Source organism: Pituophis catenifer, unplaced genomic scaffold, assembly GCF_029215685.1.
Source record: "Pituophis catenifer annectens isolate HBS135680 unplaced genomic scaffold, rPitCat1.0.hap2 SCAF_1, whole genome shotgun sequence".
Taxonomy (NCBI): domain Eukaryota; kingdom Metazoa; phylum Chordata; class Lepidosauria; order Squamata; family Colubridae; genus Pituophis; species Pituophis catenifer.
This window is the reverse complement of record NW_027256881.1, coordinates 1,621,675-1,693,763: the sequence shown is the minus strand read 5'-3', so window position 1 is coordinate 1,693,763 and position 72,089 is coordinate 1,621,675. Positions and strand designations below refer to the sequence as shown.

The 72,089-nt window shown below is 43.4% G+C and overlaps 2 protein-coding genes across 2 annotated transcripts in view; one reads left to right on the top strand and one right to left on the bottom strand.

Annotated features, from left to right (window-relative positions):
• The window catches only part of PPM1D (protein phosphatase, Mg2+/Mn2+ dependent 1D), a 32,520-nt gene extending 20,890 nt beyond the window's left edge, over positions 1-11,630 (bottom strand). Inside the window, exon 1 of the mRNA XM_070931995.1 lies at positions 10,864-11,630. Coding sequence (XP_070788096.1) covers positions 10,864-11,209 — 346 coding nt within the window. The 5' untranslated portion in view covers positions 11,210-11,630. The remainder of the gene's footprint in view (positions 1-10,863) is intronic.
• Positions 11,631-27,339: 15,709 nt separating this feature from the next.
• APPBP2 (amyloid beta precursor protein binding protein 2) lies at positions 27,340-71,393 on the top strand. Its single transcript, XM_070931994.1, has 13 exons — positions 27,340-27,741; positions 43,573-43,661; positions 45,611-45,762; positions 47,599-47,722; positions 58,361-58,529; positions 60,350-60,439; positions 61,142-61,209; positions 61,314-61,419; positions 63,336-63,460; positions 66,046-66,131; positions 67,402-67,592; positions 68,994-69,159; positions 70,672-71,393. The coding sequence occupies exons 1-13, from the start codon at positions 27,601-27,603 to the stop codon at positions 70,923-70,925; spliced, it is 1,761 nt and encodes a 586-aa protein (XP_070788095.1). The 5' UTR covers positions 27,340-27,600; the 3' UTR covers positions 70,926-71,393.
• Positions 71,394-72,089: the final 696 nt, after the last annotated feature.

The following is a 72,089-nucleotide window of genomic DNA, read 5'->3' as shown; positions in this document are numbered from 1 at the left end:
TCTTCTTAAAAACTACCGGTGTTGGAGCATTCACAACTTCTGGAGGCAAGTCGTTCCACTGATTAATTGTTATAATCATCAGGAAATTTCTCCTTATTGCTTAAGTTGGTTCTCTCCTTAATTTCCATTGATTAGTTTCCATCTGTTGCTTCTTGTCCTGCCTTCAAGGGCAGGACATTGGAGAATAGTTTGACTCCCTCTTCTTTGGGGCAACCCCTGAGATATCCGAAGACTGCTATCATGTCACCTCTGGTCCTTCTTTTCATTAAACTAAAGATAAAGGTTCCCCTCGCACATATATGCTAGTCGTTCCCGACTCTAGGGAGCGGTGCTCATCTCCGTTTCAAAGCCGAAGAGCCAGTGCTGTCCAAAGACCCCTCCGTGGTCCTGTGGCCAGCATGACTCAACGCCAAAAGCGCATGGAACGCTGTTACCTTCCCACCAAAGGTGGCCCCAAAGGTGCTTTCGAACTGCTAGGTTGGCAGAAGCTGGGACAAGTCACAGGAGCTCACTCCGTTTACGCAGCACTAGGTATTCGAACCGCCGAACAGTTATAGAGTTTTTGGATTATCAATTGATCTGTTGGCAGTTGATCAGTTTTCCAATATTGGGCGAACGCCAATCTGGCTGCAGTGACTATGTGTAATATTAAATACTTTATTTCTTTCCTATAGTTTTCTTTAATCATCCCTAATAAAAAAATCTCTGGTTTGAGTTCTATTTTTTCCAATGTTATTTCTATTAGCCAAATTCTTATTTTTTCCCAATATTTCCTAATTTTTGGGCAAAGCCACCAGACATGGAAGAAAGTACCCTGTGCCTGCTTGCACTTCCATCAAATTGGACTTAAATTTAAACCTTCAGAGTGCTAACTCTGGGGGTTCTTTCTAACTAAGGGGGAGGGAGGGAGGAGAGGGAAGGAGGGAGGGAGGGACTTAAGAAGGAAGGAAGGAGAGGGGAAGAGGGAGGGAGGGAGGGAGGGAAGAAGGAAGGAAGGAAAGAAAGAAAGAAAGAAAGAAAGAAAGAAAGAAAGAAAGAAAGAAAGAGGAAGGCAGGAAGGGGAGGATAGAAGGAAAGAGGAGGGAGGGAGGGAGGAAAGGAGGAAAGGAAAGAGGAAGGGGAAGGGGAGGAGGAAGGGAGGGAGGGAAGAGGAGGGAAGGAAGGAGAGGAAAGGGAAAAAGGAAAGAAAGAAGGAGAGGGGAAGAGGGAGGGAGGGAAGAAAGAAGGAAGGAAGGAAAGAAAGAAAGAAAGAAAGGGGGAGGTAGGAAGGGAAGGAGGAAGGGGAGGATAGAAGGAAAGAGGAGGGAGGAAGGAGGAAAGTGAGGAATGGAGGTAAGGGAGGAAAGGAAGGCAGGCGATACAGAAGGATGTAATGAAATGAAATTTGAGAAAGCTGAAATCCAGCCACCCACCCCCTTCTTTTTCTTTCGCTATCAAAAGCTTACATTTTGTTCTTCGCATCTGGGCCTCTCTCTATCCACCCTCCAGCCCTCCGTTACTAATTCATTCCACACCAGGTTTGTTTTCGGCTGAGAGCATCTGCAGCCAATTTTGCAGGCCACACTTGTCTGCAAAAGCATAACCAGGAAGTCCGAGGGGCCAAAAGGAAAACTAAAATTACACGTATGAGCTCAGCTTGGGACAACCCCCGTACATAACAACGAGGCCCTTTAAAAATCAATGGGGCGTAATTTTGAGCCGACAAGATTAAAAAACTGAGCTCAGTTTTTTAAAAAATCAACATAACAGAGCAAACTGGTTTTTTGGCCATTGGACAGCAGCCCCAAATACACCTTTAGCACACAAAAATAAAGTTGAAATCAACAGCTGTCCCTCAATCTCTGCATTCACAAATACAGGTAAGTCCTCGACTTACAACCATTCGTTGAGTGACCATTGAAAAAAGTGACAGGACTGTTTTTCCCACTTTGGACCGTTCCAGACTCCCGTGATCCAATTTTGTGGCAAAGTCAATGGGGCAGCCAGATTCACTTAACAACCCGTGTTCCTAATTTAACAACTGCAATGATTCGCTTAACAACCATAGCAAGAAAGGTCGTAAAATGGGGGGGACTTAACAAATGTCTTGCTTAGTAAAAAGAACCGTCAGGCTCAATTATGGTCGTACGTCGAGGACTGCCTGTAATGCTGAAATTGAAATTTTCTGGCTAAAAGAATCCCGAGACCATTGCCGATTTAATTTCATTTGGGCAGGAGCTATCAAGTTAAGCCCAAACTATTTTCCACTGTATACGGTATATAAAAAAATAAAAATAGATAAAAAGCTGCAGGAATTCTCTTTTTTTCTTTTCTTTAGTGCTTTACCATAAAAAAAAAAAAAGTTTTTAAAACATTGCTTTTATTCATTTTTAATGGAAGCTAAGAATTCAGAGCTAGAATCCCCAATGGGCCAATTTTACGTTCAGCCTGATTCAGATTCAGCAAAAAAAAAAAAAAAAAAGCCAATTTATACAGGTAGTCCTCTACTTACGACCACAATGGAGCCCAAAATTTGTGTTGCCAAGCGAGTCTGGCCCCATTTTACGACGTTTCTCGCCACATTTGTTAAGTGAGCAACTGCAGTTCTTAAATTAGTAACACGGTTGTTAAGTGAATCTGTTTTCCCCCATTGATTTTGCTTGTCAGAATGTCAGAAAGGGGGATCACGTCAGGGGTGGGTTTCAAATTTTTTTACTACCGGTTCTGTGAGTGTGGATTGGTGGGCGTGGATTGGTGGTCATGGCAGGGGAAGGATACTGCAAAATCCCCATTTCCTCCCCACTCCAGGGGAAGGTTACTGCAAAATCCCCATTCCCTCCCCAATCCAGGGGAAGGATACTGTAAAATCCCCATTCCTCCCCAATCCAGGGGAAGGTTACTGCAAAATCCCCATTTCCTCCCCACTCCAGGGGAAGGATACTGTAAAATCTCCATTCCCTCCCCAATCCAGGGGAAGGTTACTGCAAAATCCCCATTTCCTCCCCAATCCAGGGGAAGGATACTGTAAAATCTCCATTCCCTCCCCAATCCAGGGGAAGGATACTGTAAAATCTCCATTCCCTCCCCACTCCAGGGGAAGGATACTGTAAAATCTCCATTCCCTCCCCACTCCAGGGGAAGGATACTGTAAAATCTCCATTCCCTCCCCACTCCAGGGGAAGGATACTGCAAAATCCCCATTTCCTCCTGATCAGCTGGGACTTGGGAGGCAGAGAGTAGATAGGGGTGGGGCCAGTCAGAATTTTTACTACCGGTTCTCCAACCTACTCAAAATTTCCACTACCTGTTTTCCAGAACTGGTCAGAACCTGCTGTGAAACCCACCTCTGGATCACGTGACTCCGGAGACACTGTGGCTGTCATAAATGTGAACCACTTGGCAAGCATTCGAAGGCAAACCATGTGACCATGTGTTCTGCCCCAGCTACGGACCCCAAAGAACGCAGCACACACAAAGACTGTACAAAACTTAAATTTACTAAAATAACTCAGTCTGTTTCCAAATGAAGGCTGTTAATAAACTTTCTTAACAGCCTACAAGAAACCAAAGATAAAGTAATCACAATCTTACTAAGGTTGGCAGAAAGCCCAGAAGCAATTTGCAGAGAATCCAGACAGGAAGGAGAATGAACTAAAGTTGTTCCCTGCAAATTGCTTCAGTCGGTGTTCCTCCTTAAATAGGCTAAGGGAGTGGCCAATTAGCCCCAAGCCTTACTCTCGAGGAGACCTCCTCCTGAGGAGCCACTCCTGCCTTTTGGCAGCTCTGCGCGCCCATGCATCGAGAAGAGGCTCCTCCTCTTCTTCCTCTTCACTTATGGGAGCTTCTGGAGGTTCTGAAGGCCCTGGCTGAATCCCCGCCTCTGGCACCACATCTTCTCCAGCCTCCTCACTGTCTGACTCGAGCGCCAGCTGCACAGGCTGCTGGCGCAGCACCACACCAGCCTCCTCGCTGTCGGAATCAGCTACAATCCGTACAGGCCCCATGGTCGCAAGTGTGAAAAACGGACATAGGTCACTTTTTCAGTGCTGTTGCAACATTGAACCGCCACTAAATGAATGGTTGTAAGTCGAGGACTATCTGTACAGATCTCATTAAATTCTTTCAGAAGAGGCTCATCCAGGTAGTTCTCGACTTACAACCATTCAGTTAGTGACCATTCAACGTTACAACACTGAAGAAAGTGACTTACCCTTTTCGTTTTTCACTCTTACCAGCATTGCGGCATCCCCAGGGTCACATGATCAAAATTCAGACGCTTGGCAACTGACTCATATTTATGACGGTTGCAGTATCCCCGGGATCATGTGATTCCCTTTTGCGACCTTCTGACAAGCAAAGTCAATAGGGAAGCCAGATTCCCTTAATAACCGGGTTACCAACTTAACGCAACAATTCATCAAACAACCGCAGCAAGAAAGGTTGTAAAATGGGGCAGAACTCACTCAAGAAATGTTTCGCTTAGCAACATAAATTTTGGGCTCATTTGTGGTCGTAAGTCGAGGACTATCTATATTTATGGCAGTCCCAAGGTGATGTGATTATCATTTGTAATCTTCCCAGCCGGCGTCCAACAAGCAAAGTCAATGGGGGGGGGGGAAGCCCGATTTGCTTAACAACCGTGTGACTAACTTAACAACTGCAGTGATTCACTTAACAACCATGGCAAGAAAGGTCATAAAATGGGGAACAACAGCCTCGCTTAGCAACAAAAATTTTGGCCTCCATTGTGACCTTAAATCAAGGACTATCTTTACAAACTGTTGAATGCCCAAAGAAAAGGAGTGGTCCCTACTAACCCTGTAACCCCTGAGTAAAATAATCCTATGGACCTCAATTGTGTCAATCAAGAGAAAATATTCCTTACACGTCCACACAACCGTTTTCAGCAAAACAGAAAGATCCCACAATGCCCATTCTTAAAAGTGAGAATGTAAGACCTCCTTCCCATATTCCAAGTTTACTCCAAGAATACAGTAGTCCCCCATTTACAACAGTTCATTTAGTGACCCTTCAAAGTTACAACAATACTGAAAAAAGTGACTTACGACCATTTTTCACACTTACAACCGTTGCAACATCCCCATGCTCACGTAATCAAAATTCGGACCCTTGGAAACTGACTCATATTTATGACAGCTCCCGGGATCTTGTGATCCGCTTTTGCGACCTTCTGACAAGCCAAGTCAATAGGGGAAGCCACATTCACTTAACAACCGTGTTACCGACTTAACAACGGCAACAGTTCACTTAACAGGCCTGGCAAGAAAAATCGTAAAATGGGGCAAAATTCATTTAACAAACATTTTTGTTTTGTTTTTGTTTTTTTTAATTTTGATTTCATTTAGCAACATAAATTTTGGGCTCAATTCAGTGGTGGGTTGCCCCCGATTCGGACCGGTTCGCAAGAACCGGTAGTAAAACCAGTGGCAGGCCCCGCCCACCACCCCGGATGTCATCATCGGCGATCTGCACATGCGCAGAAGCTTCTGCACATGCGCAGAAACCTCAATTGTGGTCGTAAGTCGAGGACTATCTGTATTTCGGGAAGTTTATGCTTCCTGGCCTGGATTCAGAAATTCACTCTAGTGTCATGATGGCGAACGTATGGCACGGGTGCCACAGGTGGCACGTGAAGCCATATTGGTGGACACGCGAGTGTTGCCCTAGCTCAGCTCCAGCGTGCATGCGCACACCGGCCAACTTATTTTCAGACCTTCCGGTCCCACCAGAAGTCGGGAAACTGGGCATGCGAAGGCTGTTTTTGCCCTCCCCAGGCTCCTAGAAAGCCTCTGGAGCCTGGGGAGGGGGAAAAACGGGCCTACCAGGCCCACTGTGCCATCGCGTGCCAAAAGCAGGGGGAAGTGTATGGGGGGGGTCATGTGCGCATGCACGGGAGAACGGGGCACATTGAATTATGGATGTGGGCATATGCACCCGCGACCCCCCCGTGACCCCCGCTTTTGGCACACGACAGCAAAAAGGTTAGCCATCACTGCTCCAATGCATGCGTGCCACAGGTGGCACATAGAGCCCTCTCTGTGGGCATGCACGCTTTCGCCAGCTTCTTTTCTGGTTTCCGGCGTGCCAGCTGGTCTTCACAAGCGCCGGAGCACCGGAAAACGGCTTGAAAATGGCCCGAAAAAAAACGACCAAAAACCAGACCATTTTCCGTTTTCAGGCCGTATTTTAGCCCGTTTTCAGGCTGTTTTTGGCCCAGAAAACGGCCTGAAAACATCCGAAAAACTACCTGAAAACAGTCCAGAAAATGGCCTGAAAACGCCCAGAAAGCAGGCATATGTGCGCTAGCCAGCTGGTCTCTGGGTTTCCGGCACTCCTGTGCATGCGCATGGAAGCACCGTTTGGGCACTCATTGCCAAAAAGGTTCACCATCACTGCTCTAGTGAGTTCAAACAGGACTTACAAGTTAGAAAAATATACAGTGACTCATCCATTTCAACTGGTCTCAATCTTTACCTGAGCATGCATAATTTAGCCACAGGAGTTTTTTGGCATTTGAATAAGGGAGTCAACCTTGTTCTTTGAAGAACAGGGTAGCCGGCTTCCCACGTGACACTAATAGCGTGGGAAAGAAATTATAAAAGCTGGATTCATACATAACACTAATATATTAGAAAAATAAATAAAAGCTGGATTTACACTTCTCACTTGGGAAACACTTATAAAAGCTGGTTTCACACGACACTAATTTATCAGAAAATATAAACGCTGGTTTTGCACACGACACTAATATATTGGGGGGGGGAAATTATAAAACCTGGATTCACACGACACTAATTTATCAACAAAATATAGAAGCTGGATTCACACATTTCACTCGTAATATATTGGGAAACACTTATAAAAGCTGGAATCACATGACACTAATTTATCAAAAAATATAAACGCTGGTTTTGCACACGACACTAATATATTGGGAAAAAATTATATAAGCTGGATTCACACGTGACCCTGATATATTAGAAAAAAATATAGAAGCTGGATTCATACATTTCACTCTTAATATATTGAGAAACACTTATAAAAGCTGGATTCACATGACACTAATTTATCAGAAAATATAAACGCTGGTTTTGCACACCACACTAATATATTGGGAAAAAAATTATATAAACTGGATTCACATATGACCCTGATATATTAGAAAAAATATAGAAGCTGGATTCACACATTTCACTCTTAATATATTGGGAAACACTTATAAAAGCTGGATTCACATGACTCTAATTTATTGAAAATATATAGAAGCTGGATTCACACATTTCACTCTTAATATATTGGGAAACACTTATAAAAGCTGGATTCACACGACTCTAATTTATCGAAAAAATATAGAAGCTGGATTCACACATTCACTCTTAATATATTGGGAAACACTTATAAAAGCTGGATTCACATGACTCTAACTTATTGAAAATATATAGAAGCTGGATTCACACATTTCACTCTTAATATATTGGGAAACACTTATAAAAGCTGGATTCACACGACTCTAATTTATCGAAAATATATAAAAGCTCGATTCACACATTTCACTCTTAATATATTGGGAAACACTTATAAAAGCTGGATTCACATGACTCTAATTTATTGAAAATATATAGAAGCTGGATTCACACATTTCATTCTTAATATAAAAGCTGGATTCACACAACACTAATTTATCAAAAAAATATAAAAGTTCGATTCACATATGACATTAATAGATTGGAAAAATATAAAAGTTGGATTCACACATCTTGCTCTGATATATTGGGAAACTACTATAAAAGCTGGATTCACAGGACACTAATATATTAGGGGGGTGGAATACAAAATTCTCACAACACACAAACCCCAAACCAACTTCTTTCCCCCACACTGTGGCTTTTCATGAATATGAGGTATCCAGCCATGGGCAGAGAATGTGGCTTGCGTACAGGGCCGGATTTTCCTATAGGCTAACTAGGCTTCAGCCTAGGGCCTCAAGATCAAGAGGGGCCTACATTCAAATTGTTAGCAAAATTAAAATTACACTTTCACTATAGGTGAAAGGGCCTCATAAGTGGAATAGCCTAGGGCCTCTTTTCATCTAAATCCGGCCCTGCTTGCGTAGAAAGGTTCTCAAGATGTGGGAGAAATACAAGATTTTGTGTTATTGCAAGATATTTGATCACAATCTAAACAGCCAGTAATGAATCAAGCAATGTAGATATTGCTCGATTTAAGAGCCATTCTTTCAGCCTCTGTTCGAAGTTACGATGACAATGAAAAACAGTGACTCAAGACCAGACTTCACGCTTACAACCATCACAGTATCCACACAGTCACACAACACAAACAAAATCCGGGCGCTTGGCAACTGGCATGTGTTTGTGACGGTTGCAGTGTGCCGAAGTCATGTGGTCACTCTGTGGAAACTTCCCAGCTGGCTTCTGACAAACAAAGTCAATGAGGGAAGCCAGATTCGCTTAACAACCTTCCAATTCACTTAACAACCATAGCGATTGTCTTAATAATCAGGGGCCAAAAAAAAAAAAGGCTCGTAAAATCAGGCACGACTCACTTTAACCACTTTGCTTAGCAAGGACACTGCGGTTGTAACTCGAGGACTACCTGTAGACTACCTCCCTCTTTCAGTTAGTAAAGTTCACATGGACTGGACATTTTTATTTTATTTTATTTTTATTTTATTTCCAATTTACATACCGCCCTTCTCCCTGAGGACTCGGCGGTGTACAGCCAAAATTAAGAACATGAAATACAAATATTAAAAAACAATTAAAATATATATAAATTTGGCCCAAAAATTAAAAATCACAAACCAATTAAAACATTTAAAAATGTCTTCTTAAGCCAGCCTGGCTTGCTGGAAAAAGTGGGTTTTAAGGGCACGGCAGAAGGCGCTGAGGTCTTGGATTCTCCTTATCTCTGGGGGCAGCTGATTCCAGAGGGTAGGTGCCCCCACAGAGAAGGCCTTCCCCCGGGGGTCACTAGCCTACATTGTTTGGCTGATGGCACCCTGAGGAGGCCCTCTCTGTGGGAGCGCATACCCCAAGGTGGGTAGGAAACCCCAGAATTTGTATTGGAATTGGGCCCCAAAAATTTAGTAGCATTTGGGTGCCCAACCCATCTTGAGGGTAGATAGTAGGGGAACCCCGGTTCACACAATCCCGGGTCAAACTCTACAACCAACTGTGTAAAACAGAGCTCTCCTTGACTCTAAGGCCTTAAGCAGTTCCTTCTACATGCGACCCACAAGTCAGAACACGGCTACATGTCTTCCATAAACACGCCACTCCAGAAGGCCAAGAGGGGGGCGGGGTAAACGGACATTAAAAACTAGTTTATAATCACAGAAGTATTTCCTCTATTATTATTATTATTATTATTGGTTAATCTTTAGTGAGATTCACAGCCTTTGAGGCCGGTTAATAGATTATTATTATTATTAGTTAATCTTCAGTGAGATTCACAGCCTTTGAGGCTGGTTAATAGCTCAGCAGCTCGAGTCCTAACCAAGGACCTAGGAACTGTTAAGGTATCGTCGGAGGATGTAAGCTGTTCCGAGTAAGGTGGTTTTTATTATTATTTATTATTTAATAAAAATAATAATAATATATTATTATTATTATTATTATTATTATTATTATTATTATTATTATTATTATTATCATCATTACAGAATTAAGAGTGCATGTGAAGGGGTTTGGGGTTTAATTATAGGAAGAATAGCTTTAAGGCAGGGATCCCCAACCTTGGCAACTTTAAGACTTGTGGACTTCAATTCCCAGAATTCCTCAGCCAGCAAAGCTTTAAGACTTGTGGACTTCAATTCCCAGAATTCCTCAGCCAGCAAAGCTTTAAGACTTGTGGACTTCAACTCCCAGAATTCCTCAGCCAGCAAAGCCCATTCACATGTAATGGGGGGCGAGCCATGGGGGTGTGGGGAAGAAAAAGCCCCCACCCCACCCTCTCCCTCCCCAAACTGATCCTTTCAACCCCTCGACTCTCCGAAAGACGTTTCCCAGGATGGAATAAAATAAAAATAATGTTTGGAAGGCATGGCGTGGAGGCTTATGCCAGGGGCAAGAGAGGCAAAGACTGCTGGGGAAGGAAAGAGTTAGGGGAAGGGAGGGAGGGAGGGAGGAAAAGGGAAAAAGGGAGGGAGGAGTAAAGGAAGGAAAAGGGAAGTGGGGGGGTAAGAGGAAGGAAGGAAGAAAAAGGGAGGGAGGAAGGGGAGAAGGAAGGAAGGAAAAGAGAAAAAGGGAGGGAGGAATAAAGGAAAGAAAAGGGGAGGGTGGAAAAGGGAAGGAAAAGGAAGGGGGGGGATAAGGAGATGGAAGGATGGAAGGAAGGAAAAGGGAAAAAGAGGGGGAGGGAGGGAGGGAAGGAAGAAGGGAAGAAAATAGGAAGGGAGAGGGAGGGAGGGAGAGAGGGAAGGAAGGAGGATAGATAGAAAGAAAGAAGGAAGGGAAAGGGAGGGAAGGAGGAAAGGAAGAAAAGAGAGAGGGAGGAAGGGAGAGAGGGAAGGAAGGAGGGTAGAAAGAAGGAGGGAAGGAAGAAAAGGGAGAGAGGGAGGGAAGCAGGGAAGGAAAAAAAGGGGGAAAGGGAGGGAAGGGGGGATGGAAGAAAAGGGAGAGAGGGAGGAAGGGAGAGAGGGAAGGAAGGAGGGTAGAAAGAAAGAAGGAAGGGGAAGGGGGAAAGGGAGGGAAGGGGGGGAAGGAAGAAAAGGGAGAGAGGGAAGGAAGGAGGATAGAAAGAAAGAAGGAAGGAGGGAAGAAGAGGGAGGGAGAGAGGGAAGGGAAGAAGAAAGGGAGGGAGGAAAGGAGCGAGGGGAGAGAGGGGAGAGCCGGGCCGACTTACGCAGCTTCTTCCACATGGCGCGGTGGCAGGCGAGGAAGCCCTTGCGGAGGGCGGCGCAGACGGCGGCCGGCTCGGCGGATCGGAAGCCCTTCTGCTTCTTGATGAAGGGCCAGAGGTTCTCGCGGGCGAAGTGAGCCGCTTCCCGCCCGCCGTGCCCGTCGCACACGGCGAAGAAGGCCACCGAGCCCGGCGGCCCGGCCCGGCCCTCCTCCTCCTCCCTCTCCTCCTCCTTGGGGTCCCCTCGGGGCTCGGGCTCCAGCACGATCTGGGTCACGTCCTCCATGTATTTCCTGCCTCCCTGGTCGGAGAAGAGGCTCACCGCCAGCGAGCCGCAGGGACCCTCCATGCGACCCCCGGCCCCGGCCCCGGCCCCGGCCCCGGCAGCCGCCGCCGCGGAGGAGGAGGAGGAGGAGGTGGAGGCGCTCCGGGCCTCGCTTGGCCCCGACGGCCCTTTTCCCCTTCGCGGCCTCCTGGCTGGCTGTTTTTGTTTTCCCTTGATTGTTTACACGCGCCGGGAAGGAAGGAAGAAGCGGCGGCGGCGGCGGCAGAGGCGTTGTTTAGACATGCCTTTTTTTCTCCTCCTCTTCCTCTCTTTCCTCCTCCTCCTTTTTTCTCCTTCCTCCTCCTCCTCCTCTTCCTCACTTTTCTCCTCCTCCTTTTTTTTCCTCCTTACTCTTCCTCCTCTTCCTCTCTTTTCTCCTCCTCCTCCTCTTCTTCTTCTTTTCTCCTCCTTTTCCTCCTCCTTTTTTTCTCCTTTCTCCTCCTCTTCCTCTCTTTTCTCCTCCTCCTCCTCCTCTTCTCTTTCCTCCTCCTCCTCCTCCTCCTCCTCTTTCCTCCTCCTCCTCCTCCTTTTTTTTCTCCTTTATCCTCCTCTTCCTCTCTTTTCTCCTCCTTTTCCTCCTCCTTTTTTTCTCCCTCCTCCTCTTTCCTCCTCCTCTTTTTTCTCCTTCCTCTTCCTCCTCTCCCTCTCTTTTCTCCTCCTTTTCCTTCTCCTCCTCTTCCTCTCTTTCCTCCTCCTCCTTTTCCTTCTCTTTTTTCTCCTTCCTCCTCCTCTCTTTTCTCCTCCTCCTCTTCCTCTCTTTTCCTCCTCCTCTTTTTTTTCTCCTCCCTCCTCCTCCTCTCTTTTCCTCCTCCTCCTTTTCTTCTCCTTCCTCCTCCTCCTCCTCCTCCTCCTCTCCTTCCTCCTCCTCCGCCTGGAACGAAAAGGGGAAAAAAAAAAAAAAAAGGAGAAAGCGGCGCGGAACAATCGCCGATGGAACGCTGGGGAGCCCAACGTTCCAAAAGGAGGGGGGAGGAGGAGGAGGAGGAGGGACCACCCAGCCTTTCCCCGGCCCCCGCCGCTCGCCTATTAAGCGCGCCTCCCGCTTGGCCCCGCCCCCACGCTCCCCCCCCCCACCAAGCTTGCAGTCCCTTTTTTTTTCTTTCATTTTTTTCTTTTTTTCCTCCCAAAGAAAAATAAAATGGGACTGGTTGGCTTAGGTTGCATTGGGACGAGAGGGGGGAGGGGGGAAACTCGCGGGGACCTTCTGATGGTAACCCCCCCTTTAAAAAAATAATAATAAAGGTTTGATCGCTGGGGAAGTAAAGATGAAGAACTGGAAGGAATTGGTGGGCATGTTTATTTGCTCCGGGTGGGAACAGAAAGGAAAGGGAGGGGGGAGGGAGTGACAAAGGACAGAAGCCAATATTTGGATTAAACGTGGGGGGGGGGGCTCTCTCATTACTTTGACCGAATTTGGGACCCACCCCCACATCCCCCATCCCTCCTCCCCCCTTAGGCTAAAGCTAAACATCCCTGCTTCCCTTCCAACCCTAATTCATTTGAAATGCAAAATAAAATTGCGATGCCCGCTAGTTCCAAAGCCACTTTTATTTTTATTTTATTTTATTATTATTATTATTTACATTTATATACCGCCCTTCTCCTTTCGAAACTCAGGGCGGTGAACAGCCAAAAATAAAACATTTGTACACAAAAGTTAAAATAGTTTTAAAATAATTAAATAAAGTTTGGCCCATAATTTAAAACATTTCAATGAAAATCAGTATCAATTTTAAAAACCAATATAAAATCAGGCCAGCCCGGCTAACTGAAAGAAAGAAGCCTTGGTAGTACAGTGGTTTAAAGCACCCTGTTATTAACACAGCTGCCTGCAATTACTGCAGGTTCGAATCTCACCAGGCTCAAGGTTGACTCAGCCTTCCATCCTTTCTAAGATAGGTGAAATGAGGACCCAGTTTGTGGGGGCAATAAGCTGACTTTGTATAAATATACAAAAGGGTGAAGGCTATTGCTTAACGCATTGTAAGCCGCCCTGAGTCTCCGGAGAAGGGCGGCATATAAATCAAATTAAAAAAAAAAAGGTTTTAAGGCATAATCCGAATTATGCCAAAGGCGGCTTCAAACGTTCCCAATGAGCAACAGGGTCTTTCAAACAATGCAACATTGTCCAAATGTTTTCCCCCCACAGACTCTCTGAAAAGGCATTAAAAGTGTCCCGCTTCGGAATGTGAAATGTTTCCCTGAATAAAAATGTCTTCAGAAAAGTATCTGTGGGTAGGCGTGCTACTTCCCCAGCGTGTTGTGCTAACTACGGGGGGTCCTCGGCTTACAACCACAATGGAGCCCCAACATTTCTGTGGTTAACGGAGACACTCGTTCAGGGTGAATTTTGCCCTGTAGGAAGTTAGCACCCACCCCTTTCCTAGATGAATGAAATATTTTGGGAAATATTAAAAAGGCAGAATATTATGTTTCCCTGGATGAGAAATGGAGAAGCATGTTTTAAAGACGAAGCAACTCCCATCTTCCTGCCCCCACCCCTTTGTCAATGGGCCAGAGGCAGAAACCCAATCCTTTGTCAAAGGACCATCATCTGCAACACAATAGGACCCATCTAGCAACAGAAACTAACACAATAGGACCTATCTAGCAACAGAAACTCACCACATGGCACCTGGGAAGATTACATCAGCCAGCAAGGCTAGCTAAGACCCCCACCCCCTGGGAGTCTGACAACCAATCAGGATACTCTTTCTGGGCCCCAGGAAGTTCAAAGCCAGAGAGGGCCTAAAACCCGGGGACTCACTGCATCTTGCCCCCTTTTCTGTTCAGGAACTCAAGCCATGTGATCCTGTCCACCATTAAACCATCTTTCCAAGCAGTCTCCATGTTTCCAGTGTCTTTTTCCCCACTTGGAGCTGAACCCAGAAGGAGATTTCTTCTTACAGTATGAAATCAATGTATTAAAAAGCTATGATGTTCTTAACTGTTGCAAACTGACCATAAATTGTAATTTAGTAGAGACAATGTGTTATGACTTGCTAAAAGCTCCCTTGGAGAGCTTTTAGAACCTACGCCTTGGGCAAAACCATTATCCGTAAAAATGAACATCCGCCCAAGGTGAAGTTAAAAAGTAAACATGATAAGATACTTGTTGTTAGGCAGGAAATGTCAAGATGACCCTTTAAAGGGTAAAAGAACTCGAAGAATGACTTAGGACAGGGGGTCTGCAACCTTAAAGACTCAAAGAGCCATTTGGACCCGTTTCCCACAGAAAAGAAAACACCGGGAGTCACAAAACCCTTCCCGTGCCTCAGGGGTGGGTTCTAATTTTTTTTACTACCGGTTCTGTGGGCGTGGCTTATTTTGTGGGTGTGGCTTGGAGGTCATGTGACTAGGTGGACGTGGCTAGCTGGTCAGAGTCATTTCTGGAAGGTCCTCGCACTTACGACCCGACTCATTTGTTTGCTTTTAACACTGATCAGCTGTAGGGCGGCCCTTTGAAGCCCCCCGGCAAGAGTTTAAACAGTTTTTTTTCCCTCTAGTCATCATCTGGGACTCAGGAGGCAGCAACAGATTGGGGGTGGGACCAAATAAAAGGTAAGAATAACATGGGGGGGGAGGGCGGGGGGGGGAGAACCGGTTCGGTGATGTCATATCGTCACCGCTACCGGCTCAGCTGAACCAGACCGAACCGGGAGGAACCCACCACTGCCGTGCCTATTTCTTGAGCAGCCACAAAACTAGCATGTGTAGTTGAATTAAATGTTCTTTTTTCTTTTGAAACTTTTCTTTTATTGGATTTATCCATGGTTGGCCTTCCGGGGGTTGAAAAGCTCAGTAAATCTCATGCCGGCGGGTGTCGCACATTGGCGGTTGTGACACATATTTTGAGTGACGGAGCCGCAGCCGAAGGGTGAAAGAGCCACATGCAGCTCCAGAGTTACAGGTTGCTGACCCCTGATTTAGGAGAATAAAGGGGAGTTGGGAGGGATTCTTAGGCATGGCGTGCATTGTGTAGGAGTATAAAATGTGTAGCTTGAAAACTGCTTTTTGCGCTCTTTGAATACAATTTTGGGAAGGGTCTAGGAGGCTGCGCTTGCAACCGCTTTTTTTTTCTTCTTCACTTTATCTCCAATAAACCTTTGATTTTGTGAACCAGACTTGTTTATGAATTGTGAGGATTAAAAATATTTGGGTCTTCTATCTCACCACAGCCATATGTATGTACCCTGCAAATTAAGCATCCGGTTTTCCTTGGGCTTCCACAAATAATTTACTTCGCCGTCCACCTCTCTTGTTTAAAAACTCGGCATTCTGCATCGTTTTTTCCCCTTTTATTCACTGGAGCTGACATTTTGGAGGACTAAACCCCCAGCAATGTGTATGTTGTGGCTCCGTTACCGGAGCCTGTGTCATCGGCAGGAGAGGACTCCGAGAGTGAAGGGGAGGAGTTGGCAAGGCCTCCCTCTCCAGGAACCTCCTCTCTGGCAATGCCTTCGGTGTCCGCCGAAGGGCAAGAGATAGGGCCGGGGCCAAGCACGTCCACGCAGCCACAGGTGGACAGTGATGAGGGTAATGAGTCTTGGCTGGATCCACGTCAGTGTCGCAGAGATAAGCACACGCAACAGAAGAAAGGGCGTGCCCGAGATTAGGCTGAGTCACTGGACCACACCCCACAGGATATAAAAGGGAGCGTGGTGGCCAGTCAAACCTTGTGACGAACAAGCTGAAAGCTTCCACGCCATTCTGCATTGCCGGACTTTTGCTATAAGACTTTGCTGGAGTATCTCTGGACTTGATTAATTCCGTAATTATTGCGCTGTTTCTTTTGATGTATCAGAAGTGGGGAGAAGTTATCTCTCCTCTTTGTAAATAATAAACTCTTGGCAGGCAGCCACGAGGTTGTTGCCAAGTTCCGTTATCATAAGGAAAAGGATTTTGCCGGCTGGTTTGGTCTTTAACTCCTGAACGTCTGTTGGTGTGTGTGCGTGGGGTTGGGGACAGAACAGTGTGAACCTGTGGCCACTGGAAACTATACGGCAGAGGTCTTGAAACTTGGCAGCTTTAAGACTTGTGGACTTCAACTCCCAGAATTCTCCAGCCAGCATAGCTGGCTGAAGAATTCTGGGAGTTGAAATTCACAGAGTCTTAAAGCTGCCAAGTTTCAAGACCTCTGCATTATAGAAACACTACTAGAGCTGTGTTTTTTAACTTTGTCCACTTGGAGATGCCTGGACTTCAACTCCCAGAATCCATTCCGCAGCCGGCCCTACTGGTTGACAAACTGTAGCATTGCAGACAAATGGCCGCTCAGACTATTTAAAACAGTTTTACTACAAGTTTGTAAAGATTCTCAGTCATCCGATGTCATGGTGGTCCCAGAGCTGCTTTTTCAGGAGGCAACTGGACTTTCTGGCTAGGTGGGCTCAGTGGCTAAGACGCTGAGCTTTGTCAATCAGAAAGGTCGGCAGTTCGAATCCCTAGTATAGGTCTCCTGCGTGAGCAGGGGGTTGGACTAGATGACCTCCGAAGTCCCTTCCAACTCTGTTACTGTTATTGTTATAAATTGTCTCGGTTTTTTTTTTCTTTGAAGATGTTTTGCTTCTCATCCAAGAAGCTTCTTCAGCTCTGACTGGAAAGCGGGGAATGGAGGGACTTATACTCCTTGCAGACAGCTAGTCATTTCCATCCTTTTTTAGGATTTATCTGTGTCCTCAGGTGACCCCCCCCCCCCCAAGGACACAGCTAAACCTCCAAGTGTTCAGAGACCCTCAAAAAGGATGCAGATGACCATCTGTCTGCAAGGAGTATAAATCCTTCCAATCCCCACCATCCGGTCAGAACTGAAGAAGCTTCTTGGATGAGAAGAGAAACGTCTTCAAAGAAAAACCAGAAAGTCCAGTTGCCTCCTGAAAAATCACCTTTGGGATAGTTTTAGTACATTACACAAAAATGACCAACTGAATGGCTACATTTCTAATAGAGTTTCTATGCATTTGTTATGTAGACTATGTCTCAGGGGAGAAATCCAGCAGGTTCTGGCGAACCGGTAGCGGAAAGTTTGAGTAGTTCCAAGAACCAGCGAATACCACCTCTGGCTGGCCCCAGAGTGGGGTGAGAATGGATATTTTGCAGTATCCTTCCCCTGGAGTGGGGAGGGAATGGAGATTTTGCAATATCCTTCCCCCAGGAGTGGGGAGGGAATTAGGATTTTGCAATATCCCCTTGCCCTGCCATGCCCACCAAACCACACCATGCCCACCAAGCTACGCCCACTAAGCCACGCCCATAGAACCGGTATTAAAAAAAAAAATGGATTTCACCACTGCTACATCTTTATACCATTCCACCACCGCTCCTAACTATTACCGGTAATAAAAGATTGGGGTTCTATTGGTAGCATTCTGATTATGGTTTATGGTTTATGGTTTATTAAATTTGTATACCGCCCTTCTCCCGAAGGATTCAGGGCTGTGAACAGCCAAGATTAAAATACATGCAATATATATAGATTATCCGTATTTTTCTGTGCGGTGTTTTTCGTGCATTACATGCCTTTCCCTGGAAGAGCATCCCATATACCTGTGGTGCCACAGAGGCAACCGAAGAAATAAGAAAACAAGGACGGCTTAAGATAAATATGTAATTATTTCAATTATGCAGGTATAATTACAGGCTTCCTTGAAGCGAGGCATGGGACTTAGGGAAATATGCTGAGTAACTTTTTAAAAAGGGAAAGAAAGCTGGGATACGAGATGTTTTGAGAGGCAGTTACAAACCCAAAGTAGATGGCGCAGTTTTAAAATATGCATTTTAAATGGGTGTGGACTTGCGTGAGAGAGGTTTCCAAAGAGCCAGTTTGGTCTAGTGTTTAAGGCGCCAGGGAAGAAACCAGAAGAGGGTGAATTCTAGTCCTGTCTTAACCATGACAGTCAACTGAGTGACTTATTAAGTAAAGAGGTCAATCGTGCCCAATTTTACAATCTTTCTTTGTCACAATTGTTAAGCGAATCATTGCATTTCATTGCACAAGGTCAGGTATGGTTCGTGTACCCTGTTTTTTTTTTTGTTTAATTTTTGATTTATATGCCGCCCTTCTCCGGAGATTCAGGGCGGCTTACAATGTGCTAAGCAATAGCCTTCATCCTTTTGTATATTTATACAAAGTCAGCTTATTGCCCCCACAATCCGGGTCCTCAATTTACCTACCTTAGAAAGGATGGAAGGCTGAGTCAACCTTAAGCCTGGCGAGATTCGAACCTGCAGTAATTGCAGGCAGCTAGTCTTAATAACAGGGTGCTTTAGACCACTGTACTACCAAGGCTCCTGTTTCCCCCAAAATATGACATCCCCTGATAATAAGCCCAATCTGGCTTTTGAGTGCATGGCAATAAGGCCAAGCGCTTATTTGAGGGTTCAAAAAAATATAAGACAGGGTCTTATTTTCAGGGAAACACGGTAGATAGAGATAGATAGATAGATAGATAGACAGACAGACAGACAGACAGACAGACAGATATAGATGAGAGACATGTGGATGGATAGATATGGAGAGATGTGTAGAGAGATGAGAGATGGAGAGATAGATAGAAATGTAGATGATAGACAGATGGATAGATGAGGATGGATAGATGGATAGGGATGTGGATGGATAGATGGATAGATAGATAGAGCGATGGGTGGATAGATTAGATAGATAGAAGATAGATAGATAGATAGATAGATAGATAGATAGATAGATAGATAGATAAGATAGATAGATAGATAGATAGATAGATAGAGATGAGAGACATGTGGATGGATGGATATGGAGATGTGTAGAGAGATGAGAGATGGAGAGATGGATAGAAATGTAGATAATAGATAGATGGATAGATGAGGATGGATAGATGGATAGAGATGTAGATGGATAGATGGATAGAGCGATGGGTTGATAGATTAGATAGATAGAAGATAGATAGATAGATAGATAGATAGATAGATAGAGAGATAGATAGATAGATAGATAGATAGATAGATAGATAGAGATGAGAGACGTGGATGGATAGATATGGAGAGATGTGTAGAGAGATGAGAGATGGAGAGATGGATAGAAATGTAGATAATAGATAGACAGATGGATAGATGAGGATGGATAAATGGATAGAGATGTGGATGGATAGATGGATAGATGGATAGAGCGATGGGTTGATAGATTAGATAGATAGAAGATGATAGATAGATAGATAGATAGATAGATAGATAGATAGATAGATAGATAGATAAAGAGAGAGAGAGAGAGAGAGAGAGAGATGAGAGACGTGGATGGATAGATATGGAGAGATGTGTAGAGAGATGAGAGATGGAGAGATGGATAGAAATGTAGATGATAGATAGACAGATGGATAGATGAGGATGGATAGAGATGTGGATGGATAGATGGATAGAGCGATGGGTGGATAGATTAGATAGATAGATAAAATAGATAGATAGATAGATAGATAGATAGATAGATAGATAGATAGATAGATAGATAGGCAGATAGGCAGATAGGCAGATAGGCAGATAGACAGACAGACCCTGTTTTCCCCAAAATAAGACATCCCCTGATAATAAGGCCAATCAGGCTTTTGAATGCATGGCAATAAGGCCAGGCACTTATTTCAGGGTTCAAAAAAATATAAGACAGGGTCTTATTTTCGGGGAAACACAGTAGGTAGTCCTCGAGTTACGACCACAACAGAGCCCAAAATATCCATTGCTAAACAAGGTCATCGTTAAGTGAATTTTGCCCCATTTTACGACCTTTTGTGCCACAATTGTTAAATGAACCACTGAGCTTGTGAAGTTAGTAACACAGTTGTTCAGGGAACAACTGGCTCCTACCATTGATTTTTGCCCGTCAGACATTTGCAAAAGATGATCACATGACCCCCTGGCAGGGCGGGGGGTTCTACTTACCTTTACTACCAGTTTGCAACGGGGCCACCCACAAATGATCCCAGGATACTGCAACCATCATAAAAACATGCCAGTTGTCAAGCATGCAAGATGTTGCAACGATCGTTAAGTGTGAAAAATGGTCATAGGTTACTTTTTCAATGCCGTTGTAACTTCAGTGACGAAACAAATGGTGGTGAGTTGTGGACTATATGCTGTGGTACGTAGTTGTAAGTCTCTGCCACAGTTGTTGGGTGAATCACTGCAGTTGTTTTAAGTTAGTAAGCCGGTTGTTAAGTGAATCCGGCTTCCCCCTTTACTTTCCTTGTCGGAAGGTCTCAAAAGAGGATCACATAACCCCAGGACACTGCAACTGTCATAAATATGAGTCAGTTGCCAAGCGTCTGAATTTTGATCACATGATCGTAAGAGATATTGCAAAGGTCATAACTGCGAAAAACGGTCATTAGTCACTTTTTTTAGTGCTGTTGTAACTTTGAACAATCACTAAATGAATCGTTTTTTAAGTCAAGGATTACCTGTAATTCTAAGATCAGTTATGGTTGTAAATTAAGGACTATCTGTATAAGATCCATAGCTCGCTTCTGCCGTATCTGACAGCATGGATGGAGACAACTACAGATAGTTCTCGACTTACGACTGTAGCTGAGCTCGGAATTATGATATTAAACCAGAATGCAGAATAACAAGAGTTGAAAAGGACCTTGGAGGTCTTCTAATCCAGAATTCCCCAACCTTTCAGCCTTTGTGACCCAGTGGCGGAGGGGGTGGGTGGGAGAAGGGATGGTTCCGTGTGAGGGGAGAAAACACATGTGCATGAAGCAAGCATGCGCGCCCGCCATTCATCTGAATGGAGCGTTCGAACATGTGGGAATGTGCCCACTGGGGCACGCTGGCACGCTATGTCCTCAGCAGGGATGGGATTCAGCTGGTTCAGACCGGTTCGGGTGAATTGGATGATAATTTTACATCTGGTTCGTCGAACCGGTAGTTGCAAGGACTAGCTGGCCCCGCCCACCAGCCGAGTCTCCACGCGGGCCGCTTTGGATGCCAGGTAAGTGCAGGGCCCATGCAGAGGCTCTGGGAGGGCGAAAAACGGGCCTCCTGGAAGTTCCAGAAGTCCGGAAACGGGTCTGTTTCCGGCCTCCGGAGCCTGGGGGAGGCTCGAGGAATGCCTCCAGAGCCTGGGGAGGGCGAAAACACTCCCACCCCCCCCGCCATGGTGCAGGAGGCCGAATAGGCCACACCCACCATGGTCACTCCCACCCAGCAACCGGGCAGAGAACCAGTTGCTAAGATCTTTGGATCCTACCAGGGGTGAAATCCAGCAGGTTCTGACAGGTTCTGGAGAACCAGTAGCGGAAATTTTTGAGCAATTCAGAGAACCAGCAAATACCACCTTTGGCTGGCCCCAGAGTGGGGTGGGAATGGAGATTTTGCAATATCCTGCAAGAGCCTTGGTGGCGCAGCAGACTAAAGCACTGTTAAGTAACACCAACTGCCTGCAATTACTGCGAGTTCAAATCTCACCAGGCTCAAGGTTGACTCAGCCTTCCATCCTTTCGAGGTAGGTAAAATGAGGACCCGGTTTGTGGGGGCAATAAGCTGACTTTGTATAAAAAAGAACACCGCTTGGGGGGGCCCGAAAGCCCTACTAAGCAGGTATATACAAAAGTAGGAAGGCTATTGCTTAACGCATTGTAAGCCGCCCTGAGTCTCCGGAGAAGGGCGGCATATAAATCGAACCAATAAATAAATAAATAAATCCTTCCCCCAGGAGTGGGGTGGAATGGGGATTTTGCAGTATCCTTCCCATGCCACACCCAAGCCACGCCCACCAAGCCACGCCCACAGAACCGGTAGTAAAAAAATTTGGATTTCACCACTGGATCTCACCCCTGGTCCACGGCCAGTAGTACCGCTACTAACAACTGCAGTGATTTACTTAACAGCTGTGGCAAGAAAGGTCATAAAATGGGGGGAAACTCATTTAACAACTGTCTCGCTTAGGGAGAGAGCTTTTGGGCTCAATTGTGGTCGTTAAGTCGAGGACTACCTGTAAATGAGCAGGATCAATTTGTTAACAGATTAACAAAGAGTTGGAAGGGACCTTGTAGGTCATCTAGTCTAACCCCCCACCCAAGCAGGAGACCCTACACCATTTCTGACAGACGGCAGTCCAGTCTCTTCTTGGAAGCCTCCAGTGATGAAGCTCCCACAACTTCCAAAGGCAACTTCTGTTCCATGGGTTGATTGTTCTCACCGTCAGAAAATTTCTCCTTATTTCCAGGTTGAATCTCTCCTTGATCAGTTTCCATCCATTGTTCCTTGTCTGGCCTTCGGGTGCTTTGCTCCTAAAACCCATTTCATCACAGCAGAACTAATTAACACCCTTTTTACCTCCAGAATCTTACATTGGCTAATAAATTCTCCAGATACACATCTACATCACACACCCAACAATTATGTAAATTGCCATTACTGTTGGAAAGTTATCACTGTCTGTATCTCCTGCAATTTATACACGCCTGACTCCAGCGTGGGCACATCCTTTCCCGAAGCAATAATTCCATGAATATGTGGAATGTAATCCACAAAAGCTGGTACGGTACAGGTAATACTCGATTTACGACCACAATTGGGACCGGAATTTCCATTGCTAAGCAAAGGCGGTTGTTAAACGAATCGCACCCAATTTTACAGGCAGTCTTTGACTGACGGCCACAATTGAACTCAACATTTACATTGTGATTGGTTACCTAAGTTTCGCCCCATTTTTACTATTTTTTATGCCACCCTTGTTAAGCAAACACTGCAGTCGTTAAGGGAGTGACACAGTCATTAAGTGAATCTGGCTGAGAAAATTGATTTTGCAGGTCAAAAACCAACTTTGAAGGTTACAAATGATGATAATATGAGCCCAGAGCAGTGCAGCCATCGTAAAGACATGCCAGTTGCATAAAGAGGGGACTATTTATTATCTATGGGGAATGGGGATTTTGCAGTATCCTTCCCCCAGGAGTGGGGAGGGAATGGGGATTTTGCAGTATCCTTCCCCTGCCACACCCAAGCCAAGCCACGCCCACAGAACCAGTAGTAAAAAAGATTGGATTTCACCACTGGGTTAATACCTTATTTTACTATAACAGAGAGAGTAGGAAATCAATGCTTCTTTTTTTTTTTTCTTATCCTTCCTCACTTCTCCTTCCCCCTCTTCCTCTCCACTGCTTTCCTATTTACTTTTGTATTTTGCATTGCGTAATATTTTATAACTCAATAAAAACATTAACGGAGAATAAAGACAGGGCAGTTTGCAACCGTCTGAATTTTGATCACATGGCTGTGTGACCTGTCGCAATGGTCGTTTCTCTTTTCTTCAGTGCTGCTGGAACTTCAAACGGTCAATAAATGAACAGTTGTAAGTCAAGGACTTACCCATATGACTTCTTTTGCCATTTGGTCGTTAAGTGAATAATTGAGTCCCTTGGTAGTTGGGTGGCATAGAAATGTGATAAATTAAATTAATTAAATTAAATTAAATTAAATTAAATTAAATTAAATTAAATTAAATTAAATTAAATTAAATTAAATTAAATTAAATTGCCGTTAACTGAATCATGGGATTGTTAAGCGAGTCCAGTATCCCCCATTAATTTTGCTTGTCGGAAGTTGGCTGGGAAGATCACAAATGGTGACTATGTGACCCGGGGATGCTGCAACTATTGTAAATACAGGTAGTCCTCAACTTACAACCGTTCGTTTAGTGACTGTTCAAAGGTACAAAAATGTGGCTTATGACCGTTTTTCAGTTACAACCTTTGCCGTATCCCCATGATCACGTGATCGAAGTTCAGATGCTTGGCAATTGGCTCATACTTATGACCGTTGCTGTGTCCCAAGGTCACTATTAACAGTGACGTTGTAACTTCAGTCACTAAATGAACTGTTGTAAGTCAAGGACTACGTGTTTTTTAAAAAATTTTCATTGCCTGCTTTATTTTTTTATTGACTGTGACCTGCCTTGAGCCGAGTCAGACAATATAATTAAATGATTCAGACAACTGAAAACAGTATTTTCTCAGAAATGCTCCACTCTGGTGATTTTTTATTTTTTTGCCAGATTTGCTACCTATGCCTGCCTACTTGTATGCAGTGCCAAAAATAAAATAAAAAAAATAGTGGAAATCATTAAGCTTTTACCATTTTTAAATCTGTTTGTAACTTGTAAACCTGACTCCTGTATTATCAAATATTATAACTGTACAAACCCACTAATTAGACCAATTCTCTTCCTGATATTCACTAAGCCGTGCTATGCCCAATGGCACTTTAGTCATAGGAAATGATTTACAGAATGGGCACCTGAGGCTAAAATCCTTAGAGACAGATCTATTCAACGCTGTAGCCATGTTTATAAGGACATGACACATTAACACAAAACCTTGCTCAACAAGGATGCAGGATCAAAATGGTACATGCAGTCCGAATCAGCTGGAGCGAATTCTGGAGTCAGAGCTGAAGAAGCTTCTTGGATGAGAAGCGAAACGTCTTCAAAGAAAAACCAGAAAGTCCAGTTGCCTCTTGGAAAACAAAAAAGCACCTTTGGGACAACCATGACCTGGATGATTGAGAAGCTCCATAGACAGCTGGAGCTTTTAATTCCCCCCACCCCAACAAAGATGCTAAGACCACACCCTCTCTTTCCAACCCGCATCCATTTAGGACCAGTTCGGCTTTCAGACAAGCCTGAAACACATATAATCCATCCATTAAACTCGCAAGATTCGTTTTTCTCGCCATGTACATGTATACATCCAAACTAGACTGTGTTGCTTCTCTATGTCATATAATAATATATGTGGGTATATGCATAATTCTGTATTTATTTATTGTCATGTTTATGCAGTATATATTGGAGATGGTGACCCTTTGAGAGGTGTATGCAATGAAATTTCATTTTGATGTATGCTGATTAGTGTACGTTCAAAGTGACAATGAAGTTTCTATTCTATTCTATTCTATTCTATTCCATTCCATTCCATTCCATTCCATTCCATTCCATTCCATTGCATTGCATTGCATTGCATTGCATTTCTCTTCTATTTCTATTTCTCTTCTATTCCGTTCCATTTCTCTCCTCTTCTCTTAACAGACAGATTAACAGTTAGAAGGGACCTTGTAGGTCATCTAATCCAACCCCCAGCAGGAGACCCTACAGCCTACACCAATGATGGTTTAACCTTTTTGGTGCCGAGTGCCCAAAGCATGTGTCCACACGCATGAATGCACGTGCGCGTGCCACAATCCCCAAAATGCAATGTGACCATTTCTGACAGATGGCAGTCTAGTCTCTTCTTGAAAACGCCCAGTGATGAAGCTCCCAGATTCTATTCTATTCTATTCTCAGTAAAGATTCTATTCTATTCTTCTATTCTATTCTATTCTCAATATTCTATTCTATTCTCAGTAAAGATTCTATTCTATTCTTCTATTCTCAGTAAAGATTCTTTTCTATTCTTCTATTCTAGTCTCAATATTCTATTCTATTCTCAGTAAAGATTCTATTCTATACTATTCTATTCTCGGTAAAGATTTTATTCTGTTCTATTGTATTCTATTCTTCTATTCTATTCTCAATAAAGATTCTATTCTATTCTATTCTCAATAAAGATTCTATTCTATTTTCAATAAAGATTCTTCTATTCTATTCTATTCTATTCTATTTTCAATATTCTATTCTATTTTCAATATTCTATTCTATTCTATTCTGAATATGAGATTTGGATTTAATTTTTTAACTTGTTATTAGATGTTTCTTAACTGTTGTGAGCCGCCCTGAGTCTGGCTGGAGATAGGGCAGCATATAAGTCTCATAAATAAATAAATAAATAAATAAATAATTCTATTCTTCTATTCTATTCTCAATAAAGATTCTATTCTATTCTATTCTTCTATTCTATTCTATTCTCAATAAAGATTCTATTCTATTCTATTCTCAATATTCTATTCTCAATATTCTATTATATTCTATTCTCAATAAAGATTCAATCCTATTCTATTCTCAATATTCTATTCTCAATATTCTATTCTCAATATTCTATCCTATTCTATTCTCAATATTCTATTCTCAATATTCTATTATATTCTATTCTCAATAAAGATTCTATCCTATTTTATTCTCAATATTCTATTCTCAATATTCTATTCTATTCTATCCTCAGTAAAGATTCTATTCTCTTCCGTTCAATTCTCTTGTCAGACAGATTAACAAGAGTTGGAAGGGACCCTGTAGGTTATCTAGCCCAACCCCCACCCCACCCAACCCCACCCATCCAGGAGCCCTTACTACATCATTTCTGACAAAAGGGCAGTCCAGTTTCTTCTTGAAAGCTTCCAGCGATGTGAACCTCCCACGACTTCTATCCTATCCTATCTCTTATTCCATTTCCTATCCTATCCTATCCTATCCTATCCTATTCCCATATTCTATTCTATTCTATTCTATTCTATTCTATTCTATTGTATTCCATTCCATTCTGAATTGCTATTCTATTCTATTCTATTCTATTCTATTCTATTCTATTCTATTCTATTCTATTCTATTCCATTCCATTCCATTCCATTCCACTATTCTATTCTATTCTATCCCCCCCACTCCAACCCGAACCCCAACCTTACCAACCACCCCCACCCCTTTTAGCCTGCCCTCAAAGGATGACCGACAATCCCCAAAGCCCTGAGGGAGATATATATATATATATATATATATATATATATATATATATATATATATATATATATATATATATATATATATATATATATATATATATATATATATATATATATAATGTGTGTGTGTGTGTGTGTGTGTGTGTGTCCAACGGCAGCCTTTCTCACTCCCCCCCTCACTCCGCTAACTTGAGGGGGTCGCGCGCGCCCTCCTTCCTTCCCCTGCCTGCCTGGGGGGGCGGGGGCGGGGCCATCGTCTCTGAGGCCGCGCGCGCGCGTGCGCGTCAAATGGGGATTGGGGGGGCGGTCGCCCCGCCCATTAGAGGGCCCTCTATGAACCCCGCCTACCTATCTCCCTTCCCCCCCCTCCCGCGCCGCCGCGGCCTGCGCGCGCCGGGCGAGGCCGGCCCCCCGCGGCTTTACCTCAGGGAGGAACTGCGCGCTTTGAGGGGGGGGGCGGAAAAAAGAAGCGCGGCGCGGACTCGCCCCTCACGCGGGCGGCGGGTCCCTGCCAGCCAGGCCGCGGCGGCTGGCCTCGTTCCTCCTCCTCCTCCTCCTCCCGCTCCTCCTCTTTTTTTTTTTCCCCTCCTCCGTGAGGGCGCCCCCAGCGGTTCCCGCCTCGCCTCAGCCCGGCCGGGTGAGGGAAAAGCGAGCAAGAAGGAGAGCCGCGGCGGCAGCGGGGCGGAGCGACTTCTAGGCCCGAGCGTTGAAGGCGGTCGAGGCCTGCCTGTCTTGCCCGCCCGCCTCCTGGTTCAGGGCGGCCGCCCGAGCCAGGCAAGATGGCGGCGGGGGAGCTGGAGTGGGTGCCCGAGACGCTCTACAACACCGCCATCTCGGCCGTGGTCGACAGCTACGGCCGGGCCCGCCGGAGGGACATCCGCTCCTTGCCCGAAAACATCCAGTTCGACGTCTATTACAAGGTGAGGAGGAGGAGGAAGGAGGCCCCGACTCTCCCTTCCCTTCCCTCGTCGCCTCTCCGGGCTGGGATGAGACTCCATGGGGGGGGGAAGGGGGGAGGACACACACGCTGGAATTGCACCCTCCCCCCTTTTAGACAAGGGGGGGGCGTCTTCTCCCCAGGGCCTCTGTTCTCTTTTGCAACCCCAACTTTCCCCAAACCACCATCATCATCATCGCCCCCAGACTTGCAAGAGACACCCCGTCTGCTGACAACCCCAACCCCTTTCTGCACCTTTTTCTTTTCTGGGGACAACTGCATCTCCTTCCCATCCCCTTGGTTCCCCCCTCACCCCGTTTGTTTACAACCTGCCCCCCCAGAATTAGCTAGCCCCCCCCCTCCCCGCTTTGCACCCCCCTCCCATCTCCTTGGTTCTCCCCACCCCGTTTGTTTGCAACTTGCCCCCCAAAAAATTGGTTAGCCCCCCTCCCCACTTTGCACCCCCCTCCCATCTCCTTGGTTCTCCCCACCCCGTTTGTTTGCAACCTGCCCCCCAAAAAATTGGTTAGCCCCCCTCCCTGCTTTGCACCCCCCTCCCATCTCCTTGGTTCTCCCCACCCCGTTTGTTTACAACCCCCCCCTCAAGAATTGGTTACCCCACCCCTTTCGCCAGCTTTGCACCCCTTTTTTGGGGAGAATTGCACCCCCATCCCATCTCTTTGCTTCCCCCCCCACCCCATTTGTTTACACCTCCCCCCAAAGAATTGGCTAGGCCCCCTCCCCGCTTGGCACCCCCCCTCCCATATCATTTGTTACCCCCCCACCCCGTTTGTTTGCAACCCTCTTATGAAGAATTAGTTAGCCTTCCCCTTCCACAGCTTTGCATCATTTTTTGGGGAGAATTGCACCCCCTCCTATCTCCTTGGTTTCCCCCCACCCTGTTTGTTTGCATCCCCCTCAAGAATTGGTTACCCCATCCCATTCAATGGATTTGCACCCTTTTTTGGGGAGAATTACACCCCCTCCCATCTCTTTGATTTCCCCCCACCCTGTTTGTTTGCAACCCCTCTCTGAAGAATTGATTAAACCCCCTTTGGTGGCTTTGCACCCTTTTTGGGGGAGAATTGCACTCCCCTGGCATCTCCTTGATTCCCCCCCCCCCATTTGTTTATACCTCCCCCAAGAATTGGTTAGTCCCCTCCCTGGCTTTGCACCCCTTCTGGGGAGAATTATATCTCTTCCCATCTCTTTGGTTCTCTCACCCTGTTTGTTTGCACCCCTCCTGTAAAGAATTGGACCCCTCCAATTCCTGGTGGTTGCATGGGCAGCTTTTTTTAAATTGCATATAAAAATTTGAAAGATGCCTCCTCCCCCAAATATGGGCCTTGTTTATCTTGCACCCAGTTCTGTCAATTCATGTGATTTTCTACCAAGAATCCTTTTTCCTTGACTTCTCTTGTTTTCCCTGTTCCTGGAAAATGACACTGATGTAATCTATGCCTTTGCTTGTCTTTGCACCCCCCCCCCCATTTTTTTAGGAATTGCACCTGGGAGCTGCTCCCATCCACATGTGTTGTTTTTTAAAGTCGCCTTGGGACCTTTCAGCCTTTGGTGGAATTTTGTTTTCTTTCTGGGTTTCTTTGCAGTGGGATTGCCCCCCTTTGAAATACCTCTTGTTCCCTGTTCTGAAAAATGATTTGCACCCATCAGAATAATTGGCTTGGTCCCAGCCCATTGTTGCATGATTACTCCCCTTTGCTTTTCAGTTTGCTTCCCAGGGATCTCTCTTTCTCTTCTGCCTATATCTCACCCAACTATTTCATTATTACATCTCTTTGGACTTTTTCGCTCCACTCCACTCCACTCCTCCTCAAAAGTGAGGAGATTCATTTCAATCCTGAGCTACAAATACAGGTAGTCCTCGACTCCCAACAGTTTGTGTATGGACCGTTTGTTTATGGACCGTTCAGTACACAACAGTACTGAAAAAAAGTTATTTTGGCCATTTTTCACACAACTGTTGAAGCATCCCTATGATCACATGATCAAACTTCAGATGCTTGGCAAAATTCAGAGCTTATGACAGTTGCAGTGTGCAAGGGTCATGTGATCACCTTCCCAATGGGAAGCCAGATTCACTTAACATCTACAGTCAGGCACTGTTGCAAGAAAGGTTGTAAAATGGAGCAAAACTCACTTAACAAACGTCTCAATTTTGTAATGAAAATTTTGGGCTCAGTTGTGGACATAATAATAAACTTTATTATGGTCACAGACCAGCAATAGACAAAATTATCTGTTTACAATAGTGTTAAAAATAATAGGGCTCAGTTGTGGACATAAGTTGAGGACTGTATATCCAATTTTATTGACTCTTCAAAAGTTTATCCCCACTTATAAAGTTGACCAACTTTGATACCCTTCCTTGACATACCCTTGACTGCCTTACTTATTTACAATGGAAATTTTGGGCACAATTATGGTCTACCTGTAAAGTAGTAGTCTATGGAACTACCTGTAAAGAAGGACTGGTGCTTTTTTAACTTTAGTGTTGGAAGTATGTTCACAGAATGGACCTCATAAGGGTGCTGAGATTGGTGGCATTACCCTGTTTTCCCCAAAATAAGACATCCCCTGATAATAAGCCCAATCGGGCTTTTGAGCGCATGGCAATAAGGCCAAGTGCTTATTTTAGGGTTCAAAAAAATACAAGACGGGGTCTTATTTTTGGGGAAATACGGTAATAGGAAACAGCCCTTTAATAGAGAAGGTGTGCTTTGGGGGTTTTTTTCCTACCCCATAAAAATGACCATTTCATTGTTTACTGCAATCTTTGCTTTTTATGTTCTGTGAATATTTTCAGAGAGGGATCCACAGGAAGGCTCCAAACAATAATCCTTGATGTTTATCTGGACTAGAATTGCTGTTATTCAGTGGCTTTGTTTTTCATATTGGTTATGTAGCAAATTATCTATTTACATAGAATTTTTCTTTGAAACAATTCATATTTTTTTGATGGTGGAAACCCTGTTCACCTTCTGTCCATTTTGAGACAGTGTAGAGACAATATGTGGCTTTTGTATTCAAAATAAGAATAGGTAATCTCCCACCTATCTTATTTTTGTTCACTGGAGTGTATGTTTGCATGTTATATCTATTTTAATTTTTCTTCCAAGAAAGAAATATCTCCTATCCTTTTCACTTAGGAGTAACTCTTTATTAAGGGGTTCCATGAATTAGTTCCAAGTGCAGGATATACCCTATGGACAGTAGAGTGTTTTAACAATAATAATAATTTAGCTAGAACTTCTGGTTGAGAGAAGGTAGGGTTTCTGATTCATTCTTCTCTTCCCTCCACCTGAAAATATTGTAAAATTATAGGTAGCCCTCGAGTTACAACCACAATTGAACCCAAAATTTCTTTTGCTAAGTAAGACGTTTGTTAAATGAATTTTGTCCCATTTTACGATCTTTCTTGCCACATTTGTAAAGTGGATTATCTCTGTTAAAATAGTTACATGGTTGTTAAGTGAATCTGGCTTCCCCATTTACATTCCTTCTTAGAAGGTTGCAAAATGCCAGGACACTGCGTCCGTCATAAATATGAGTCAATTGCAAAGTGTCTGAATTTTGATCTCGTGACTAGGGATGCTGCAACAGTCATAAGTGTAAACACAGTCATAAATTTCTTTTTTCAGTCACTAAATGAACTGTTACAAGTCAAGGACTACCTTAATATGTTTCCTATAATAGGAATTTTTCTCATGTGAAATATCTGTCCTAGGAATTAAAGCAATCAAGTGATGGGAACTCAGTTTCATTATTTAAAAATGGAAGGATGAACTTTAGATAAATCTGTCTAAGGTGAAGAAAAATGTAAATTCCCTGTATGCTAACAGAGCTATACAGATGCTGAATCTGATTCCCACCTGGTCCCCCCCTTACATTGTTCCTAAATTAAAATTCAAACATCATGTGAGGAAAACATTCTTCGAGAGTTGTCATAAAAAAAAAAACCATGTCTGCTTTAAAGTTAAATTCTTGCCCTAGCCCTTCCCACTTTTTTGTTTTGACCATTTGCCTGTGTTAAAAGGTGATGATAGTGCCAAATGTCTCCTCTGCTTTAAAAAAATATGCATTCTTGCTACTTATCCCAACATAATACTTAGCTTATCAGTATGGGAAAAACAAGCTCTCCAGCTTTAGTTTCATGGGAGTTGTGAATTGCTGAGTAAGCAGTTTGCTTTGTGCCGTGACATGCTATAGTCCTGTTTTTGTATGGTGATCAGGGGAGGGGGCCTATGGGCAGACCACACAATGATCTGAACTCCTGGCAAAGAATTTACTAGGGGGATCCTTCTGTTCCATCCCTCTAATACCTGTTCCATCAGGTATTAGAGGGATGTCTCTCAGTGGATTTTTTTCAACATCCATTTTAAATAATTCTCACGGATGAAGGCAAATATAAGTGTCCCAGGATAATGTTGCAGGATCCAATCTGGGTCGGTGTCCAGGATCAGAGATTTACTCCTCCAAGCTTTCAGACTGATGCTAGAGCCCATCTTCAGGGAACTTCTCTCCAGAAGAATGTGTGCTTTGGGCTGTTCTGTGAGTCATGTTTATGTGGTGCCTTCCTGTAGTAAGCCAATAGGAAAGCACCACGTATTTCAGTAAAGAGAAATTCCCTGAGGATGAGCTCTAGCATGCGTTCAAAAGCCCGGGAGAGTAAATCTCTGGTCCCGGTGACCAACCCAAATTTGATCTCGCATTAACTAATTCTGCTTCTGGGGTGTTTAAATGTGGGATAAATGCTGTTAGCCAGTAGAGAAGTATAAATGATATTTATTCTGAGACAGAGATAGTCTATATAGCATAGACAATACAGATTAATGCTAACAATTTGCTTCATCTTTTGGACCAGTTGGAAATGTAATTTGATTATAAGTGTCAATAAATGAATCTAATGAGGCTAATGCATCACTCAAAATGTCAGAAGGCACTCAGTTCCTCCAAGCTCAGCCAACGTGGCCTTCAGTCCAGAAGGATGGGGGTTACATTCAAATCATCTGGATGGTTTATGTTGGATAATTCTGTACCAGTTCAGAAAATCTTATGCCATGTAACATGAATGCTTTCTGGTGAGGCATTGAGTCGGTGTCGACTCCTGGCAACTGCTTGGACTAGTCCCTGCAGTTTTTTTGACAGGATTTTAAGAAGTGTTTTACTCTTGTCTTCTTCTAGGACTAAGAGAGAGGGTTAGGCTCTAAGGTGGGACTAGAATTAGAAGTCACCCAGTTTCTAGCCTGCTGCTTTAGCCACTACACCAAGCTGGCTTTTGGTTTTTAACTACAGGCAGTCCTTGATTTACAACCATTCATTTAGGGACCGTTCAAAGTTACAGTGGCAGTGACTTTATGACTGTTTTTCACACCTACAATGGTTGCTGCATCCCCATGGTCACGTGATCAAAATTCAGACACTTGGCAACTGGCTCACATTTGTGACAGTTGCACTGTCATTGGGTCTTGCGATCACCTTTTGCTACCTTCTGACAAGCAAAGTCAATGGAGATGTTTAGAGTCACTCAACAACTATGTTACTAGCTTAACAATTGTGATGATTCACCTAACAAGAAAGAAAGGTCAGAAAATGGGGCAAATTCACTTAATAACTCTTGCTTAGCAATGGAAATTTTGTACTAGGTTGTGATTGTAAGTCGAGGACTATTTGCACTTTAGTTGGGTCACACAACACATTGGACCAAAATGTGTTCTGCAAATCCAACCTATTAAATTAAATCAACCATGGCTCAATTAACTAACTTTTTAGCTCATCGGCTAGGATAGCAGCAGTTAAGATATTGGTCCAGGATTGTGAGAGGTAACTTTAAATTGTTATTCGGCAGGAAGCTCACTTGCTGGTTCCTTTACATGTTATTTATTTCATTTCAAAATTAAATTTCAGTGTAGTGGGAAGAGCTGGTACAGAGAGAAATACCCATGGATGCTGCTACTTGTGCAATAATATAATATATAAAGCATGGTTTACAAAACAATGATTGGCGATGCAATATGCAAGGTCAAAGCCAAACAACTCGTATAAAATCTTAATAACGCATTATGTGAATCAAGCCTTTGTCTGACCCAGCATTTGCATCCTTAGATTCATTGAACTTATTCTAGAGCCAACTAAATGGAATTGTGTTATCTTTGTTTTTCCAAGAAGCAGAAGGAAAAAAATCATTTACAAAATGTGACTAGGAAGTTGTGAAATAATGTTTGGAAAATCTGACAGGGTGGTAGTGCTGCAGAGGCATTATTTGCAAAAAAAAAAAAAAAAAAACTATATTAGGAAAAATAAGAAAAAGACAAAATAACCTCTGAGGCCGTGTCTTTTTCTCAAAAGAACAGCATGGAAGTGTTATTAAAATGCTTAATCCTGTGGTGTAGCCAGTGGGTTCCTCCTTGGGACAGAGCATGAAAGAGTATCACAGAGTTGCTGTGCTATGTAAAATAAATATTGTGTGTTTAAGCAGCAGCTTGTTTTTTTTTTAATTTGGAATATTTATTTACTTTATGCTTTTTCTCCCAAACGGAATAGAGTACATCATCCAGTTTTTGAACAATATTGTCTTTCATCAAAATGTTGCTCTGGTCCAAATCTGTCACAAACCCAATGTAATTGTCCTACTTTCTCAACTATGATGGTAAAATAGCACGGCATAGGTACAATACAATGTAAGGTGGCCTATTGCTTATATTTATATGGAAGGGCTAATGCCTGTCATTTAGTATTTTTTTTAATTTGAAGAATTGAAAATAAAATTCTACGGTATCTGGGAGTTGCATGTGAATAAGATGTGTGTATTGTCAGGATTCCAAGTAACACCTCCAACGAAAGAAGACTCCGAGGCTAGGCATTCCTCAAAGATCCATTTGATTAGAGATGTCATATTGGCACATCTGGGAAGACCCAAATCTGAAAGCTTCCAGGTTTTCCCCACCCAAAAGAAAGTCCAGGCCCCAGCACCCACATGCCCATCACATGGTCCAATCAATGCACCGTCCCAACTGGAGATGCCTCCCAGCCACACCCCTTCAGTTCTCTTTAACTGAGAAAGGAATGACTATATATCTCCCCAGCTCCATACAATCCCCCCTCCCAGTTTCCCACAGCACTAAATGTGGCAGGCCTGAAGATCCAATGCCCAAGATGGCTTCCAGGCCTGACATATATTTAATTTTTTAAAGATCATTTTATCCCACCTTTATTATTTTTTATAAATAACTCAAGGCAGAAAACATACCTAATACCCTTCCTGCTCCTTTTTTCACCACAACAACAACTTTGTGAGGTGAGTTAGGCTGAGAAAGAGCGACTGACCCAAAGGTTACAAATATAAAAATTAAATTCACATGCAGCTTTCAGAACAGTCAGTCCTTTTTAGCCGCAACCCAGTTTGATTGATATTTTCTCTCTGAAATGTTAATCCCCCTAACATCATTTGCTTCCCTTTAATCTCCAGAACGAATTCCTCTTTTCTGACTTATAGCTAAGCATAATTAAGCCAGTATTTTTTAAATCATTGGTTATTGAAGTCATGGCTTGGTTCATCCAACATGCTAAGCCAGGAAGCAAGCGACAATATGGTATAGTACAAAGCCTAGGTCCTGCCTTCAAAATATGATTGTTGTTAATCCTTTGATTTGCGATGTCTGGAAGTTGAGTCATGGCAATTGGGTTTCTTTTCTTCTTTGGTTTGAAACATTTTGCCTGCTTATCCAAGTAGCTTCTTCATAACTTGGCTCCCTTTCATCTTTGGCCTACAGTTCCTCCTTTCCTGTGGCAGTTTTGGATCCTGGCATGCAGAGTTCTACAACCAATAATATTCGTAATCTTGGTTAGATTGCAGCATTAATCCAACACCATTCTGAAAGATCTTACACATAGGCTGATGTTTTGAGGGGCAAGATCTAACAGGCAGAAGCCTTAAAGTCACAACTTGGATTTTAACCTAGAAAGAAATGACATGCTGTGTACAAACAATTATTTTCAGAAAGGAAGAGATGGAATACGAGATACAAGAGACTTCGAAAGATACAATGCATGGCTTTGTAGTGTGTTGTGGGAGCTCTCTATTAGGCCCTGAAACCCCCATCCAGTTATCTGGTGACAAGATGGCTCTAGATAGGTGTGGTCCAAAGCACCACTTGACCAGCTTCTGTTTCTGGCAAAATTCCAAATGTTGATCTGTGTACCTGTTTTATTTTGGTGACATCAGTTATTCCTGGTACGACTGGCCTTTGCTTGGATAACTCAGGAGACAAATAGCCAACTCTTTTGGACGTAAGGCCTCGCTAAAACATGACAGGCATTTGGGAAGAAGAATTCCAGAAATTATTTTAGCCCCACTGATTTGAAGAAGTGCAGTCAGCTGGTTCTTAACTTCTATAGATCAACACTTAACTAGTTGATTATCTTTTCAGAACTTAGAACTTTAATTCAGCCAACTTAGACACTTTTCACCCTTGAAATACTGTGGTTCTATAAGATTGGATTCCATGCTAAGCCTTCAGCCTTGTTTGCTCTTGGTTTGGTATAATGGTATTAATGCAGTTAATCTAGCCACTGTGATAGAATCTATGGGTGATGACTCAGTGCAGAGATATGACAGCATGGGCACCCGTCATATTTCCCCCGTGAAAGAGTTCCATTATTTGGGAACCATCGCAGAAAAAATGCTACCCTTAGTCACCATGCTGCAGGACTGATCTGTCATTAGAACAGAGACTGGTATCTACCGCCTTCAGAAGTTGTGGGAGCTTCATCACTGGAAGCTTTCAAAGAGACTGGGCTGCCATCTGTCAGAAATGGTGTAGGGTCTCCTGCTTTTGGGGGGGGGGGGGGGGGGGGTTGGACTAGATGACTTACAAGGTCCCTTCCAACTCTGTTATTCTGTTATCTTCAATCTTTGAGCACAGATACTGCATTTCAGATACTGCACTCATCATAATTGACCATAATTTACCATTATTGGTAAATCTATGACTCAAAACCAAGCCATATTATGATGTCTGAATGCAGCCACAGGCACTTTGTGTCCTTTACTGCATGTTTAGTTCTTTCTCCAAATTACGCTTTTTGCATTCTTCAGTGGGGGTATTTAAAGAGTGATAGTTAAAGAGGAAAACTTTGGTCTTTGTGAAATGAAAAGTGAAAATTAATTGTTTTTATTTAATGTGTATTATTTTAATGTACTAGTTTAATGTTTGTAAGCCATCCAAAGTCTTCTCTGATGAGGTGGGAGGCACATAAATTTAACAATTAAGCACAAATAAATAAAAGCATACTATCTGGAGGATTTACTTTATATAGATTTAGAGGCATGTATGGTTATTCCATTTTCAGAACATACAGCAGGCAGGAAAAAACAAATTACAGGAAACACAATGTAATTAACAAATATATGTACCCATCACCATTTCAACAATTAATTCTCAAAGTCCCTGCAGAAAAGTCCAATTTTTCCAGCCTTTCAAAGTAATGTCAGGGTGGGTACCAACCAAATCTATCTCGGATAAATCTCGTGATGGGCTTTGAGTCAGTTGCAACAGGAACTGTTACACGGAGGGTGGTGGCTAATTAGCTTCAACTATTCTGGAAGAAAATAGATTATTAAGACCCATTTCAAAATGGAATAGACTATTAGAATATGGGTGTCAAACTCAAGGCTCATAGGCCAGATCTGGCCTGCGGGGTGCTTAAATCTGGCCCATGGGGCCAACCTGGAAATAGCAAAGGACCAGCCTTCGGTGCCTCTGGCAGCCAAAATATGGCACGGGGTGGTGGTGTCCCCCCATGCCCCATTTTGGCTGGTAGGGTGCTGCAGGAGGCATCTGTCCAGTCTCTCTTCCCTCCCTCCTCCCCCCCCCCCGGTCTGGCCCATAGAGGAGAACTAAAATGCTGATCCGTCCCTCAAAGAAATCCAGTTTGACACCCCTGGTTTAGAATAAACTAGTATTAAGATAACACTGGTTAGCCTGTAGCAGGGGTGGGTTCTAAATTTTTTTACTACCGGTTCTGTGGGCGTGGCTTATTTTGTGGGTATGGCTTGGAGGTCATGTGACTAGGTGGGCGTGGCTAGCTGGTCAGTCATTTCTGGAAGGTCCTTGCACTTACGACCAGTCCTCGTACTTACGACCCGACTCATTTGTTTGCTTTTAACACTGATCAGCTGTAGGGCGGCCCTTTGAAGCCCCGCGGCAAGAGTTTAAACAGTTTTTTTCCCTCTAGTCATCAGCTGGGACTCAGGAGGCAGCAATAGATTGGGGGTGGGACCAAATAAAAGGTAAGAATAACATGGGGGGGGTGGGAGGGCGGGGGGAAGAACCGGTTCGGTGACATCATATCGTCACCGCTACCACCTCGGCTGAACCCGACCGAACCGGGAGGAACCCACCACTGGCCTATAGGTGGCTTTCACTAACATACTGGCTTTTAACAGACACAATAACAGACCTCTGGGTTTGTTTTGTTTTGTTTTTTCCTTTCTGATCTCTTTGGACTGGTGATGATACCCTGAACTGTGTGAAAGATTTGGAAATGGATTAGTGCATTATCTTCAACAGAAACACCTCCGGACTCCCTCTTGTCACCAGTGCTTTGTAACACCTTTATGAAATTACTGAGTGAGGTCACCAGAAGGCTTGGTGCTGTGTATTATTAAGATGTTGGTGCCACTCAAAACAATTTGTGTCATCATTCTGAAGTCAGGTCATTAACCTTCCTAGATGCCTGCCAACAGGCACTTGCTAACTGCATGAGTGATGATAAATTGAAATGGAATTTAAGCAAAATGATAGCTTGTTTTCCAAGAAGTAGTGCATCAATTGGTAGTCATCAAACTGGATTTCTATGTAATTTGAAAAGTTTGGTTAATAGAAAATCAGATTGCAATCAGCAATCAGATTGTTAGGTTTTTTTTAATTCCTTGTTAAAAAAAAAACTCTTGTCAAATTTAAACATTTGCTGTGACCCCTCATAGATTTCTTGACTAAAATATGAAATGTTGGCTATTTTAAAGAAATAAATAGCTTAGATATGGATTTATTAGTCAAAACTTTGGACAGCTAACAAAGCATAAAAGCAGACACATCGCTGAAAACAATAGAACAGGCAATAAAAGACAACAGATAAATTGGTTCAGGGCAAGCAACAAACCAGGTTCTATTTACATCTTGGCCCTAAACTCAGAGAGAGGTTTTTAAGGCCTTCTGAAAGGCCAACAGAGTTGACTCTATCCAAACTTCAGTGGCAAAGCCCTTCCACAAAGCAGGCACTACGACAGAGAAAACATCTCTCCCAGATTCCATAAGGTGACATCTATGGAAAAGACCTGAAGCATGCCTATCCTGCCAGATCAGATAGGATGGGCAGAAATGACTGGAGAGAAAAAAAAAACATTAAAGGTTGACTCAGCCTTCCATCATTCTGAGGTCAGTAAAATGAGGACCCAAATTGTTGGAAGCGGCAATATGCTGACATTGTAAACTGCCCAGAGAGTGCTGTAAAGCACTACAGAATGCTATATAGATAGTCCGTGACCACAGTTGAGCCCAAAATTTCTCATGCTAAGCGAGACATTTTATTAAATGTGGTTTGCCCCATTTTATGACTTTCCTTCACAGTTGTTAAGTTCACTGCAGTTGTTAAGTTAGTAACATGATTGTTAAGTTAATTTGGCTTCCCCATTGACTTTGCTTGTCAGAAGGTCATAAAAGGTGATCAAATGGCCCCGGGACACTGCAGGCGTCATAATTACAAGTTGTTTGCCACACACCTGAATTTTGATCATAGTCACATGATCAAAATTCAGGTGTGTGGCAAACGACTTGTGATCATGTGTGAAAAATGGTCATAAGTCATTTTTTACAGTGCCATAACTTTGAACAGTCACTAAATCAATTGTTGCAAATCAAGGATTATCTGCATAAATTGTAAGTGCTGTTGCTATTGCTATTTTTCTTTGCATAATTCCTATTCCTCCTTAAATCCATAAGGAAAAGTATGTCTGGGACAACTCAAGAATGGGCCCTCTCAAATGTCATATTGAGAAAGACACTCCCTGTAAAATACCAGATGTCTTGTAGTACTTTTTTGGCTCAGGGATAATAACCCTTGATAGCATGGATCATGGAAATAAGGAGGAATTTCCTATTAATCAGTGGAGCTTTTCAAGAAAAGATAGGACAACATTTGTCAGAGATAGTGTGAGGACTCCTGCATTGAGCAGGAGTTTGGACTAGAAAAGTGATGGCTAACCTTTTTGGCACCAAGTGCCGAAAGCGCACGCGCCCACACACCCATAATGCAATGCATGCGGAAAACCCCCGCATGTGCCCTGCACATGCGCACAAGACCCCTGTGTACACCCCCCCGTACATGACCCCACCCCACACATGTGCGCCCTGTTGCTCATGCACCCCGCAAATGCACACGCATCTCCTACATGTGCCCCACTCCCAACACATGCTAGGCAGAGACCCAAAAACCAGCTGGCTGGTGGCGGCAGAGCTGAGCTGGGGCGACGGCTTGCATGCCTGCAGAGAGGCTCTGTGTGCCACCTGTGGCACACATGCCATAGGTTCATCATCACAGGACTAGAAGATCACCAAAGTCCCTCCCAAATTTATGATTTCATGATTATTGCCAATATATCACAATATCTTTTAAAGGAAATCTAAGTATGAATTTACATTAAGTTTCTTTTTTAAGAGATTCAGAATGTGAAGGCTCTGTTGGTTCAGGGGAATTTGATATTAAAAATGCAGCTTTAAATAGTTCTTTATGTTATACCTAATTCATGAACTTGCTATTTATTTCAAGTGTAATCAAGTTCATAATCGTTTTTTTAGTTCCCACGGTCTTGGTGGGAATTGCCCTACATATAAAATTTAGCACCTGGCCAATTAAATGTGCCATCTAAAACAAAGGTGGCCTGTTCTGGAAGGGTTTTAAAAACAAATGAAGTTACTTGATAAATACTTCCGTTATATAATTGCTAAATAATTAATGTTTCCGGCTATATTAAAGAGCAATTAAGATACAGGGAAAGTCATCAAATTGCCAGAGGTGTGTAATATTTGTAATGTACATTATACATAGCAAAGCAGAATACTGTGACTTTAAAAGCTGATTAATCAAACTATTAGTATTAAAATGATTAATACTAATGACATATTTATTGATCTAGTTAATGCCTAATGTCAGTGTCCCGACTGATGATCCCAACCAAAGCAAGCACACTCAAGACCTACCAACGTCTCAGTGTAAAACTTTATTGAATATCGGAACATCATTTCGGCACCATTGAAGGCAAAACCAGCTCTACCTACTTCCCATGCAAAATCACATAATTCAATATGTAAATTCCCCCTCCCCCCCAATTAGTGCAGGTCACATTGTTCAATTAAGTGGTATTGTATTGTTATGAGAAAATGTCTCTAGGTTTGGCGGACACCTGCAGATGCATCCTTGAGTCTCAGGCCTCTCCTCCTGGAGAGGAGTCTGCATATTTTCTTGAGTCTGGAGTCTGCATATTTTCTCACCCGACTCTTCCCCTGGTTGTTGGCAAGCTGAGAAGCGAAAATGGTTGCAACAGCATGAGAGCGCTTTGAGTTTGACACCTACATCTGTGATTTGTTGAACAAGTTAGTGTAGCATGATTAACATATGACACTGAGCTATGAATTGGGCAGGCAGCCTTTTTTCATTTGTTTATTTCATATTTGTAGGCAGCAATGATGCCACCAGAATGGCAAAACTGAAATTTCTGCTTGCTCTCCTTACCCTCCAATGCTGTTTTTAGGATATTTTGGGATCTGAGGGAAAAATAGAGGTTTTCGTTTCATAGGATTTTTGAGACAGTGTGGCTACTGAAAATTCTAGGACCTGAAGACCATACATTTGGAGGATAGTAAATATAGGGAAAGCAGCCCCAAACAGATAGTGGATAGGACCATGAAGAAAGAGGAGACAGGAAGATAATTCTTAAAATAGCTCCTTAAAGCTACTACTTTCATCCCAGGATATTTTTTTCTCATCAGGAAAGGAGAGACCACCACTTTTTTTTTCCCCATTAAAAATATATTTTGGATTGTGCTTTAATTAGTTTTTGAAACACTCAAAGGATTTGGCAGCTTTGTTTTCCGTGCCCTAGCAAATAATATATTGCTCTTCCAGCAATCTGCACAACTGAATAAGGGGGGTGGGAGGAGCGGAATGTTTACAGCGCTGCATGCTTTCCGCAAAACAAACAATGTGTTCTAGTTTGGGGGAACTAGATCTAATGTTCTATTCAAAAGAACATTTCCTTGGGTTTTTTTTTTTTTTAAAGAACGACTTTTACACTGAAAAACCCCCCCAAGCAAATAAATTCAGAAGCATTGAGAGGTTACCACAAAGAAGAATGGGTCAACCTATCCCCCAAAGCACCTGAAGGCAGGACAAGAGGAAATGGATAAAAACAGATCAAGGAGAGAAGCAACCTAGAACTAAGGAGAAATTTCCTGACAGTGAGAACAATTAACCAATGGAATAAATTGCCTCCATAAGTTGTGGGTGCTCCAGCACTGGAAGTTTTTAAGAAGAGACTGGACAACCATTAGTCTGGAATGGTAGGGCCATGATGACGAACCTATGGCATGCGTGCCAGAGGTGGCACACAGAGCCCTCTCTGCTGGCACGCGCGCCGTCGCCCCAGGTCAGATCTCTCTGGCGTTTTTTTCGTGACCTTCTGTTTCCCTGCAAATGACGAAACAGAAGCTCATGTAAGCAAAAAGATCTTACCTCTGGCCATGCTGCTGATGTTGGGATGCCCCGCCTCCCGCTGGCCAGCTGGTCTTCAGGTCTCTGCTGTGCATGCTGTCTGAGCATGTGCAAATTCGCACATGTCCACACACATACCTTTCAGTTTGGGCATGCGTGCCCGTGGAGTTTGGGCACTCAGTGTCTAAAAGGTTCACCATCACTGGTATAGGGTCTCCTGCTTGAGCATGGGGTTGGAGTAGAAGACCTCCAACATCCCTTCCAACTTTGTTATTCTGTTAATAAACTGTCCTCTGTAGCGGAGTTTTATTTTCAAGTAAATGAAAATGGCTATTTAGCTTACAGTCCAAATAGGTACATTTTCAGCTTTAAACTTTTAACCCACCTAATCTGGAGGATATCTGAATTGGAGCAGATTTCAATAGAGGGGAGGGGAATGCAGGGAAAATAAAGTGGACTAAGATATAATAAACAAATAAAATAACATCATTTTGTTTGCTTGTAGTATCTGGTATTCAGAAATAAACTGCCTTTATATGTAGGTAGCTCTCAACTTACGACTACAATTGAGTGTAAAAATTCCATTGCTAAGCGAGGCAGTTTCACAATTTTTCTTGCCACAATTGTTAAGTGAATTACTGCAGTTGTTAAGTGAATCTGGCTTCCCCATTGACCTTGCTTTTCAGAAGGTCGCAAAAGGTTATCAAATGACCCTGGGACACTGTAACCATCATAAATACATGCCAGTTGACAAGGATCCAGATTTTGATCACGTGACCTTGGAGATTCTACAAGGGTCATATGTGTAAAAAAAATAATCACCCTGGAAGGAATGGGTGGCACACTCAATTCATATTTGCTAAATTCAGGAAGTTGATGTCTTTGGCTTGAAAAGCTGCTCAGGATCCAGTTCTTCAGAGGAGTCTTGAATTGAGCAAACACTCTACCCAACCTGTGTATGAAATTAGCACCTGTTGTTATATTAATAAAAACCATCTCTCTCTTTTTTTTTTTTTCTTTTATGCAGCTTTACCAACAAGGCCGACTATGCCAGCTGGGTAGCGAATTCTGCGAACTAGAAGTTTTCGCAAAGGTGCTTCGAGCTTTAGATAAAAGGTACATTTTATAAACGTTGCTCTCCCTGTATTATATATCAAACAGCTTTTGCCAGTAAAAACTTCCTCAGCACAGTTCAAATGCTTCTTGGGTGTGTTCCGTTAGTGTAGAAGATGAACAGAATGAATCCGAGGGCAGGGTCAAATGGAGTCTGGAGTCCCTACACCTTCAAAAAAGATCTAAGTCCAGCCCTTTCCCCTTGAAGTCCACTGGCTCTTACCTGGCGGCAATTTGCATTGACTATAATAAGCATTGACCATAATAGGTCAGATTCTTGCAAATAGGTTGCATGGAATGAACTTGCAGTGCTTTGGAACTCTATCCTGACTCCTTGTTTTTTGCGCCTGATGCTAAGGTTTTCCTCCTCAAAATTCCAGAATGCAATCATAGGGACTACTCATGCTGGGGAAGCTGCATGCATGTGCTTGCTTGCTTGCTTTGTTTGCTTGCTTGCTTTGTTTGACTCCTATGCCTCCCATCTCTCCGAGGCAACTCTAGAGGGCTTCAACAAAAATACCATATAAAACATGAAAACAACAACTAGAGACCATATATTTAAAATTCTCTTAAAATAATTCAATTAAGCTTCTTGGGTTAACATTTTCCACTGGGTATATATACCATGTCTGGCTGTAATGCTGAGTGATGGGAGTCCTTCCTGTTTAGCAGATTTGGATTGCAGTTCCAGTTTTTGTGTATTGTGTTTGCGTTTCCCCCATTGCTGAGGACGTGGCACACGTTTCTTCCGTAATATAAAATGCGGGGGCTGCTGGAATGAGTTGGGTGGGTGTATTAAAATTTCACCTGCTGTTCTGACTTCCTCTCCAGCTGCAGAGAGGAAAAACTAATACCAGTGCGAGGAGTGGGTGGGAATCTGTTTGAAAGGGATTAAAACAAATTGTTGGACTGTTCAATGCAGAGGCTTCCATAAGGCCCTTCTGCTGATCTCAGTATCTGTTGACTAAATACGAAGATGCAGTGTCGTCCTAAGCATGTTTTTCAAGAATATGTCTCTCTTGACAATCATCTTTCTGAATCTGCTATGTTTTAAAAGTTCCAGTTGACCTCCAAAATATGCAAGAGGCCATAGCTGGCTAGAAATTACATATGGCAGGCAGAGTACAAGTACTCCTTGACTTATGACCATAATGGAGCCTGCCCATTAGGGTCATACATCGTGAAGGTTGTACAGCAGGTGACCACATGACTGGATTAAATTTGACAACCTTTTTTGCAACAATTACAGGTAGTCCTCAACTTGCAAAGTTACAATGGTACTGAAAAATGTGCCTTACGACTGTTTCATAATTGCGACTGTCACGTGATCAAAATTCGGATGCTTGGCAAGTGGTTCATAGTTATGACCTTTGCTGTTTCCTAGAGTCATGTGATAAGCTTTTGCTGCCTTCTAACAAGCAACGTCAGTGGGGAAGCCAGATTCACTTAACAGCAGGGTTCCTAATTTATCAACTGCAGTGATTCACTTAACAACTGTGGCAAGAAAGATCGTAAAATGGGGCAAAACTCACTTAACACATGTCTCACTGAACAACAGAAATTTTGGGCTCAATTGTGGCCATAATTTGAGGACTGCCTATATTTAACCCATTACTGGTTATGGTGCAGTTTTGCCAAAAAAGTTAATGCCAGTAAAATTGTAAATTGTGGTCACGTGACTGCGGGATGCTGCAAACAGCCATAAATACAGGGCAGTTGTCGAGCATCTGAAATTTGATCATGTGACCTCTGGTTGTCAGAACTTTGGAGCTGAGTTGTACGTACCTTTGGGGGGAGATCCATCCTAACTTTGAAAGATCGCTTAATGACCAGTTGCAAGTCAAGGACTACCTGCATTTTTAATAAGACATAAAAAAGACTGCCACCTTCTAGCATTGATAGAAGGCAGGAACAGGCTCTTATCTCCACTGGTACTTCTTTTTCTCTTCTAGGCATCTCCTTCATCACTGCTTTCAGGCGTTGATGGATCATGGAGTAAAAGTTGCTTCAGTCTTGGCCTACTCATTCAGCCGGAGGTGTTCCTACATCGCAGAATCAGATGCTGCTGTAAAAGAAAAAGCGATCCAGATTGGGTTCGTCTTAGGTAACTCTCTGCAGATAAAACATTAGCCATGTCACTTCGTTACAGGTACCTTTAAAAGAGCCATGGTGACGCAGTGGTTGGAATGCAGTATTGCAGGCTAACTCTGCCCACTGCTAAGTGTTCGATCCTGATTGGCTCCAGGTTAACTCAGCCTTCCATCCTTCTGAGGTTGGTAAAATGAGGACACAAATTGTTGGGGGCAGTATGCTGACTCTGTAAACACCTTTGAGAAGGCTGTAAATCACTATGAAGCGGTATATAAGTGCTATTGCCACTGCTTTAAGGGTTATGTGAAAATTTAGCACTTTGTTATCTTAAAAACAAACCATCTCCAGCAAACTGAACATGGAGAGTTTAGTTTGTCTCATTAGGTAGATGGATAGTTGGAGATGTTGTAGGGAGAAGGCAGAAAGTTAGGCAGAGGTTAGACTGATTCCAGTTCAAATTCGTACTCAAGTGTAGACTTGCTGCGTCATACCTGATTCAGCTGTCCCGCTGATCATACATCATTCAAGGAGTAACTATTTTCTATAGGAGCAAGGCTTTCACTTTTCGTTTTTGAAACAAAAAAATATGTGGTATACAGGCAGTCCTCGACTTATGACCACAGTTGAACCCATTTCTGTTGTTAAGCAAGAGAGTTATTGAGTTTTGCCCCATTTTACGAACTTTCTTACCACAGTTGTTACGTGAATAATAGCCACTACGTTAGTAACATAGTTATTAAATGAATCTGGTTTCCCCATTGCTTGTCAGAAGTTCACAAAAGGTGATCATGTGACTACAGCACACATCAACCATCATAAATATGATCCAGTTGCCAAGTGTCTGAATTTTGATCCCGTGACCATGGAGATGCTGCGACAGCCACAAGTGTGAAAAACGGCCATAAGTCGCTTTTTTCAGTGCTGTTGTAACTTCAAAAGGTCACTAAGCGAATGGTTGTAAGTCGAGGACTACCTGTGTTCAAAATCATTGTTGCAATCATTTATCCAATGTTTCCATCCCTTTTTCACTCCTTCTGTGGCTTCAGTAGTAGGGATGTACATAGAAGATAGAGGGAAGGTCTCTCTGTCTATTTGTCTCTGGTTGAAAAACAAGAATGGGCAGTTTAGCCTCTAGAAAGCATGACCAATTTGCGTGAGAGACCAACTCGAAGCTGTTGCTAAATTCCAAACAAGCCAATTTTGGGCTGAAACCAACTTTTTTTCTGGGAGAATCCATGCAACGCACACATTGTAATGACAAGGCATTTCTCAAATCAATTTGTCCTGTTGAATCATTAAGAAGAAAAGAGAATTGTAGTCTTCACTCTGAAAAAGTATGGAGGAAAGATATGTTTAAAATGTAATAGGACACTCCCTAATTTATAGCTCATTCTTCTTAAATGTTAAAAGCCGTTACATCCGTTATCACGTTAGGCCTTGCTCATGGTCACCCATGCCTTAAGTCGGCTCCTGTTTTCGATTACTGCAATGTACTCTACATGGGGCTGTCCTTGAACATCATCTGGAAGTAGCAAATATGCAGTTTTGTGTGCCTCACCATTTTTTGTTAGTGGGGCTTAAAACAAAGCAAAATCTACCATCATTGTTTATATGTGTTCTTTATGACCATTGAAAAATCACCCCAGTAACTGACTCTTTTCTCAATCAGCATGCTTAAATATTAGCAGACAGCTTGAATTTCTTATTTAGACCTCCTGTAGTTACAAACAGGATAAATGTAACCCAACACTTATCTTATTAGCATTAGTGTCAAGATTGGACTTCAGTGTCTTTTAAAATAAGATCAGTTGTGTTTTGGAAATAGGTAGTGATATCTTGATCTTTCCAGGGGGGTTCCTATCTGATGCTGGCTGGTACAGTGATGCTGAAAAGGTCTTCCTTTCCTGCCTTCAGTTATGTTCCCTTCATGATGAGATGCTCCACTGGTTTCGTGCCGTCGAATGTTGCGTCAGGTAAGTACTGCTCTGTCTTGAAGGCTGAAAAAAATTCAAGCAGCAAAATGTACTTCTGCTTGTACGAAGGGATTATCCAAATGTTACAACACATGGTTGCTTTTTCTGTCCTCCCCAAACAGGAGTAACAGGATGGAGGAAGGGAAAAAAAAAAAGATTTCTGTAAACAGTCTCTCCTTTGTCTGATCCGTTCCACACAAGAAGGGGTTACAAGAGAGTAAGCAGTTGAGGAATACACCAAGCTGCTTGTGTAATATACTCGCAGCTGCTGGTGCAGGCACATTGCTTTCTATGTCTATTCCACATTGTGTGCCTACTTACTCTTGTAATCCCTTCCTCTCCAATGAATGTAATTGCAAACAATTCACTTCTATGAAGGAATTATCCAGATGTTACAATATATGATTGTTTTTTCTCTCCTCCAAACGCTGAGATGGAGGAAGAAGAAAAAAAAGTGATTTCTTTAAAAAGTCTCCTGCATCTGACCCATTCCCAACACTTGCAGAGCAGAGAGATTGGAGAAGAGGGGATTACAAGAGAGTAAGTAGTTGGGGAATATGTCAGAAAAAAATACCAAAAAGAAGGCAGTATTTGCTTCAAAAAATAGAGAAATGCATTGTGGGTTGTGTCAATTGTGTCAAGCTGTGGTGTGTGGCTAGGAAAATGGCAATCACAGAACATTTTATGAGAAACCTACCATATATGCAGATCAGGAAGCTGCAGTACAGACACAACATGATGAAACCCAGATTGGCAAAGGAGTGAGACAAGGCTGCATATTGTCTTTATTTATTTAGTCTGCATGCTGATTATGCATTAAGGGGGGCTGATTTGAAAGACGATAAGCATGATTTTAAAATTGGAGGAGGAAATATTAGTAATATGCAGTATGCTAAGGCAAAGGTCATTGCTGTAGTTTTGATTTTTTTTATTTTGCCCTGTAGAGACACCTCCATTGTAGAGAAAGCCTGCTGGGCTGTCTGAAGAGAATAAGCACATCTAACTTTACAAATTGGTTGTATGTGGTACCACTTTATAAGGCCTTGGTAAGACCACACTTGAAATACTGCATCCAGTTTTGGTCGCCACAATTTAAAAAAGATGTTGAGAGTCTAGAAAGTGTAGAGAAGAGCAACATAGATGATGGGATTGGAGGCTAAAACATAGAAAGAACTGTTGCTGGAATTGGATACATCTAGTTTAATGACAAGGGTTTAGGGGTGACATGATAGCAGTGTTCCGATATTTGAGGGGCTGCCACAAAGAAGAAGGAGTCAAGCTATTCTCCAGAGCACCTGAGGGCAGGACAAGAAGCAATGAATGGAAACTAATCAAGGAGAGAAGCAACCTCGAACTAAGGTTAAATTTCCTGACATTTAGAATCAGTGGAACAACTTGCCTCCAGAAGTTGTGGATGCTCCAACACTGGAAGTTTTTAAGAAGATTGGAAAAACCATTTGATTGAAATGGTATACGGTCTCCTGCCTGAGCAGGGGGTTGGACGAGAAGACCTCCAAGATCCTTCAAACTCTGTTATTCTGTTTGCTGATCTCGATTTAACATTAGTTTATTTAGTGACCATTTAGAGTTACACTGGCACTGAAAATGGACTTATGACCATTTTTCACTCTTTAGACTGTTGCAGCATCCCCACTGTCACATTATCAAAATTCAGATGCTTGCAGCAGACTCATATTTATGACGGGTCGCAGTGTCCCAGGGTCTTGGGATTAGCTTTTGTGACCTGATAAGAAAAGTCATTGGGGAGGCCAGATTCACTTAACTGTGTTACTAACTTAACTGCAGTGATTGACTTAACCATTGTGGCAAGAAAAGTTATAAAATGGGACAACTCATTTAACAAATGTCTTGCTTATGAACAGGAATTTTTTGGCTCAGTTGTGGTCATAAGTTGAGGACTGCTTGTATTTTAGTCAGTGCTGCTACTTTTATGTTTCACTGTTTGCACAACAGACGCATTAAAGGAAGGAAGATCCTGTTCTTTATATTTTTATGAGTAACTTAAAGGAGAGAACCAACACTGCTCTTCCTTCATAAATAAGTACCATTTAGTATGTTAATAACAATTACTTATTAAGGATGAATTGACAAACTGACTCCCCTGCCTTTGGGTTTTCATGTGTATGTCATTTATATGCCATCCTACTCTCAGTTACTCTGGGCTGTTTGCAGATTGTTAAAAAAACATTTAAACACAAGGAACAATACAGGTAGTCCTCGTCTTACAACAGTTCATTTAGTGACCGTTACAATGACACTGAAAAAAGTGACTTATGACCGTTTTTCACACTTACGGCCTTTGTAACATCCCCATGATCATGTGATCAAAACTCAGATACTTGGCAACTGGTATATACATATGATTGTTGTAGTGTCCCAGGGTCACGTGATCCCCTTTTGGGACCTTCTGACAAGCAAAGTCCAGGGGAAGCCAGATTCACTTAACCGTTTTATCAACTTCAGTGATTCACTTAAGAACGGTGGCAGGAAAGGTCATAAAATGGGGCAAAACTGACTTAACGAATGTTTCATTTAAAAACATACATTTTGGACTCAATTGGGGGCGTAAATCGAGGAATACCTGTATTAAAACACACACACACACACACACACACACATACACATACACATACACATACACAATCAAAGAACAGAAACGGCAGGGAATACAAACCTGGAAGGGAAGAAGGAAAAGGAAGAAAAAAAGGGGGAGTCAGTCATCTTTGCCAAAAGCCTTGGTGAAGAACCATGTCTTCGGGATCCTTTGAAATACAATAGGGCGAGGGCTGTTCAAATCGCTATTAAAGATACAAATGGGGAAAATTCAAAATACAGAAAATGTCCAGAATTATCTGCGCCTCTACGATTTTGTGCCTGTGAAGAAGGCTTATTTTAAACTGAAGAATGCTCAGAGAAGCCTGGAGGGAAAGACATTACTGCCAGTCCTCAACTTAACAACTGACCGTTCAAAGTTTTTGTTGTTGTTAGTTGTGAAGTCGTGTCTGACCCATCGTGACCCCATGGACAACGTTCCTCCAGGCCTTCCTGTCCTCTACCATCCTCTGGAGTCCATTTAAGCTCACGCCGACTGCTTCAGTGACTCCATCCAGCCACCTCGTTCTCTGCCGTCCCGTTCTTCTTTTGCCCTCAATCTTTCCCAGCATGAGGCTCTTCTCCAGGGAGTCCTTCCTTCTCATTAGGTGGCCAAAGGATTTGAGTTTCCTCTTCAGGATCTGGCCTTCTAAAGAGCGGTCAGGGTTGATCTCCTCTAGGACTGACCGGTTGGATCGCCTTGCAGTCCAAGGGATTCGCAGGAGTCTCCTCCAGCACCAGAGTTCAAAGGCCCCCATTCTTTGACGCTCAGCCTTCCTTATGGTCTAACTTTCACAGCCACACATTGCAACTGGGAAAACCATAGCCTTGACTATAAAAAATGTGACTTATGACTATTTTTCATACTTATGACTGTTGCAGCATCCCCATGGTCATTTGATTTACACTTGAATGTTTGGCAAGTGACTCCTATTTATGACAGTTGCAGTGTCTTGGGGTCACGTGATCCCATTTTGCAACCTTCTGACAAGCAAAGCCAATGGGAAAGCTGGATTCACTTAACAACCGTGTTACTAACTTAAGAACAGCAATGATTCACTTAAGTATGGTAAGAAAAGTTGTAAATGGAGCAAAATGCACTGAACAAACTACTCACTTAGCAACATAAATGTTGGGCTCAATTGTAGTCATAAGTTGAGGACTGTCCGTACAGGTAGTTTCTGACTTATGACCGGGATTGTGCAGGGCAATTACGATAATAAATTGGAATGGTTGTAAAACAGGACACCATACGGCCAGACTCAATTTTAGAATCTTTTTCATGGCGATCATTAATCAAATGTAACAGTCGTTAAGTGAACTCATTATTGCCAACCTTTTGGGAGCTTTTTAGCTCTCCGGAGTGCTTCCTGGCCAGAGGGAGTCGGGTGTTGCAGAGGAGGCGTTTGGGGGCGTTGTCGGCCCGGATGGCTGTGGCGGCGGCCTTTGCGATCAGCTGGCGGTCGCCTGAGCAGCGGGGAGACGGCGGCAGCGCAGCGCTCCCGGCGGACCCCTCGTCGGAGCCTCGTCGGAGTCCTGGGTGCCCAGGAGGTGTTGGCGGGGCTTGGGGAAGACGAGGAGGATGGCGGAGAGGCTGGCAGCTGTTGTGGCGTCAGCCAGGGAGGAGGCTGTGATGGCGGCTGCTGGCTGGCGGTGGAGGCGGCGGCGGCAGCCTGAAGGCTGCGAGGGAGATGGCAGGAACTAATTCCGGCGTGACCATCTTGGACTGACCTGGGCGGCTGTGAGGTGTGTGGCCGTTTGTGACCAGCTCACTGACGCCCAGAGGCCCCACAGTGAACTGATGGAGGCTGAACTGGGTGAGCGTTGTGACCGGGAAAGACCTAGGGGGCGATGTGGAGGACCGGAAGAGGACTATGGGGGTGTTCCCCCCCCTAAACGCTTTGTATTGCTCCCCCCCCCCCTTTTCTGCCGGGTTTAGCCCGTATGATGGTCCCACGCTATCCAGGCCATTTTCAGTCTCAGCTGGATACCACCATCATTTTCCATCTACTCTCCATTGGATCATCTCCTGATATGCCCACTGCACTAACTCTGTAAACCGACTTATACTTCTGGACCTATGGATTGGCATTGCTCTATCTGTCCTCCCTAACTGAAAGGAGAAGTTTACCTTAGGTATGAGTATTGAGGGAGTCAGCCTCGGCTATTATTTCCATCGTTTCTGGACTATTCTTGGACTCCTCCCACTGCCATGAAGGCAGTGGCGTTTTCCAATGTATACTACCTAAGACTTATATACTTTTCCGTTGGACTCTTAAATCATCATGGTTGATCCCCTGGTTATAAGCCATAACTACTCCCAGTAACAAATGTATTCGGTGTCGGAACTCCTCGCCCTGCGAGATTCTCCCCACTCGCAGGTTTGGCCCTCCACATTATCGAGGGCCTATCTCGATGACGGACTTTGGAGTCCAGAGAGATGGCATGGAGCAAGGAAGAATTTGTGGGGTTTTTTAGGGAAATTTTTTAAGATTTTAAGGGGTTCTGGGAGGGGGGTTTGTAATGATCTTTCTAGAGAAATTGGGAAGAAGACTCTGGGGGATGGGGGGGGAAATCCACCAGGGTCAGAGCCGAGCCCGGCACAGGGTAACGATTTGGGAGGTGTTGGTCGAGGGACTGGGAAAGGGATGGGGGACGATACCTATGAGGTTTGTACCATCAGCACGGTAGATGGGAGGGGCAGATATGGCGGGAGCAGGGGACCATATCATGTGTTGGGGGCTCGCACTCGCTGTTTGAGAGCAATTGCTTGCCCCGGTCCCCATGGCTCCTCTTGGAGACTAGGTGGCTTAGATACTCAGGATCTGGGCCTTCGGCTGATGTTATGCAATGCCAGGTCCGTGGTTAATAAGGCCCCCCTCATTCACGATCTTATACAAGAGGGAGGAGCGGACCTGGCGGGTATTACGGAGACCTGGTTGGGCCCGGAGGGTGGCGTCCCTCTGGTTGAAATGTGCCCACCAGGCTTCAGAGCATTCCATCAGCCGAGGGCCCAGGGGAGGGGCGGGGGGGGTGGCGGTTATTATTAACGAGGATCTGGATCCGAGGGAGACCACTGTGCCTCAGATAGCCGGATGTGAGTCCCTCCTTGTGAGGTGGGGCCGTGGGGTTCAGATGGGCTTGTTGCTTACGTACCTGGCTCCCTGCCGCGTGGCAACAGCCCTTCCTGAGCTACTCGACGTGATAGCCACGGTGGCAGTAGATACACCCAGGCTTTTAGTCATGGGTGATTTCAACTTGCCATCTGTCGGTGAAACGTCTGAGGTGGCTCGGGAGTTCATGGCTTCCATGACGGCCATGGACCTGACCCAGTTAGTTCATGGCCCTACTCACAGGGGAGGTCACACTCTGGATCTGATTTTTGTCTCTGGCCAGTGGTTGAGTGGTCTTGTTATAGGGGATATAGACATGGAACCCTTGTCATGGACTGACCACTCACTCCTTCGCCTAGATCTTCGAACCGCGACCCCTCGCCGCAGGGAGGCGGACCCAATTAGATGGATCCGCCCCAGGCGCCTGATGGATCCTGATAGGTTCCAGACGGAGCTTGGGCCATTTCCTGAGGATCTAGCACATGACTCGGCCGAGGACCTGGTAGCCGCCTGGGATCGGGCGGCTGGTGGGGCCTTGGACCGAGTTGTGCCTTTGCGGCCTCTGACCCGATGCCGATCCCGGGTGGCTCCTTGGTTTACTGAGGAGCTGAGGGAAATGAAGCGCCGGAAAAGACGCCTGGAGAGCGGTTGGAGGGCCAGTCTCGCTGAATCTGATCGAACACTGGTAAGGTCGCATATTAAGGCCTACCTAGTGGCGATAAAGACGGCAAAGTCTAACTACTTTTCCGCCTCTATTGCGTCATCAGGGAATCGTCCGGCCGCCCTGTTTAGGGTGACCCGCGCCCTGCTCCATCTGGGAGTGCGGGAGGATCCCTTAGAAGGCAGGGCGGAGGATTTCGGACAATACCTGTATGACAAAATCGCTCAGATCCGGGGGGATTTGGACTCTGACTGGGTAGATCAGGGCAGGGTGACGAGGAACAGTCTTGAGAATGTTATCTGGGAGGAGTTTGATGCTGTGACTCCCGATGATGTGGACAGGATTTTGGGGAGACTTAGTGCGGCCACATGTTTACTGGACCCGTGTCCCTCCTGGTTGGTACTGGCTTCCCGGGAGGTTACACGAGGCTGGCTCCAGGGCGTTATTAATGCTTCCTTGAGTGAGGGTCACTTCCCCGCTGCCCTGAAAGAGGCGGTGGTGAGGCCTCTCCTCAAGAAGCCGTCCCTGGATCCAGCAATATTGGCTAACTATCGTCCTGTCTCCAACCTTCGCTTCATTGCGAAGGTTGTTGAGAGTGTGGTCGCGCAACAGTTTCCACAATTCCTGGAGGAAACATCCTATCTGGATCCGTTCCAGTCAGGTTTCAGGTCTGGGCACAGCACGGAAACGGCATTGGTCGCGTTGGTCGATGATCTCTGGAGGGCTCGGGACAGGGGTTATTCCTCTGTTCTGGTCCTATTAGATCTCTCAGCGGCTTTTGATACCATCGACCATGGTATCATGCTGCACCGGCTGGAAGAGTTGGGGGTGGGAGGCACCGTGTTACGGTGGTTCTCCTCCTTTCTCTCCGACCGGTCGCAGTTTGTGTTGGCAGGGGGGCAGAGGTCGACCTCGAGGCCTCTCATTTGTGGAGTGCCGCAGGGATCGGTCCTCTCGCCCCTTCTGTTCAACATTTATGTGAAGCCACTGGGCGAGATCATCCGTGGCTTTGGGGTGAGATACCACCAGTACGCTGATGACACCCAGCTGTACATCTCCACCCCAGGCCACCCCAACGATGCCCTTGAAGTGATGTCCCAGTGCCTGGAGGCTGTGCGGATCTGGATGGGGAGGAACAGGCTCAGGCTCAACCCTTCCAAGACTGAGTGGCTGTGGCTCCCGGCATCCCGATATAGTCAGTTGACTCCATCACTGACTATTGGGGGCGAGTCGTTGGCCCCCACTGAAAGGGCTCGCAATCTGGGAGTCCTCCTGGATAGGCAGCTGTCTTTGGAGGAACATCTGACGGCTGTTACCAGGGGGACCTTTTATCAGGTTCGCCTGATTCGCCAGTTGCGGCCCTTTCTTGATCGGGATTCCCTGTGCACAGTCACTCACGCCCTCGTCACCTCTCGCCTTGACTACTGTAACGCTCTCTACATGGGGCTCCCCTTGAAGAGCACCCGGAGGCTCCAGCTGGTCCAGAATGCAGCAGCGCGGGTAGTGATGGGAGCAACATGGCGCTCCCATGTAACACCACTCCTGCGCGAGCTGCACTGGCTCCCGGTGGTCTTCCGGGTGCGCTTCAAGGTGTTGGTTATCACCTTTAAAGCGCTCCATGGCATAGGGCCTAGCTATCTCCGAGACCGCCTGCTGCTACCGATGACCTCCCATCGACCCGTGCGCTCCCACAGAGAGGGCCTCCTCAGGGTGCCATCAGCCAAACAATGTAGGCTGGTGGCCCCCAGGGGGAGGGCTTTCTCTGTGGGGGCTCCCACCCTCTGGAATCAGTTGCCCACGGAGATAAGAAGAATCCAGGACCTCAATGCCTTCCGTCGTTCCCTGAAAACCTATCTTTTTCAGCAAGCCGGGTTGGCTTAAGAAGAAATTTTTAAAATTTTTAAATCCTTTTAATTAGTCTGCGATTTTAATTTTTTGGGCCAAATTTTATATATATTTTTAAATGTTTTAATATTTGTATTCTATGTTTTTTATCTTGGCTGTACACCGCCCTGAGTCCTCAGGGAGAAGGGCGGTATATAAATTCGAAATTAAATTAAATTAAATTAAATTAAATTATTAGCTATGGGCCAGTTTTTCCCAGGAACCAGAAGTAAACTCTAATTTCCAACAAAAACATTATAAATTGCAGTCATGTGGCTGTGAAGCACCACGAATGGCTATAAATGTAGGCTCATTATTGAGTGCCCAAAATGAGTTTACATGACCATGGGGGAGTTTTTTTGGGGGGGGGTCCATCCAAACTTTGAATGATTGCTAAGTGACCCAATGTAAGTTGAGAACTCACTATATAGTTTCACGAAAGACATGGGAATACGACCATGGGGTGGTTTGTAAAGTCACTCTCTTGTTTCTTTCAAGTTGCTTGAGACACCAATAATTACTTTTATAAGTGCTCTCCGTATTAAGGTGATTTGTCTAAAGCACATTATTTTCCCTTCATGAAAAAAAAAAAAGAATGGATATATGTGTTTTGTTTAATACAATTCAGAGGCCACCCAATTTCAAACAATTCTTGAAGGGGGCTTATAGCGGAACAATTAAAAAAACAAGCTGTACTCCTCCAGAAAGTTTCTCCAAGGCATGTCTTTATAATACTAAAATACCAGTTCTTATTTAGAAGTATGTTGGCCTGGTTTGGACATAAATACTTCAGTACAATAAAACAAAATCATGAGAACTCTCATATCTGGAGAATAAAAAGATATAAAAGCAGGAAAGTCACTTGTTACGTGGACGATGAAAGTTCTTTTCATAATCTCTGATCACAATATCTTACATTCCTTAGTGGTGGTGTAATTTCATCAGAACCCGGAAAGTGTATTAGACTTTCTGATTATAAACGAGAATTAATACAGTGTCTTGATTCCTGGTTAACTATTAAGCCATAGATTTTCCACTTCAGATGGAATGAACTTCTCTAGTTTGGCCCATTCCATGTGTTTTGCATTGCTGCATACAAAAATGTAGAGAGGCAATAAATGTCATTAGTCTGGTAAGCCATGGTTTATTAGAACTGAGCTATAGGGGATGAAGGTTTTCTGGTTCTTGCTGCTTGTGGATAAACTGACATATTTTTATTGCTTACTATTTTAAGACAAAGGGTGAGAAATCTTTCTGATTCCTTAATAATCGTGCCATTTCTATACAGGTAGTCCTCTCAATTTACAACTATTTGCTTACTGGTCATTTGAAGTTAACAACAACACTGAAAAGAGTGACTTATGGCTGCTTTTCACACTTAACGGCCATGTGGCATCTCCACAGTCACATAATCTAAGTTCAGATATTTGACGATCGGTTCATATTTATGACAGTTGCAGTGTCCTGGGGTCATGTGATCACTTTTTGCAGCCTTCTGGCAAGCAGAATCAACGGGGCAGCCAGATTCACTTAATAACTGTTAGTAACAACTAGAGTCATTTACTTGACTGTGGCAAGAATGGTCGTAAAATGGGGAAAACACAACTGTCTCACTTAGCAAGAGAAATGATGGGCTCAATTGTTGTAAGTCGAGGATTCTCTGTACAGGCAGTCCTCAACTTACAACCACAATTAAGCCCAAGATTTATGTTGCTAAGTGAGAAATTAGTTAAGTGAGTTTTGCTCTATTTTAGGACTTTTCTTGCCACAGTTGTTAAGTGAATCATTGCATTTGTGAACTTAATAACCTGGTTGTTAAGTGAATCTATTATTATTATTTTTTTATTAATCATATTTCTATGCCGCCCACTCTCCAAGGACTCTGGGCGGCTTGCACCAAAGACAGTATATTAAACAGCATATTACCCCCAACAGTCTGGGTCCTCATTTTACCCACCTCGGAAGGATGGAAGGCTGAGTCAACCTTGAGCCGGTGAGATTTGATCCGCTGATCTGCTGAAGTAGCAGTCAGCTGAAGTAGCTGCAGTACAGCACTCTAACCACTGCACCACCTTGACTCTGGATTTCCTATTGACTGCTTGTCAGGAGGTTGCAAAAGGTGATTGCATGACCCAGACACTGCAACTATCATAAGTACAAGTCAGTTGCCAAGCATTTGAATTTTGATCACATGACCATAGGGATGCTGTAAAGGTTGTAAAGTGTGAAAAGTGGTGTAAGTCACATTTTTCAGTGCCGTTGTAACTTTGAATGGTCGCTAAACAATCTGTTGTAGGTTGAGGATTCTCTGTAGTCTTGAATGAGAAGTTGTGGGTCATAACACAGTTTCCTGGATCTCTTTCCTAGGTTATTGCACGTCCGGAATGGCAATTGTAAATATCACTTGGGAGAAGAAACCTTCAAATCAGCACAATCTTATATGGAAAAACTAGCTGAGCACGGCCAGCAAGCCAACAAAGCTGCCCTCTACGGAGAGCTGTGTGCTCTGCTCTTTGCAAAGAGTCATTACGATGAGGTGAGTCTGAAAAACAGGCAGGTGCTTTCTCTCCAAGCAAGAGTTTGAATTAACTGAGCAAATAGCACACAGGCAGATAAAAAATGCTCCAATGATTTTGCAGCAAGATTCTCACATGATGCCAGCAGTACTTGGGTAAAGTTAGCCTTCTTCCCAGGTTTAAATGTTGAGATCTGCAAGGACACCAACTTTGTCTTGGCCATAGTAAGGCCCGGTTGGCAGGAACTGGCACTTCACCCACCAGTTGGGAACAGATATTTGCTGGCTGTAGAGGTCTCCTTTCCAGACCTTAGCCCCGTGATGGCGAACCTATGGCACGCGTGCTACAGGTGGCATGTGGAGCCATGTCGGTGGGCACACGAGCGTTGCTCTAGTTCAGCTCTGGCGTGCATGTGTGTGCCAGCCAGCTGATTTTCGGGCCTTCTGTGCCTGCCGGAAGTCAGGAAACAGGTTGTTTCCGGCCGCCAGAGGGCCTCTGGGGGGATGGGGAAGGCCCGTTTTTCACTGTCCCCAGGCTCCAGAGGCTTTCTAGGGGCCAGAAGTCGGGAAAAGGGCCGTTTCCGGCCTCGGGGGGGGGGCGTTTTTGCCCTCCCCAGGCTCCAAGAAACCCTCTGGAGCCTGAGGAGGGCAAAAAATGGGCCTACTGGGCCATTGCGTGCTGTCGTGTGCCAAAAGGGGGGAAGCACAGGGTGGGGCGCATTGAATTATGGGTGTGGGCATACACGCATGCGACCTCCCCAAGAGCCTCAAGCAGGCTATTCCCTTGATTCAACACCAAACCTCTGATGTGGCTTGATTCAGTGGTCGGTCCTGCAACACTTGACTCTGGTTAAAACAGCAGTTCCTCAAGCTCAGAGTTTGAATGCTCAAATGGACATGTATGAAAGAAGTGTGGGACAAGGTTGAATTTATTCGTTAGTTAGTTAACTAACAAATTTGTTAGCTAACTAACTAACTAACTGAGTGGCGTAGGAGGCTAATGCCTCCTAAGGCAGCATTTAACATCCAACTGCCTGCAATTACTGCGAGTTCAATTCTCACCAGGCTCAAGGTCGACTCAGCCTTCCATCCTTTCTAAGGTGGGTAAATTGAGGACCCAGTTTGTGGGGGCAATAAGCTGACTTTGTATAAATATACAAAAGTATGAAGGCTATTGCTTAAGGCATTGTAAGCCGCCCTGAGTCTCCGGAGAAGGGCAGCATATAAATCAAATTTTAAAAAAATAATAATTTATTTGAGCGGTCCTTGGTGCTCTCTAAGCTTTCTTATTTTCTTGCAGACGTTTTATTAACCAAACTAGGTAATATCATCAGTGCTGGTACATCAGGTAACTAGGTAACATCACTAGCACTGATGATATTACCTAGCTTGGGTAATGAAACATCTGCAAAAAAGCAATCGAGCTCAGAGAGCACCAAGGACCTCTCATGTCAACCCTGAGCTACAATGTTCTCCTTTATTAATATTTGTTTGTTTAGATTTCTATCCCTGCTTTATTATTTTACAAGTCAGTCAAATATGCATCCTCCTATTTTCCCACAAAAACCTTCTCTCTGCAGCTTCCACTTCTTTCCAGTAACACCCCCAAGTTTAGGTTGTTGCCCTTCTCTCTCTCCCCCCCACCCAAACAAATGATTCTGTGCTGTCTGGAGAAGTTGCATTGATTGGGGATTATGGGGATTGAAATTCAGCTTCCCCAGAGATGCCAATTAGTGGAAGACGGTTGTAAAATTGTTGGATGTGACCAGTGTGTGTTTCTTTGAAATCTGTGTAGCCTTAGTAACAAATGCTTTTCCAAACTTTTGTTGGGTGCTCCATAGGCTTACAAATGGTGTATAGAAGCAATGAAGGAGATCTCGGTTGGTTTGCCTGTAAAAGTAGTTGTGGATGTTTTACGACAAGCCTCAAAGGTAAGTTGAACAATTGTTTCTGTGCTGCTGAGGACAGGAAATCAGACACATTTTTCCTTGAGGGTAGAGCCCACAAGAACCCGATTTCTTAAGAGAAAAATAAATATTTGCAAAATTCATAAAACTGTTCCTAAAGACAGAGGGAAGAATACAGGTACATCTCGACTTACAACCACAGTTGAGCCTAAAATGTATGTTTGCTAAACAAGACATTTGTTAAGTGAGCTTTGCCTCATTTTACGACCTTTCTTATCACAGTTCTTAAGTGAATCACTGTAGTTGTTAAAGTTAGTAACATAGTTGTTAGGTGAAACTGGCTTCCCCATCGACTTTGCTTGTCAGAAGGTCATAAAAAGGGATCACATGACCCCAGGACACTCCAACCGTCATAAATACATGCCAATTGCCAAAGCCTCTGAATTTTGATCACCTGACCATGGAGGGGGAATGTTCTTAAGTGTGCAGATGGTCATAAGTCATTTTTTTTCAGTGCTACTGTCACTTTGAGCGGTCACTAAATGAACCGTTGTAACTCGAGAACTCCCTGTACCTAAACATTGGCCCTCTGCCTACACACTCTGTAGTGGAGATCGCAGGTTGTGTTTTGGGACCTCCTTCGAGGTGTGGGGGATGGCAGCAAGAAGACAGGACAGGCCTTTGAATATCCACGGAGCCTTAATTTCTTAATTTCTTCTGTTTTAGGCTTGCGTTGTGAAACGTGAATTTAAGAAAGCCGAGCAGTTGATAAAACACGCAGTGTACCTAGCACGGTACGTAAGAGGTCTCTTGAAATGCTACAACCTGCTCCGTCCTTTTGGGAAGATTTCGTGACGTTCTTACCTGGAGCGTTTTTGTTTTCTTTTTAATCTTTCAGGGAGCATTTTGGAGCCAAGCATCCTAAATATTCGGACACTCTACTTGACTATGGATTTTATTTACTCAATGTAGATAACATATGCCAGTCAGTTGCAATTTATCAGGTACGGTTTTGGTTTCGTAATTTATTGCAAGCCAGTAAGTGAATGTTACTTTTGTCGTATTTAATGCTTTCTTCTCCATAAGGTCAGAGAATAGGCATGCCAAAATAAAGTCAAAACAGAAAATCATTTAGAGTCTTCATGCCTAATTGTGAGCTTAATCTCAAGTAGAACAGAAGCTGGCAATACTATTTATTTATTTATTTATTTATTTATTTATTTATTTATTTATTTATTTATTTATTTAACATAAGATAGCAGGTATGAATATGAACATGGACATGAACGAAGGAAATGAATACAAATAAATGGGGACAGTAGGACAGGGATGGAAGGCACGCTAGTGTGCTTATGCACGCCCCCTTTACCGATCTCTTAGGAATAGGGTGAGGTCCACAGTGGACAGGTTGAAGTTGTGAGGGTTTGAGGCTGTAACAACAGAGTCGGGTAGAGCATTCCAGGCGTTGACCACACTGTTGCTGAAGTCATATTTTCTTCAATCGCGTTTGGAGCAGTTTACCTTGAGTTTGTATTTATTATTTGCCCGTGTATTATTGAGGTTGAAGCTGAAGAAGTCGTTGATGGGTAAGACGTTGTAGCAGACAATTTTGTATACTGTGCTTAGATCAAACCACAGGCGGCGCAGTTCCAGATTGTCCAAGCCCAAAATTTCAAGTCTGGTGGCATAAGGGATTCTATTGTGAGTAGAGGAATGGATTACTCCTCTCGTGAAATACCTCTGGATCCGCTCAATCGTATTAATGTCCAATATACAGTGTGGATTTCAGGCAGACGAGCTGTATTCGAGAATTGGTCTGGCAAAGGTTTTGCATGCCCTAGTTAGCAATACAATGTTACCGGAGAAGAAGCTTCGCAAAATTCGATGTGAGAGAGAAAAGAGTAAAGAAAAAAAAATAGAGTAAAAGCTATATACAGGTAGTCCTTGACATACAACCACAATAGAGCCCCAAATTTCTGTTGGTAAGCAAGGCAGTTGGTGAGTAAGTGAGTTTTGCCCCATTTTATGCTCTTTCTTGAGACGGTTGTTAAAACGAATTCACTGCAGTTGTTAAGTGAATCATGCAGTCATTAAGCAAATCTGGCTTCCGCTTTTACTTTGCTTGTTGGAAGCCAGCTGGGATGGTTGCAAATGGTGATCACATGACGCCAGGACAGTGCAACTGTCCTAAATACATGCCAATTGCCAAACATCTGAATTTTGATCACCTGACCATGAGGATGCTACAAGGGTCATAAGTTCGAAAAGCAACCATAAATTACTTTTTTCAGTGCTGTTGTAACTTTGAACAGTCACTAAACGAATGGTTGTAAGTCGAGGACTATATGTAATGCTCCTGTGCTTTAGGCAGTCCTCTACTCTTTGCAGTATAGCCAAAAGATCCGCCCTCAGTTAATTTGCCTTTAAATGCAGCTTGTTCATCTGAGAGAATAGAACAGGACAGAACAACAGAGTTGGAAGGGATCTTGGAGGTCTTCTAGTCCAACCCCCTGCTCAAGCAGGAGACCCTCAACCATTTCAGACAAATGGTTGTCCAGTCTCCTCTTAAAAACCTCCAGTGATGGAGCATCCACAACTTCTGGAGGCAAGTTTTTCCACTGATTGTTTTCACTGTCAGGGAATTCCTCCTTAGTTCTGTTTTAGCTGAAGAAGCTTCTCGGATGAGACACGTCTTCAAAGAAAAGCAAAAAAGTCCAGTTGCCTCTTGAAAAAGCACCTTTGGGACAAGTCCCTACAATGTTAAAATATACTGTACAAGAATGTAACCAACCCTAGGATAATGGGCAGAAGATTCTGTTTGCAACTAATCTGATGTTAGATATGTAAAAAAAAAAAAATAGTTTTGACTGCAAATTGACTTACTGGCTAAGATAAATATTTTTTTCACAAATTATTTCAGACAGCCTTGGACATCAGACAGTCGGTGTTTGGCGGCAAAAACATCCATGTAGCTACAGCTCATGAAGATCTAGCATACTCTTCTTACGTTCACCAATACAGTTCGGGAAAATTTGATAATGCACTGTGAGTACTGTGTTCATTTAAAACCCGAATGATTTTATTTATTTATTTATTTGTTTTTCAGATTTCTATACCGCCCTTCTCCTTTCGGACTCAGGGCGGTGAACAGCCAAAATAAAACATTCGTACACAAAAGTTAAAATAGATTTAAAATAATTAAAGTTTGGCCCGTAATTTAAAACATTTCAATTAAAATTTTGTTCTTTATTTCAAAGTCCATTCTGATGTTAGAAAAATATGTTTTGTTGAGATGGTAAATTTCAGAATTCATTTCACCCTTTTTGCCAGCATGACAGATAATTTTTCTTTGCCCTGCGTTTTTTTTTCCTTCCTAAATAAGAAGCTATAAAAATACCTGGTAGCCATTTGTTTTTGAGATTTTGACTACTTGCTATACAGGTAGTCTTCAACTTACAACTATTCTTTTAGCGACCATTCAAAGTTACATTGGCATTGGAAAAAGTGACTTACAGCTGGCACTCACCCTTACATCTATCCCCACAGTTAGGTGATCGAAATATGGACACTTGGCAACTGGTATGTACAGATAGTCCTCGACTTACAACATTTCATTTAGTGACAGTTCAAAGTTATAACAGCACTGGAAAAAGCGACTTACAGGCACAGGCACAACCTTTCCAGCATCCCCATGGTCATGTGATCAAAATTCAGACACTTGGCAACTGACTCATATTTACGACGGTTGCAGTGTCCCAAGATCATGTGATTCCCCTTTAGCGACCTTCTGACAAACAAAGTCAATGGAGGAAGCCAGATTCACTTAACAACTATTTCACTAACTTAACAATTGAGGCAAGAAAGGTTGTAACACGGGGCAAAATTCACTTAACAAATATCTCACTTAACAACATCAATTTTCGGCTCAACTGTCATCGTAAGTTGAGGACTACCTGTATTTACGACGGTTGCAGCATTCCTGGGTCATGTCACCGCCTTTTGTGACCATCCTAGCCAACTTCCAGCAACCAAAGCCAAAGAGAGAAGCCGGATTCACTCACTTACCTGAGTGTCTCACTTAACAACTGCAACGATTTGCTTTAACAACCATGGCAAAAAGGTCGCAAAAATCAGGCACGACTCACTTAACAATTGCCTTCTTTAGCAGTGGAAATTCTTGTCCCAATTATGGTCCTAAATTGAGGACTCCCTGAAAAACCAAAATCAGACTATTCACACTTTAAAATAAGTACAGGTAGTCCTCGACTTACGACGACAATTGAGCCCAGAGTTTATGTTGCTAAGTGAAAAATTGGTTCAGTGAGTTATGCCCCATTTTATGACTTTTCTTCTGACAAGCAGAGTCCATGGGGAAGCCACAGTCACTTAACCGTGTCGCTGCGGTAATTAATTTAACATCTGTGACGGGAAAGGACATAAAATGGGGCCAAATTCATTTAACTTATCTCTCACATACCGTGTTTCCCCGAAAATAAGACCCCGTCTTAAATATTTTTTGAACCCTGAAATAAGCGGTTGGCCTTATTGCCATGCGCTCAAAAGCCCCATTGGGCTTATTATCAGGGGATGTCTTATTTTGGGGGAAACAGGATAGCAACAGAAATTTTGGGCTCAATTGTGGCCGTAAGTCCAGGACTACCTGTACACAGTCTGGAGGTCTTCCCAGATTCGCAGCTCTGTGAATGTTAAAGATCCTTTATGGCATGGGCCCAGGGTATCACTCCAATGGGACTAGCCTGCCCCACTTGTTCCAGCAGAAAGGGCCTACTTTGAATCCCATCAGCCAGAGATTTTCAGCTGGCAGGGTCCAGGAAAAGAGCCTTTTTTTGCTGTGGCCCCCACCCTTCAACTTGGCTTTTAGCTTTTCTATTTAATTTTTCTAATTTTAATTGCTTTGTAGTGCTTTTTTAAAAAACTTTTTATTATATTGCAAGTTGCCCAGAGTCGCTTTTATCAATGAGATGGGTGGCATAGAAATTTAATAAATAAATGTCAGTAGTAGTGAAGGAGGCATTTACACAACTCTGTCTGGTATACCAGTTGCTCCCTTTCTTAAATCAGGGAGTACTTCAGATAGTTAGTCATGCCCCAGTCACATCGTAGCTTGACTACTGCAATGTCTCTCCATGGGGCTGCCCTTGAAGACCATCTGGAAGCTTCAACTGATCCAGAATGCAGCTGGGCAAGCAATGATGGGCATGCCTCAGGATACCCATATAAGACTTCTGCTTCATGTGCTGAATTGGTTGCTAGTTTGCTTCCGGATGCCATTCCAGATGATTCCATAAATGGCATAGTGCAGTGTTTCTCAACCTTGGCTGCTTTAAGGCGGGTGGACTTCAACTCCCAGAATTCCCCAGCCAGCTTTAGCAATTCTGGGAGTTGAAGTCCACCCATCTTAAAGCGGCCAAGGTTGAGAAACACTGGCCTAGTGAGTGAAAGGAATAGGAGAGGAGAAAAAACACTGTTGTTTTCTGTCATCAGGACATATTCTTTGTTTCAAGTGGGAAAGTCGTGGCTTTTCACCAAGTCACACAGGTGGGCTGGCCAAATTCCAGGATAGGGACCAAGAGCTCAAGTTTTCCTCTTGCTTGTCTTTGATCTTTTAGATTCCATGCAGAACGTGCGATTGGCATCATCACCCACATTCTCCCAGAAGATCATCTCCTCCTCGCCTCCTCCAAAAGAGTTAAAGGTATTATCTGCCGGCCGGGTTTAGCTGCCATGGGAAGAAAACAGAAATGGCTACTGATGGCTTTAGAGAATTCAACGCTCTGAGGAAACAGGGATAAGTGAGATAAGCCTTTGTGAGTTCCTTGACAACGAGAACTAGTTTGGTCTAGTAGTGGTTAAGGCACCAGGCTTGGAACCAAGAGGACATGGATTCTAATCTTACCTTAGACATGAAAACTACTGAGAGATGGTGAGTTCTAGTCCTGCCTTAGACATGAAAGCCAGCTGGCTGATTTTGGGTCAATCAGCAGGAGACGGTGAGTTCTAGTCCCGCCTTAGGCATGAAAGCCAGCTGGATGACTTTGGACCAATCACCAGGAGACAGTGAGTTCTAGTTCCACCTTAGACATAAAAGTCAGCTGGCTGATTTTGGGTCAATCACCAGGAGATTGGGAGTTCTAGTCCCGTTTTAGGCATGAAAGCTGGCTGGCTGATTAGCTTACATCCTTCACAGCATCCCCATGGTCACATGATAAAAATTCAGACACTTGGCAGCCAACATGCATTTACAATGGTTGCAGTGTCCGGGTCATGTAATCACCAGATTCATTTAACAACTGCATGGTTCACTTAAGAATGCAACAATTCACTTAACAACCATAGCAATAAAGGTTTAAAATCGGGTGTGATCCACTTAACAACTGCCTTGCTTACCAACAGAAATTCTGGTCCCAGTTGTGGTCATAGGTCGAGGGCTACCTGTAGCGGCCTTTCTTATAATTGGTGTGGAAAGGGCTTGGTAGACTAATTGCAAGTCTAAATTGATACGGTTAGACAGAAGATTGGAAAAGTCACAGCCAGAGACAGATCTACCTGAACATCTGCTCAATCTGAGATTCCTTGTCTTGTTGACTGATAACTGAGGCAGGATAAAAATGCTGAAAGAACTTCTTTGTCTTGATTCCGGAAGATGACTTTTAGACCATGGTCTTCTTCACTCGCCAGATATCTTTCAATATCTTTTATTAATCTTGTAGTGGCACAGTGGTTAAAATGTAATATTGCAGGCTAATTCTGCCGGCCGGCAGCAGTTCGATTCTGACCGGCTCAAGGTTGACTCAGCCTTCCATCCTTCCGAGGTCGGTAAAATGAGGACCCAGTTTGTTGGGGGCACTATGCTGACACTGTAAACTCCTTAGAAACAGCTGTAAAGTACTGTGAAGCGGTATATAAGTCTAAGTGCTATTGCTAATCCACTTTTTTTTTATCTCTCCCCCCCCCCTCTTTTAAAGCGCTTATCTTGGAGGAGATTGCAATTGACTGCCACAATAAGGAAACCGAGCAAAGGCTGCTCCAGGAAGCTCACGACCTGCACCTCTCCTCTCTCCAGCTGGCCAAGAAAGCATTTGGGGAGTTCAACGTTCAGACAGCAAAACACTACGGCAACCTTGGTCGACTTTATCAGTCAATGAGGAAATTTAAGGTAAATCCAACTTTCTCAGGGCGGTGGGCAGGAATGTCGCTAAAATGGGCATTTTGTCACAGCAGGATACAAGTAGTCTTCGACTTATGACTGGTTTTGGGCAAAAACATCATAAATTGCAGTCCCTCGAGATGCTTGCAAAACAGCCACAGATGTGGGCCGGTTGCCAAATGCCCAAGATGAAGTAATATGCCTTGTGGGGGTGGCAGAGGGGGAACTGATGTGTTAACTTCAAAACCAGGTCATAAGCAGCTTTTGAAAGGTCCGTCACAACTTCAAATAGTGGCTAAGTCGTAAATTGAGGACTACTTGGACTATTTGTATTTTCTTTGAAATGCATTACTTTGTAATAATAATTGCTAATTAATTTTGTTGTTTTTGTATCACCAAAGTTACTAAACTTTAGTCTTCATACAACAACAGGTTATAAAGAAGATCATTGATTTGAGGGTCAAGTTTTCTGCATTCATTGCCTGTTTTTTTAATTAAGCAGCATGAAAATAAATAACTTTTACTTCATTTTTATTCTTCCTATTTTTTTAAAAAAAAAATACATACATTTTTATGGCTCCAAAATAAGTCAGACCTGTTAATATGATACTAGTATAAGTCAGCTAACAACCTGCTCTATTACAGGTAGTTCTCGATTTATGACAACAATTGAGCCCGAAATTTCTGTTGCTCAATGAGACATGCAGTTATAAGTGAAAAACGGTCCTAAGTTACTTTTTTCTGTGCCATTGTGACTTCGAACGGTCACTAAACGAATGGTTGTAAATTGAGGACTATCCGTATGTAGAAGGAAGGCAGGTGTATTATTGAGAAGGCATTATGAACCCAGCTGTTTAAAAAAAAAAGTCTTGATTGGAAGAAATTTTAGCAATCATGGGAATATTTAGTCCAGGAGTCTCCAATCTTGGCAGTTTTAAGACTTGTGGACTTCAGCTCCCAGAATTCCTCAGCCAGCTTTGCTTTGCTGGCTGAGGAATTCTGGGAGTTGAAGTCCACAAGTCTTAAAGTTGCCAAGATTGGAGTCCCCTGGTCTAGTACACCTACTTCCTTCTCTCCACCTCAGTGCTTAATTTAGACAAGCACCTTTTTCAGCATTCGTGAGAATAAAATAAAGTTTCACCGATGTTCACAGCCAGAATGCAGCAGGTTCAAATTCAGCCACTCCACCAACTCATTCAAATTATCTCACTCCATCTCAAAATTCTTTGTTCAGCTGATTCCCCATGCGCCCTCTTGTCCGAAAAGTTTTAAGCTTAGCTTTTTGTTTTAGGTTTTTAAGAACATTAGCTTGTATTCTCAAGCAGGCAGAGACACTTATTTGGGTTTGATGAAAAAAAAAATAGCCATAACAACTCCTAAATCAGTACTTTACCATTTTGGCTATTGCAGGAAGCAGAAGAGATGCACATCAAAGCAATTCAGATCAAGGAGCAGCTGCTCGGTCAAGAAGATTATGAAGTCGCTCTTTCGGTGGGACACCTCGCCTCGCTCTACAACTACGACATGAATCAGTACGAAAACGCTGAGAAGCTTTATTTGAGATCCATCGCAATTGGTGGGTCAATTCTTTTAACTGTTCAGGGGAAGGGTGGCGCTGGGAGCCCCTTGACCCTCGTTTATAGAAAATTGATAGACAAATAGATAGACATTGTCTATAGATTGGATGGATGGACGGATGGACAATAGGGGAAGAGACAGAGAGTGAGATAGATAGAGATAGACAGACAGACGATGGATGATAGATAGATAGATAGATAGATAGATAGATAGATAGATAGATGATAGATAGATAGATAGATAGATGATAGATAGATGTAGATGTAGATACATAGATTCAGAGAGGGAGAGAGGGGAAGAAAGATGATGGATGGATGGACGGACGGACAGACAGACAGATAGATAGATAGATAGATAGATATGTAGATACATAGATTCAGAGATTCAGAGATGGGGGAGAGGAAGAGATGGATGGATGGATGGATGGATGGATGGATGGATTGGATGGATGGATGGATGGATGGATAGACAGACAGACAGACAGATAGATGATAGATAGATAGATAGATAGATAGATAGATAGATAGATAGATAGATAGATAGATATAGATATCTGTCTTCTTAAGGGTTGTGAGCCCGTCGAAATGTTGCTAGAAAGAAAAACTTTTAAGGTACTGGTAGGATTTTAGCTAAGGTTTTAAAGGACCTTGCAGAGTGCTCTGTGAAGATTTTTGGAAGATTTTAAGCTAGGATTTTAACCAGAATTTTAAACATTTTAACTAACTTATTTAACATGACGCGGGAAAACACCCGAGATTTTAATTTTTTGCATAGATATAGATGTAGATACATAGATTCAGAGAGAGATAGGGGGAGAGGGGAAGAGATGGATGGATGGATGGATGGATGGATGGACAGTAGATAGATAGATAGATAGATAGATAGATAGATAGATAGATAGATAGATAGATAGAGAGGTGATGCATACATACATACATACATACATACATACATACATACATACATACATACATGGATTGATTTTTATAGCCAGTTGAAGCAAGCCTGTTGGGAGATCCTTCTGACCACTTAGCCTCTTCTGGTCCTTGTGTTTTAAAGCATTTAAAGTAAGATCCCAGATTCATAATTTAGACCTACATTATTAACTGGTTAATCATTGGGTGTAATTAAGGTAATTAATGTAAATTCCCTTTGAAGAAAGAAAGCAGGAAGAATAATGGAGGGTTTGGAGCAAACAATTAAGCTTTTTTCTAATCATTGGAGATGATGACTTCTTCCCAGAAAAAGAAACTTTGGAGTTCTTCCAGGATCTCTTTTTCCCCCCATGGATTATTCTGTTGATAAGTCCAAACTTCCTTGGAAAAATCTGAAGAGGTCCATTTCTAAAACCATTTATTCACACTCCCAAAAAATTATTCTAGTTTTTTTTTTTTTTAAATTCTATCTATATACTATCTATAATTCTACCTATAATTTTAAAACACAAAAATCACACTTTAATATGGCAGCCTTTAATATTGTTCTCGGTTTTCCGATTTTGTTGTTTTAGGAAAAAAGCTTTTTGGGGAAGGTTACAGCGGACTAGAATATGACTACAGGGGCCTCATTAAACTGTACAACTCCATTGGCAATTACGAGAAAGTATTTGAATACCACAACATCTTAGCCAACTGGAACCGATTGCGGGATCGGCAATTTTCAGTCACAGATGCCCTGGAGGATGTAAGCACCAGCCCTCAATCAACTGAACAAGTTGTCCAGTCTTTCCTGATGTCTCAGACCGTCGAAGGACCCATTTGCTAAGGAACTTGGTCAATTTTACCAATTCTTGTTTCCTTCTTCGTTTTCCCCCCAGATTTACACGGGAAAAGTCATACTGTGAAATTCGAAACCATATTTCATTTTTTTTTTCCCTTTTTCCCCTCCTTTCCCGGAGCTGTTTATATATATATATATATAAAAATACATTGAAGCACTGGTCCAGTCCATAAAAATCCTCATTTTGGGGATGACATCAACTTTTGATGGAGTGACCATGAGCCGGACATGTGCTTAATATGCACGAGCATGAGCACAGCATATTTTGTTTGGGTTCAAGGTGCGTGCGTGTGTATGTGTATGGTTCACAAACACGTACACACAAGCATGTACATGCGTGTGGGGGGGGGAGATCTCTAATAATCTCAAAAAAAAAATTTTTTTGTTCTAAAAAAAGCCACTTTACAAAAAATCGCTGCAAAGACTAGAGAGAAATAAAACCATTCAACAGTTTTTAAAGAGTTGCATTCTTAATTGAGAAAAAAGGGTGCCAGGATTATTTTCTTCCTACAGTAAAACAAGAGACTTTTATTCAGTATTAGGGCCTGCAGAATCTGGATGCAAAGGAGGAAAAGTATGATCAGGACTTGTGTCCAGACAGACACCTAGCTTCTGTCTGGGGGTGTGGGGGGAAGCATCTTTTCCTGGGCTCACGCAGCAACGGCAATCTGCCGTTTGACCCACAATGCCAGAAATAGATGGTTCAAGAATTTCCTTGCCTGACCAAGCTCGCTCCTAAAACCCTTTTTGTCCTCTGCACCCAGATCTCTCCACAGTATGGATGATTTAAATAAATAAATAAAAGATTGAAAAGCAAAAACCTGCACATGTACAGAAAGATGCTGGGAAGGTTTCTCCTTCTCACCTTTTAAAGCAACAGAGATTTCTTTGGAGAAGGAACACGTGTTTGCGAAACAGCTCTTTGGGCCTTTGAGAAGAATGTGTGAACTGGACCAGGTGAGAAGTCTCCAAAATGAACCTCTTGGCCTCAACTTGCTTTCTTCTTGTAATACAGGCAAGGTGTTTATTTGGTTTATTTTTATTTTATTTTATTTTTTTTGGTGACAGGACCAGAATAATTTAAAGGGGACCAGCCTGCCCTTCGAAAAAGAAGTCGTGGAACAGTGCCTTATGTACTGTTTCTCATGC

Coding starts and splice junctions, on each gene's coding strand:
- APPBP2 (XM_070931994.1), top strand. CDS start 27,601: ATGGCGGCGGGGGAGCTGGAGTGGGTGCCCGAGACGCTCTACAACACC. Junction 45,763..47,598: donor CCAGATTGGGTTCGTCTTAG/GTAACTCTCTGC, acceptor TGATCTTTCCAG/GGGGGTTCCTATCTGATGCT. Junction 47,723..58,360: donor GCCGTCGAATGTTGCGTCAG/GTAAGTACTGCT, acceptor TCTCTTTCCTAG/GTTATTGCACGTCCGGAATG.